Here is a 72089-nt window from a genome sequence, read left to right as displayed (position 1 = left end):
CACTGCGAGAGGGCTGTACAAGCAATGATCACACACACGGCACAGCGGACACACCAGGAACCGCGGTGTTGGCCATCGAATGGCGCTAGCTGCGCAGCATTTGTGCACCGCCGCCGTCAGTGTCAGCCAGTTTGCCGTGGCATACGGAGCTCCATCACAGTCTTTAACACTGGTAGCATGCCGCGACAGCGTGGACGTGAACCGTATGTGCAGTTGAGGGACTTTGAGCGAGGGCGTATAGTGGGCATGCGGGAGGCCGGGTGGACGTACCTCCGAATTGCTCAACACGTGGGGCGTGAGGTCTCCACAGTACATCGATGTTGTCGCCAGTGGTCGGCGGAAGGTGCACGTGCCCGTCGACTTGGGACCGGACCGCAGCGACGCACAGATGCACGCCAAGACCGTAGGATCCTACGCAGTGCCGTAAGGGACGCACCGCCACTTCCCAGCAAATTAGGGACACTGTTGCTCCTGGGGTATCGGCGAGGACCATGAAGCTGGGCTACGGTCCCGCACACCGTTAGGCCGTCTTCCGCTCACGCCCCAACATCGTTTAGCCCGCCTCCAGTGGTGTCGCAACAGGCGTGAATGGAGGGACGAAAGGAGATGGGTCGTCTTCAGCGATGAGAGTCGCTTCTGCCTTGGTGCCAATGATGGTCGTATGCGTGTTTGGCGCCGTGCAGGTGAGCGCCACAATCAGGATTGCATACGACCGAGGCAGACAGGGCCAACACCCGGCATCATGGTGTGGGGAGCGATCTCCTACACTGGCCGTACACCTTTGGTGATCGTCGAGGGGACACTGAATAGTGCACGGTACATCCAAACCGTCATCGAACCCATCGTTCTACCATTCCTAGACCGCCAAGGGAACTTGCTGTTCCAACAGGACACTGCACGTCCGCATGTATCCCATGCCACTCAATGTGCCTTAGAAGGTGTAAGTCAACTACCCTGGCCAGCAAGATCTCCGGATCTGTCCCCCATTGAGCATGTTTGGGACTGGATGAAGCGTCGTCTCACGCGGTCTGCACGTCCAGCACGAACGCTGGTCCAACTGAGGCGCCAGGAGGAAATGGCATGGCAAGCCGTTCCACAGGACTACATCCAGCATCTCTACGATCGTCTCCATGGGAGAATAGCAGCCTGCACTGCTGCGAAAGGTGGATATACACTGTACTAGTGCCGACATTGTGCATGCTCTGCTGCCTGTGTCTATGTGCCTGTGGTTCTGTCAGTGTGATCATGTGATGTATCTGACCCCAGGAATGTGTCAATAAAGTTTCCCCTTCCTGGGACAATGAATTCACAGTGTTCTTAGTTCAATTTCCAGGAGTGTATAAATTTTGGTGTGCCACAAGGCTCTATCTTGGGCCCCTTCTTGTTTATTTGCTACTTGAATGATTTCCCAAAAGTATTAGACACCAGTCATCGTATTACTATGTATGCTGATGACACCTCTGGGGTTTGCTGGGCGCGTAGTAATGATGACTTAAATTCAGTGGTACAGAATTTTGTTGAAAAAGCCCAAACACATTTTGAAAAAGAAAGCCTGAGGGTCAATATTAACAAAACTAATTTAATTTATTTTAAGACAAGTGGCTCAAATAAAAATACTGTTGTAAATGAGGACATTAAGGAAAATACCTGTTCAGAATGTAAATTTCTGGGGATATATATAGATGACTGACTTTCGTGGAATAAGCAAATAGATCATGTCTGTGGTAAAATAACATCTAGTCTGTATTTACTAAGGAGATTAGTTCAATATTTAGATACCGAAGCAATAAAAATAGCGTATTTTGGGTTGGTGTATCCCCATCTATCATGGAATTGTATTGTGGTGTGGGTGTAGCTAATACAATTTAACAAGGGTATTTATATTGCAGAAAAGAGTAATAAGAACTATGCCAAAAGTAAGACCCAGAATTTCATGCAAAAACCTGTTTATTAAGTTTAATATTACAACTATCTATGCAGTATATATGTTTCAATCAATATTATTAGTGAAAAAAAGACAAAAAAAAAGTGACAAACAGGAATATGGAAATCCATGATTACAATACAAGACACAAATACAAGTATTCTGCTGCAGAGTATACCAGTGCAAGGGATACTCCTCGGAGGACTGATGTGGTTGCTCCCCATGTACTGCTTTCCAGCGTTCTCACAAGGTTCACTTGTGTTTGTATCTTCTCGGCCAAGTTGGAAAGGTGTTTTTTGTATGTTAAAGTTCTGTCCAGAGTGACTCCCAGATATTTTGGACTTTCGTTGTATCTGACTGTGGCAAGAGGGCTGATCTGTGGACTGATCTTTGCTGATGAAAGGCGATTAGAGAGGTGGAACAGGCTTCCCTCGGTTTTAGAAACATTTGTTCTCAGTTGCTGTGTCTCGGAATACTCATAAAGTTTAGTAAGACTGTTCATTACGTGTTCTTCACATTCAGAAAGGTCTTCACTCTGATATGAAATTGCGAGGTCAAATTCAGCAGGTCAGCTGTGTAGAGGTTGAATAACACTGGAGCAAGAACAGTGCCCTGAAGTAATCCATCATCGAGTACATGCCATCTGCTTTTCTCTTCTCCTTGATGTACTTTAAACCGCCTTTTGCTTAACATGTTACTTAAGAGATTGCCTAGATTTTTGCAAGGTATACTCTAAAAAATTTGGATAATAGGCCCTCACGCCACACCATGTCATAAGCTGCTTACAGGTCAATGAACACTACTCCAGTTTTAAGTTTCTTTTGGTATCCAGATTCTATGTGAGTAGCCAAGGAGAGCACTTGTTCACAGCAGCTTCTATAAGATCTGAATCCAGCTTGTTCAGGTGGTAGCATAGCATTAATTTGATCTTGGATTCGGTTTAGAATCATTCTTTCCAATAGCTTGTAAGCACAGCTATGTAGAGATATTGGGTGGAAGTATTCTGCAGCTGTTCCCTCTTTCCCTGGCTTTTTGATTGTGATAAGTTTTGCTCTTTTAAATTTTTGGGGGTAATGTTGCTGTACGAAGTCCTAATTCTCCAAACACCATTATCACGTACTGCCCAACATATCTTTTGCAGTCCTTTGCTATCCCATACATCCGCAGCATTACTGACTTGTTATGTTATTGTCCACATTTCAGGCCCATCCATAACAACAGGATTTATGATCACTTTATAAACTGTCATCTTGAACTGCCTTGAAATGCTGGAGGATCACGGCAGGTTAAGGGAGCAGTAATATCAACTGTTACATGCAGCTATTCTTACCTTTATCTGTGTTGGTTTCTTGTTATCTTCTGTAACAATTCCTCCCAAATACTTAAACTAATTTAATCTTTCAAATCCGTCAAACTGCTCAACTCCCCTCCATCTTGTTTTGTTTCCGGTGCTGAACAAATGTGTATTCCATTTTTTCCAACTTATGATCAGGCCAAGTGCAGCCATTTCACATTCCATAACTAAATTGTTTCCTACCACACATTCTCCATCCCTCCCTAGCATGGCTACATCATCCACAAATGCCATATTATTAGTCGTGCTGGTGAAAAATAGTACCACGTGTTTTCCTTGGAAATTTTCACATGGCAGTCTCTACAGCCAGCTTACTTAAGTCCTAGAAATATCAGAAAATTATTGGTATACTTGCCATTAGCTTCTATTTTACAGTTGTTGTTGCTTAGAGTCTTTTTCACATGTGTTAATAGCTTTGGTAGCATCCTCAGCTTCCGTAACATTTTATTTATTTATTTATTTTTTTTTTTTTTTTTTAAAGGACTGTTCCTATTGACTCTGTCATGGCTGCATTAAAGCCAACATACAGTAGATGAACCATTGTATTGAACTCGTAACTTTTTCCTATTCTTCCTGTTCTTCTATACCCTGTTCATTTCTACATTCCTCAATGTCATTCAATCTATTTTTCTCAAATTTCATTCTGCAAATTGTTTTTGATTTATGCCTCATTCTTCATTATTTTGTCTGCCTGTCCCTTGCTGGAGCATCTTCTTCCATGCATTGTTCTGTTTGTTTATAGCTACCTCACAGATATCATCATACCACTCACTTTGTTTAACTCTGTTTTCCAGTTCCAACGTGGATTTCATTGTCTGTCATGTTGTTCTTTCCATAAGTTGCTAATGCAATCTGGGGCTAACTTCCTCCTCAACGACAATCTCTCTCATCCCTTCATCCATTTCTCTTTGGAATTCTGCTCTTTTCTTCTCATTGGTGATGACTGGTCCACATTATACTTCCTATCCCTTTCTACACATTTAAAGTTTGCTCTTGTTATCCTCTGCCTATACCCAAGTGTCACCATTAGCAGTTCCATTCAACATCTGGCTCCTTCATCACCTGTATATCCTTAATACCTGAACCATGCCTTCTTTGAATAAGCACTTGGTCCATTTGATTGTGTCCCCTTGTTGAGATTTCCCCATCCTTTCATGGAAGTTTGTGTGCTTGCTTGGTGAAATTTTTCGCATCTTTGCATATTTTCAAATTAGAAAGGGGTAGCATCAATTTTTATTAATGGTAGAGTGTAACATTGCATAGGTGGTTGTCATTTGTACTAAGACAGGGGTAGGATCGCATTGTAATATATGTATAGTGGCGTAGTCATTGTCATTTGATTACTTAGTTCGTAAGTAATTGTTCATATACCGCAGCTCAATCTGGCGCTGGTGACACAACTGTGCAGTCGCATATTGCTGTTTTATTTGTCGCAACTCTATACGTCCAGATATTAGCAGTAGGATGGATAGGGTGTGTGCGTGCTGTGTGCGGGCGCAGGAGGAACTGGCTGCGGTTCGCGAGCAGCTGAGCGTGCTGTTGGCCACAGTCAGCTGCCTTCAGGCTGCTGCCTCTAGGTGCAGCGACGGTGGAGGGTCTGGCGCATCGCTTGAGACACCCCAGGTGTCACTTGCTGCGTCCGCTGACTGAGCTGCCGAGGCACCTTCTAGTGTACCCGGCGCGTTGGGGCCGCCCTCACCTCAGGGTGAGTGGCGGACTGCAACGCGTTCACATCGCTCGAGGCGAGGGCCATTGTGGAGGCTGGCCTCGCCCGTTCATCCTGTCAGTGGGCAGGTGGCTGTACCTTCAGCAGGACCTGAGCAGACACACAGGAACAAAGGCTTGCTGGTTATTGGGAGCTCCAACGTTAGGCGGGTGATGGAGCCCCTTAGGGAAATAGCGTACAGGGCTGGAAAGAATTCCAACGTGCACTTGGTTTGTCTGCCAGGGGGGGTCTCATCCAAGATGTGGAGGCGGCCTTGCCTGTGGCTATCGAGTGTACGGGGTGCAGTCGTCTGCAAGTAGTTGCTCACATCGGCACCAATGATACCTGTCACTTGGGTTCTGAGGCAATCCTCAGTTCATACAGGCAGCTGGCGGATTTGGTGAAGACCGCTGGCCTCACACACGGGGTGCAAGCAGAGCTCTCTATTTGCAGCATGGTTCCCAGAGTGGATCGGGGTCCTTTGGTTTGGAGCCAAGTGGAGGGTCTCAACCAGAGGCTTCGTCGACACTGTGACGGTCTTGGCTGCAGATTTCTAGACTTGCGCTATTGGCTGGGGAATTGTAGGACGCCACAAGATAGGTCAGGGGTGCACTACACAAAGGAAGCAGATTCTCGGGTAGCAGAGTACTTGTGGCGTGCACATGGGGGTTTTTTAGGCTAGGCAGTAGTGCCAGGTGTCCTGATAAACACTCACCAGTCGACGTGCAGGCAAGGAAATTAGGACGCGTTCAGTGTAAAGACACTTCAGCTATCAAGATATTAGCAGTAAATTTTCAGAGTGTTCAGAACAAAGTTCCTGAATTTACTGCCCTCCAGGAAGCGTGTGGCGCGCAAATTATTCTCGGGACTGAGACCTGGCTGAACCCTGAGATAGGAAGTTCTGAAATATTTAGTGAGGGTTGGAACTTGTATCGTAAAGACAGATTAGACACCGTAGGAAGTGGTGTCTTCCTTGCAGTTGACAAAAATAGTGTGTCTACTGAGGTCGAAGTAGAGTGTGACTGTGAAGTTATCTGGACGTGTTTAACCGGGATAGGAGAAATAAAATTAATTGTTGGGTATTATTACCGGCCACCAGGTTCCATCATGACAATTACAGAATCATTCAAAGGGAGTCTACACTCTGTATTGCAGAAGTACCCGGATCATGCTATCTTAGTCTGAGGCCATCATGTGAATTATTTTTGAACACATCCGAAAACTGTCTTGAGCAGCTAAATCGACAGCCAACACATAATGGAAGTATTTTAGATCTGGTAGCCACAAACAGACCAGACCTCATCAATGGTGTCAGTGTTGAGACAGGGATTAGTGATCATGATGTTGTCATTATGACTATGGTTACGAAAGTTAAAAAGTCGGTCAAGAAGGCTAGGACAGTATTCTTACTAGAAATAGCAGATAAGCAGTTGTTAGCATCCCACTTAGTAAATGAATCAACTTCATTTACTTCCGGTACGATGGACATGGAAGAATTATGGGCAAATTTTAAACACATTGTAAATCATGCATTGGACAAGTATGTGCAGAAATAGTGGGTTATGGACGGAAAAGACCCACCATGGTTTAACAGCGCAATTCGGAGAATGCTCAGGAAGCAAAGACAGTTGCACTTGCGGTACAAGAAAGATCGGGAGAATGAGGACAGGCAAAAGTTAGTAGAGATTCGTGCTGCTGTAAAAAGAGCGATGCGCAAAGCTACAACCACTACCACTGTCATACCTTAGCAAAAGATCTTGCTGAAAACCCAAGGAAATTATGGTCTTACGTGGGTCAAAGGCTTCCATCCAGTCACTCACTGATCGGTCTGGCCTGACAACGGAAGACAGCAAAACAAAAGCTGAAATTTTAAATTTAGAATTTGAGAAATCTTTCATGCAGGAGGATCATACAAACATACCGCCATTTGAGTCTCGTACAGATTCCCGTTTGGAGGACATAGTAATAGACATCCCTGGGGTTGTGAAGCACCTGAATGGGTTGAAAATAAATAAATCAACAGGTTCTGATGGAATTCCAATTCGGTTTTACAGAGAGTACTCTACTGCATTGGCTCCTTACTTAGCTTGCATTTATCGCAAATCTCTTGACCAACTTAAAGTTCCAAAGGACTGGAAAAATGTGCAGGTGACACCTGTATATGAGAAGGGTAGAAGGACGGATCCTCAAAATTACAGACCAATATCCTTAACATCGGTTTGTTGCAGGATTCTCGAACATATTCTCAGTTCGAATATAATGAATTTCCTTGAGACAGAGAAGTTGTTGTCCATGCATCAGCATAGCTTTAGAAAGCATTGCTCCTGCAAAACGCAACTCGCCCTTTTTTCATATGACATCTTGCGAACCATGGATGAAGGGTATCAAACAGATGCCATATGCCTTGAGTTCTGGAAAGCATTTGACTCAGTGCCCCACTGCAGACTCCTAACTAAGGTAGGAGCATATGTGAGTGGCTCAAAGACTTCTTAAGTAATAGAACCCAGTACATTGTCCTCGATGGTGAGTGTTCACCGGAGGTGAGGGTATCGTCTGGAGGGACGTGGAGGGAATTGTGGTAGGACCGCTGTTCTTTTCTATCAACATAAATGACCTTTTGGATAGGGTGGATAGCAATGTGCAGCTGTTTGCTGATGATGCTTTGCTGTATGCGAAGGTATCGTCATTGAGTGACTGTAGGAGGATACAAGATGACTTGGACAGGATTTGTGATTGGTGTAAAGAATGGCAGCTAACTCTAAATATAGATAAATGTAAATTAATGCAGATGAACAGGAAAAAGAATCCCATAATGCTTGAATACTCCGTTAGTAGTGTAGTGCTTGACACAGTCACTTCGATTAAATATTTGGGCGTAACACTGCAGAGTGATATGAAGTGGGAGAAGCACGTAATGGCAGTTGTGGGGAAGGCAGATAGTCGTCTTTGGTTCATTGGTAGAATTTTGGGAAGATGTGGTTCATCTGTAAAGGAGACCGCTTATAAAACACTAATACGACCTATTCTTGAGTACTGCTCAAGCGTTTGGGATCCCTATCAGGTCAGATTGAGGGAGGACATAGAAGCAATTCAGAGGCAGGCTGCTAGATTTGTTATTGGTAGGTTTGATCATCACACAAGTGTTACGGAAATGCTTCAGGAACTCGGGTGGGAGTCTCTAGAGGAAAGGAGGCATTCTTTTCATGAATCACTACTGAGGAAATTTAGAGAACAAGCATTTGAGGCTGACTGCAGTACAATTTTACTGCCGCCAACTTATATTTCGCGGAAAGACCACAAAAACACTCTACTACCAGTGGGGCTTCCTTTCCTATCAGAGGTGGTCTCTTAGGTTCTCTCATCTTCCTGTAAGACAGGAGGTTCCTACTGTTAGCCTCAATGGGCAAGTGTCACATCCGCCAGCTCCACTGTACCAGTGACCTTCATCTCTGCCTTTTCTGCTTCTGGAGACTTCACCGTTACCCTGGCTAGGACTCCTTATAGGACACTATTGTCCAGGGTGGATGATGCAAAGTTTTTTTTAAAAGAGGTATTACTTTAAAATCTAAAGGATTACTTAGTGGAAGAAGAATTTCATTGTGCAGGGGAATGTCTGTTTAAAAAGTGAGGAATGTTGTTATTACTTGCATGTATGTACTGTAATCAATTGAAAATATCATAGTATGGTGTATGTAAATAACAAGCAGTACACTGTTCCATATTATAATATGTAGGCTAAATATTTTAAGGTATTAGGTTTAGTTGACCTGTCCTATATTACAAGTACACACTCTGTACATAATGTAAGCAAATGAGACCAAATAAAAACCAATCAGTCTATTTATCCACCCTTCCTCCTTTCTCACAAAGTTTTGGGACTGGCAATGGTGGAGCTATACCTAATTACATAGCTTTGTGTAAAAGTATTTGGTGCCTGACACAGTCAAATGTTTTGGCAGGTGGCAAAATATTCCAACCATCTTCAGTTTCCTTTTTTTCTCCCTACAAAACCTTGGCAGCAAATATAAATATTGCATTTTCAGTTGATAACCCTTTATTAAATCCAAACTGACTTTTAGTGACGGAATGACCACTAACATGCTTCACAATCCTGGCATGCATTAGTTTCTCTGAAATCTTAGAAACACTTGTGAGTAACAAGACTGGCCAATAGTCAGCAATATCTGCCTTATCTGCATTCTTATACAGTAATTTTACAACTGCATACTTAAATCTGTCAGGAACTGTTCCTTGCTTACATGGTGCATCAGAAATAAAAGCAAAGGATTTTACTTACATGGCTGCACCAGTTTTTTTATAAGTTACTGGGTATGCTACCAACTCCAATAGTTTTTACTTTTCAGAGACTTAATAAATCTTTGAATTTCTTTTATAGAGACTATTCTTATTTGGATCTGTTGTACTGTTGTTGCAGAAAACTTGTACCTCAGTTTATGAAGCAGCATGATCAACTGTTTCTGGATCACAAATAATATGATTTTCATTCTTATTTGGATATTTTCTCTAGAAACTGCACTTTTCCTGTTCCCTTCTTTACAATATTCTAGATAATTTTTATTTTATTGTTTGAGTTACTGCTTTTTGCCTTCAAGAACATTTTCTTCAATGCAGTCTTGTTAAGAATTCTATTGTACAGTTTGTAGTGCCTGATATTACTGGAATGATTGATCTCTTGGCTACTTCAAAAGCTCCCTTTTCATTCTACAAGAAATTTAAATGCCTTTGGTAATCCAGGGCTTACTACCTGATTTAAACAAGTTTTATCTCCCTAAATTTTTGAGAAAAATTTCTGAAGGAAGACTTGTAACCTCATTAGTAAATATCTTAAATTTTGAGCTAAAACCCACAGCAACATATACAAGAGACCAACCCACAAGCTGCAGTTGATATTAAAGTTTTCCATGGTTGGTTTGTTTGTAACAGTCAAGTTTTTCCAAATAAAATTAACTTTATTCTGCACATTTACTTGTTTGTGGTGAGGAACTGTCCCTCACAGTCAGAAAGGCCATTTATAATATTTTTGACTAATTATTACATGTATCCTTATCTGCAATATGATCCATCAAACACAAAACTATCTATCTACCTATTAAAGTGCTTGAACTGGCTGTTACTCTAACACAAAACGTAAATCGAATGAAAGTAGCCAATTCCTAACAGGTCTAATGTGCTGATCGCATATACCACAAAGAAAATTCCAAATTAAGTTTTCATTTTACTATTTTATTATGGTGAGATACTTATATACGGATTTTTATGTAAAGTTTAAAATCAAATATTATAATGGTGTGTGAAAGTCATAATAACTAGTAACAATAGATTATATTATTGCCCCTGGTCTTACTTGTGTGCAATATTTTGTACATAAACATTTTGATACCAATTTTAGTGATCTTTTTGTCCCCCTCCTCTTCAACTTCAGTGACTTTATTAATGCATGTAATAATTTTTGCACATTTGTTTGCAGATTAGCTACCAGTTGTTCACGTTGACTGTTACTGAAGTGAACAAAAACGCCATGAGTTTGTGTTAACAGGACTGATACATTTTGCTATGTGTGTACGGAGAAGTGACATTTGCTTCACAAAAACAGCAAATAACTCCACTGATTAAAAAAGCTTATAGTTATTATTTTGGGTGAAAAATAGGTGATCAGGATAATCCCTGGGCTCCACATGTGATCAGCAACACTTGTGCCAGCAACCTCAGGAACTGGATGCATGGGAAAGGATATTCAATGCCCTTTGCAATGCTCATGATGGTGTGAGCCAACTGACCATGTCAGTGACTGCTACTTTTGTATGGTTTCCCCTATCAAGAAGGAAATAACTAAGAAGAAGAAGCTGACAGTGATCCATCCTAACATACCATCTGCCATACATCCAGTTCTACATGGAGAAGGATTGCTAATACCTGAACCACCAACAGAATACGATATTACTTCTGATGGGGATTCTGAATGTCCTGAACCATGTACAGCACAAGATCCAGAGTTTCTTCCAAATATGTCATCAACTGATGATCCACAAAAATTGTCTCAAAATGAGTTAAGTGATCTCGTTAGAGATTTGGAGCTCTCTAAAGCTATGGCTGAGAGTTTAGCATCAAGACTGCAGCAGCCCAATTTTCTGGAAAGCAATGTAAATGTTTCATTCTGCCACAGAAGAGAGCAACAATTCACTCCTTTTTTTTTAATATTCAAGATATTCTTGTGGCATGTGTACACACAAATGGTCTAATGAAGGCTCTCAGAATTAATTACAACTCTGATGAATAGAGACTCTTTATTGATTCATCGTGGTTGAGCTTAAAAGCAGTGTTTTTACAAATTGGCAATGAGCTTCCTTCTATTCCAATTGAGCATAGTGTGCATATGAAAGAGTCATACCAAAACATGAAAATGCTACTAGAAGCCATCAAGTATAATGACTCTCAATGGCAGATCTGTGGTGACGCAAAAGTGGTTGCACTGCTATTAGGTATGCAGCTAGGGTATACTAAATATAGCTGCTTTCTCTGAGAACGGGATAGCCAAGCTCATGCATCTCATTACAGTAAACATGAATGGCCCACCAGAAAATCTATTCAACCAGGTATAGAGAACATTAAGAGTTAACCTCTATTAGACCCTATAAAGATTCTGCTCCTACCCTTGCACATCAAGTTGGGTCTCATGAAAAACTTTAAGGGAATTAACAAAGATGGTGATGCGTTTAACTACTTAAGCCAAAAATTCCCTTACTTAAGTACTGCCAAAGGAGGGCATCTTTGTAGGCCCACAGATTTGAGACCTTTTTGGAGACCATACTTTTGGTGGAATCATACAAGGTGATAAGCATGCATGGGAATGTTTTAAGACAGTCTGTTTACAGTTCTTGGGGAACAAACAAGTAATAAATTACAAGGAGATTGTAATAACATGTTGTCATATTATGAAAAGCCTGGTTGCAACATGTCATTGAAAATGCATTTCTTATATAGTCATCTTGACTTCTTCCCCAAAGATTGTAGAGCAGTAAGTGATGAACATGGGGAGCGACTTCATCAAGATATTGCCACATTTGAGAAGAGGTATGCCAGGAAGTGGAGCCCTACTAATTTAGCAGATTACTGCTGAGCTGTCATAAGGGATGTTCCCGAGTATGTGTATAAACGTTAAGCCAAGTGAAAACGTTCGTCATCTGAATTTATCTCTGAACAAAATATGTAATTGAATATACTGTACATGTGGACATTTAACATTTGTAATCCTTTATATACATTTGTGACCAAAAATTTATATATTTTCTTTTGTGCTTTACGTAGTTCTGGTGCAAAGTAGACTTACAAAGTATTTTCATTCATGTAATATTATCTTCATTTTTTCTTAATATTTTACTTTGTACTTCCAGAATGACACTGAAATTTATCAATGCATAACACACAACATAATTCAAGTAATTATTCACTTAAAATATGTTATGCTGAACCTTGGAACATGAATGCCTATTTAGTTGGTGAGTTATTTATACAAAAATGTAGATTACTTAAAAAAAAAACTAGAGCTAAATATTTATGATGATGATGGTTTTGTATCATTTTACACTGAAACACACATAACTAACTCAAAATCAAGCAATTTACACACTTTCACTTCAAATTTGTTGTTCAGTGTAATTGGATGGTCTACCACTGACACTATGTTGTAAGAGCACATCAGGTATTCGAGGTCTACTCTGTTACTATTATCTGTCAAGAATTTCACATATGTTGCCAGCTACAATTAATGACTTAAATAATTATGTAGTAGGAGTGATTCAATGCGTCTCAGAAAAACATTCACATTTCCAGCAGGTGTTCTGGAAATGAGCACTGCAATAACAGCTGCACTATCTGTTACCTCAATGCCACACTCATTAAAATGCTGTTAAGAACTGTACTTGCTTAAATATGGAGCTTTATATACTACATTATTTCTAACAAAAATTGGATCTCCACCTCTTCCCATGCTAGAGTAATGAGCAGCTAAACCAAAGTTTTCAATCTGTAACATGTGAATTCTTTTTGTAATATGATGCCAAAGAAACCCAGTATATCAGATTCACATACATAGTCTTCATCATTTAGATTTATTACCAGTTAGTCCATTTTATTCTTCAAACATCTTATGTTTTGATGGAATACAAACAAAGTTTGATTGTTGTTCATATTTGCATTAATGTAAGGCGTTCACTTTGAGTACATGAGAGAGATGTTCCACATCACTTGGGATGATTTTCTCTCATGTTTTCACAGTAAAAACAAGCCAAGACTCTTTTCTCGCGGAGTATGTTATACTCTGGGTATCCACAGGTGTTGAAGGGGATGACGTTACGAAGAATTACATCCAAAAACGGGAAAATTATTGTTTTATTGAAACAAAAAAGATTTTGTAGCCTAAAGCCACATCATCAGGTGCAAAAACGTTGAAAGATCATAGTTGTACCCATCGTTCCTAGACAAGATAGGCCTATATTATTCAGTGAATATTATTTGCATTACATTGGTGAAAAAAGAGCAACAAATATGTGATCCATTAATGTAGAATATCATGTAGACAATATACCTGAGTAATATGTCTTGATAGAAGCAATGGGTACACCTGTGACCTTTTAACATTGTTACATATGATGATGCAGCTGTATCAATAAAATAAAAATTTCACCAGATATCAGTTGAATTCTTCTTAACACCATGAAGAGTCTTTTCTGTTTTGTAAATGAAAAGCTACTGCTGCTTCTTCTGCATATGGTGATGTGTCAGTTCTGCTGCATATGGTGATGTGTTAGTTCTGCTGGTTCTGGCACTGAAGGTACTTTTGTTTTTGATTAGACTGGTGATGCTGCTGTTTCTGCTGCTGATGATATCGCTCCTACTTTTGGAATAGCACTGTTCACTTTTCTCCTGTTTGCAATGATTTCATTTACCTTTTTTACTTACAAAGTACTTTCGTTAACAATTAAGATGCATTAAATTCCTTATATGCTGGCATCCGCCCAATTTTCCTATATCTAGGATGCTGGATTCCAAATAAAGGACACATTTGTTTTATTTTAATGTTAATTTCCCATATTTCTTGTTTCACACATAAATAGTAAATTAAGTTATACTGTAATCATTGGTGTAGACTTTATTCATCCAACAATTAATTGGGAAAATTACAATGTTGTTAGTAGTGGGCATGATAAGAGAGCATGTGAAACTTTACTAAATGCCTTTTCTTAAAACTAACTAGAACAAATAGTAGGAACCCCACTCTTGGTGGAAATATATTGGATCTAATGGCAATAAATAGACCTGTCATCTTTGAGAAAACTGGTATCAGTGACCATGATGCGGTTGTGGCAACAATGATTATCAAAGTACAAAGAACAACTAAAACAAGTAGAAAAATATATATGTTCAGTAAAGTAGGCAAAAAATCAGTACTGTCATACTTCAATGAGGAACCTGCAACTTTCAGCATAGGTCAGGGGCATAGTTAGTTAGTTACTTGGTCCATTGATCAGTCTCACAGTAACCGTTATGACATGGAATGTGTCAAGTGCATAAGAAATGCACACATGAATCAAGGTATTATGTTTTTAAGCTTTTTTTTTATCTACCCCATTCCCTTAAATGGCACAAAATCATATATTAAACCTACAGAGTTATTTATTCCTATTCAAGAATTCATGTATAGAAGGAGTTGTCAAGGAGATACGATTTCAGTTGATTTTTTGAAGCTACTACTGCTGTCTCTCAGACATTTTATTTCATATGGTAATTTAACAAAAAGTTTTACAGCAGCACATTTTACCCCTTTCTCTGCCAAAGATAGGTTAAGTAGAGGAGAGTGTAAGTCTGTCTTTCTTCTGGTATTATAATCATCAATGTCACTGTTGTTTTTAAACTGGTCCACGTAGTTGAGAACAAATTTCATTACTGAGTAGATGTACTGAGAGGCTGTTGTAAGAATTCCTAACCTTTTAAACAGATGCCTACATGATGTGCGACTATGAGCCTCAAACATTATTCTACCTACTTTCTTTTGAGCAGTGAATGCTTTTTGCCTAAATTGTGAGTTACCTCAAAATATTATCCCATATGACATCAGAGAGTGAAATTATGTTAGCTTACTAATTTCTGTATCATCAAAACTGGCAATTATTTTGATTGCAAAAGTTGCTGAACCTAGTCGATTTATGAGATCAAAAATATGAATCTTCCAATTAAGACTCTCTTCTACATGTACACCCAAAAGCTTAGTACGCTCTACCCTGGCTACTGACTTCTGTTGATGTGGTATATTTACTGAAGGAACTGTACTCCTTGCAGTAAAAAATTAGATGTACTGTGTTTCTTCAAAGTTCAGAGCAAGCCCATTTGCAGAAAACAAATCAATAACTTTTCCAAAGACATTATTTGTATCATTTTCTATTGGAGTTTCTTTTACTGGATTAAAGATGCTTGTATCATCAGCAAACAGTGTCAGTTTAGTTTCTTGTTTCAGATAATAAGGGAGATCATTCACATATATCAAGAACAGAAGGGCCATGATTGAACCCTGTGTAACACCTAATGTAATTTCACCCCAGTTAGATGAAGTGGGAAACTTCCTTAAATCACTTAAACCATATAAGGAATTTTTTGCTTCCTGTTCTGTAGATATGGCTAAAACCACTCATGTGCTGTTCCTTTTATGCCACAGATTCCATTTATACCATAGAATTGTAATTTCTGTAACATAATATCATGGTTCACACAATCAAATGCATTGGATAAGTCACAGAAAATTCCTGTTGGTGTCATTTTACTATTTAAAGGCTCTATTATGTGGGCAGTGAACTTTTATATTGCTGTCTCAGTGGAACAGCATGTTTGAAATCCAATTTTGTAACCAAGAATACTGCCGGTAATTATCGTCATCTGTGGTGTCTTTGTAGAGAGGCTTGACAATGGCATATGTTAACATGTCTGGAAAAATACCTTGAGTTAGCGATACATTACATATGTGACTCAGAATATCAGCTATAACTGCTCCACATTGTTTTAATATCTTGCTGGAGATATCATCTACTCTAACAGAACATTTATTTTTCAAAGACTTAATGATTTTCCTTATTTCACAAGAGGTTGTTAGATGAAAATTAATCTGACTAGGATTTCTCAAACCTGACTCTTCAATGTACTGCTTAGCTTTCTTTTGAACTATTCTCGCCAATTTTTTCACCTACACTTCAGAAATGGTTGTTAAATACATTAGCTACATGTGTACTGTTGGTTAAGATGGTCTGATTCTCTTTAATAGTAATACTACTTACTCTAGTGGTTACTTTTCCTGACTCCCTTCTACCAACATTCCACACTGATTTGTTTTTATTGCCATAATTGTAATTTAATCTTTAATATACTTATTCCTTGATTTTCTGACAACTTTTCTCAGTTTGTTGCAATAATTTTTACAGTGTAATATTACTTCTGGGCCTTTACTAATTCTTGCTGTCTCCTACACTTTTCTTGTACTTTCTGAAGTCACTTTAATATCTGTAGTAATCCAAGGTTTCTTTGAAAACTGTTTGGTGTTACATTTAGTAATTTTTTTGGGCAACAATGTTCAAAGAGGGATATAAATTTATCAAGAAATACGTTGCATTTATCATTATATACATCTCCCCGATTAACACATCTTAAAATTTCTCTGAAGTGCTCTATAGATACCGGATTGAGCAACCTTACACTTTCATTTAAAAGTTTCTGAACTGTATACCCTGCTTGGTTTTGTAAGTTTATCAATTGTGCATAATGGTCTGATAATCCATCTATCAGAGGGAAAGCATGTGTTACTTTTACACACTCTTGCTGCACAAATAAATTATCAATTAGACTGCTACTGTCTGCAGCTATACATGTAGGGAAATTGATCACTGATTCTAAGTTATATGTCATTAATAACACTTCTAGTTCACTATTCCTTTCAGAATTGCCTAGAAAGGTTACACTGAAATCACCAGAGATTAATAACTTCTTCTTTCTGTCTGACAGACAGCATAAAAGGAAGTCTAACTTTTTTTATGGATAGCTCCCAATCTTCTAATGGAGACCTGTACACTGTTGCTAATATCACCACCACATTATCTAGCTGTAGTTCACATGCACAAACTTCTAAGTGCTGATTGACATAAAATTTGCTTACTTCTATAGTTTTGTATTTATATCCTTGTTTTGTGTAGTGGCAACTCCTCCTTTATCCATGCTACATCTGCAAGTGTAAAATGCTAAATTATAAGCACTTATACTGAGACTTTCCATCCCCACAATTATATGGTGTTCAGACAGACAAAGTATACCAATGTCATTCTTATTTTTGAGATCATCTAAACAAACTAACATCTTGAAACTTCCTGGCAGATTAAAACTGTGTGCCCGACCGAGACTTGAACTCAGGACCTTTGCCTTTCGCGGGCAAGTGCTCTACCAACTGAGCTACCGAAGCACGACTCACGTCCGGTACTCACCGCTTTACTTCTGCCAGTATCCGTCTCCTACCTTCCAAACTTTACAGAAGCTCTTCTGCGAAACTTGCAGAACTAGCACTCCTGAAAGAAAGGATACTGCGGAGACATGGCTTAGCCACAGCCTGGGGGATGTTTCCAGAATGAGATACAGTTTTAATCTGCCAGGAAGTTTCATATCAGCGCACACTCCGCTGCAGAGTGAAAAATCTCATTTTGGAAACTAACATCTTGTTTACTTTATTTTTTATTCCCCTGATATTCTGATGAAGCAAATTTATACTAGGTACCCTTAGCTTTATCCCAATTTACTGTACATTACACTTCTTTTGTTCTATTTTTATTGATTTGTTGTCTGTCTGGACTTCGACTTTAACCTAAAACAACTTGTCTGTCTGGCCCCATTAACCACAGGGATCATTCCTTGTGTGACTATGGCTCCCCTTACAGAATCTGCTAACAGAGATTGGTTGGTATAGAGGCAGGAGAAGGGACCAAACTACAAGGTCATCAGTCCCTTGGTCCTAATAAAACAATGCTCCAAGTGTGAGAATAAAATGGATGAAACATATACCACATAACGGAAAGAAAGGAAAAGCCACAAGAACGAAGGGAAGGCAACAAACACTAAAAGGAACAAAAGAGGACAACAAAAACAGAGAGATGCTAGAAACAGAAGAGAATAAAACATGAAAGCAGATTACAGTGGCTGGCCAACCATGAGAATAAAAAGGGAAAGCCAGCTACTCTGCAATACATTAAAACCTCCACCCTAAAAGCACTAGGGTGAAGGACACAGAGGAACAAAGGACATGTGCTAAAACCTAGATAGAAGTACAAACCCACTCTCATGGATAAAATGTATAACTAAAGCTGCTGTGGAGGCATTGTCACCCAACACCAAAGCAGGGTGCTGGGAAAGTTAAAAGTCTGCCGCAGAGCGGCTAAAAGTGAGCAGTCCAGCAAGAGGTGGATGACTGTCATTTGAGAGCCACAGCGACACTGAGGTTGGTCCTCGCGATGGAGTAGGTAATCATGCATTAGCCATGCATGGCCAATGCAGAGCCAGCAGAGGACAACTGATTCCCTGTAAGAGGCCTGCATGGAAGACTTCCACACATTCATAGTCTCCTTAATGACACACAGTTTGTTGTGCTTGCTGTTATGCCATTCCGCCTCCCAAAGCCAGAAAACCCTGCAGTGTAAGAAGGAACACAGGTCAGCTTTGGAGATGCCCACCTCCATAAGTGGTTTCCGCGTCGCCTGTTTGGCCAGCCTGTCAGAAAGTTCATTACCGAGGATTCTGACATATCCTGGGGTCCACACAAACACCACGGAATGGCAGGACTGTTCCAGGGCATAGATTGACTCCTGAATTGACGCTACCAGAGGGTGGCGAGGGTAGCACTGGTCAATAGCTTGTAGGCTGCTCAATAGTCAGTACACAGGAGAAATGACTCGCCAGGGCGTAAGTGGATGTACTCAAGAGCACGAAGTATGGCTGCCAGCTCTGCAGAAAACACTGTAGCCAACTGGCAAGGAGTGCTGCTCAATATGTCCTCCATGAACATATGCAAAACCTAGTGACCATCAGCCATTGAGCCATCAGTGTAAACCACTTCAGAGCCCCGGAACATGTCAAGAATCGAAAGGAAGTGACATCGGAGGGCAGCGGGGTTAACGAAGCCCTTAGGGCCATGCAAAAGGTCCAGACGAATTTGCGGCCGAGACGTACGTGAACAGACTGCAAATAGAGGTGGTAAAGGGAAGGACTCCAGTTCAGAAAGAAGGGACCGCACACAAACCACAGTCGTTAGCTCTGATCTGGGCCACCGATTCGGGAGATAGACCGCCGTTGGTGGGAAAAGGAGACGTAATTCGGATGCTCAGGAGAACTATGAATGTGTGCTGCATAACTGGTGAGCACTTGCGCACGTCTGTTCTGCAGTGGAGGGACACCAGCCTCCACCAGTACACTGCTCACCAGACTTGTCCTAAAAGCTCCTGTCGCTAATTGAACCTCATAGTGATGCCCAGCATCAAGCAAACGTAATGCTGAAGGCACTACCGAGCCACAAACCACACTCCAATAGTCAATTCGGGATTGGACAAGGGCTCTATAGAACTGCAGCAGTGTACAGCGATCTGCACCCCAATTGGTGTTGCTCAGGCAATGGAGGGCATTAGGTGCTGCCAGCACTTCTACTTAAGCTGACGAAGATGAGGGAGCCAAGTCAATTGAGCATCGAAAACCAGTCCTAGGAATTCATATGTCTCCACTACAGTGAGTGGATCGTCATTAAGGTAAAGTGCGAGTTCCGAATGAACAGTACGACAGCGACAGAAATGCATGACACACAACTTTGCAGCTGAAAACTGGAAGCCGTGGGCTAGAGCCCATGACTGCGCCTTTTGGATGGCTCCCTGGAGGTGCCACTCAGCAACAACAGTACTGGAGCAGCAGTACGAAATTCAGAAGTCGGGTGCATACAGAGAAGGTGAGACGAAGGGCCCAACAGCTGCTGCTACACCGTTAATGGCCACTAAAAATAGAGACACTCAATACAGAGCTCTGCGGGACTCCATTCTCCTGCATATGGATGGAACTATGGGAGTCACCAATTTGGACATGGAAAGTACGGAGCGAAAGGAAGTTCTGGATAAAAATCGGGAGTGGTCCCCAGAGACTCCCCTCTTACAACGTGGCAAGGATATGGTCACCAAGTCGTGTCGTATGCTTTACCTGAAGTCAAAAAAGACAGCAATCAGGTGTTGCCAGCTGGCAAAGGCTGTTCGGATGGCAGATTTGATGGACACAAAATTACCAGTGGTAGAGCGACCCTGGTGGAAGCCGCCCTGATTTGGAGCCAAGTGACTCCAGGACCCAAACCAACCGCCGACATACCATATGTTCCAGCAGCTTACAAAGAATGTTGGTGATGCTGATTGGCCAACAGCTATCCAAATCGACCGGGTTTGAGCACCAGAATGATGGTGCTCTTCCGCCATTGCGATGACAAGATGCCATCACACCAGGTCCAGTTGAAGGTGACGAAAACATGTCGCTTGTAGTCAGATGAGAGATGTTTAATCACCTGTCTGTGGAATGTGATTAGGCCAGGAATCTGTGTCAGGGCAATGTGCAAGGGCACTGAGAAGCTCCCATTCTGTAAATGGGGCATTATAGGATTCACTGTAATGTGTAGTGAATGAGAGGACGTTTCCTTCCAGCCGCTGTTTGAGTGTGCGAAAATCTGGGGGATAATTCTCCAACGCAGAGGCTCAAGGATAGTGTTAAGAAAAGTGCTTGGCAATTGCATTTGCGTCGGTACATAACCCGCCATTTATAGTAACACCAAGGACAACTGTTGGGGCCTGGTACCCGAAAAGATGTTTGATCTTTGCCCAGACTTGGGAAGGTGCCGTGCGGCACCCAATTGTAGAGATGTATCTCTCCCAACACTCCTCCTTCCATTGTTTGATAAGGTAGCAAACACGGGCACGAAGCCATTTAAAGGCTATGAGGTGCTCTAGGGAAGGGTGCCGCTTATGCTGCTGTAGAGCTCGTCGACACTCCTTAATTGCTTCAGTGACTTCCAGTGACCACCAAGGAACTGCCTTACGCCTCAGGCACTCTAAAGAGCGAGGGATCAAGTTTTCTGCCACAGAAACAATTGTGCAAGTCACCTGCTCAACCATCACATCAATGTTACCGTGTGGGGGAGATTCAGAGGTGACAGCAGAGGTGAAAGTTCCCCAGTCCGCCTTGTTCAAAGCCCATCTGAGCAGGCGTCCATGTGCCTGATGCTGGGGCAGTGACAGAAAGATGGGAAAGTGGTCACTACCACACAGGTCATCATGTGCTCTCCAGTGAAAAGATGGGAAAAGTCCTGGCTGCAAATTGATAAATCAATGGCCAAGTAACTACTATGAGCCACACAGAATGTGTGGCAGCCCCAATATTTAAGAGGCAGATGGCGAATTGCCACAGTAAAGTTTTGACATCTCTGCCTCAGCCAGTAAGCATGGTACCACCCCACAAGGAGTTATGGCCATTCAAATCTCCCAGAAGTAGGGAAGGTTTAGGTAGTTGATCAATCAGTGCAGCTAATACATTCAGGGTACTGCACCATCTGAAGGAAGATATACATTGCAGACAGTTATTTCCTGCATCGTCCTTATTCTGACAGCCACAGATTCAAGAAGGGTTTGGTGGGGCACATGTTCACTACTGACCGAGTTTAGGACATGAACACAAACTCCATCTGGCACTCGATTATAGCCGCTTCAGTTCCTGTAATATCCCTCATAGCCGCAGAGGGCAAGGGTCCGCATTGCTGAGAACAAGGTTTCCTGGAGGGCAATGCAGATAGCAGGTGTAAAGATAACAGTTTCCATAGTTCAGCCAGGCGGTGGAAAAAAACGCCACAATTCCACTGGGGATGACATCATGAGACTGGGAAGGCATGGCACATTCAATGAGGCATTTTATGCCTCAGAGTCACCTGCTGCCACCAATTTATTGCCTAAGCAGTCTATATCCATTATGTCTGAGGGTCTGGCTAGATCTAGGTCTTCAGAAGATGCCAAAATCTCCACCCCATCCTCAGCCGCAGAGCTTGTAGGTAGCGGTGGTGTTGGTGCAACCGCACTTTCCTTGGTCTTAGGGGTTTTCTTTTTGGATTTTTCTCGCTGCTCCTTGGGTTTCCCTGCCTGAGAGGACTTCACTGGCTCAGTCTCCTGGACTGAGGATGAGCGTAAAGCCCTACGACCAGCTGCTTTTGTTTTGGGCTCTTTAGCCACTGGCTGGTGGAGCTGTTGTAGCAGCAGCCTAATATGATGCCATATGCACAGGATGCAGGCGTTCAAATTTTCTCTTAGCCTCAGTGTACATCAGTCTGTCCAGGGTCTCATACTCTATGATTTTCCTTTCTTTCTGGAGAATCATGCAGTCAAGCAAGGAAAGTGAATGGTGCTCTCTGCAGTTGACACAGATGGGAGGTGAGGCACATGGAGTACTAGGGTGTGATGGGCATCCGCAATCTCAGCATGTGACACTGGAGGTACAGCAGGAAGACATATGGCCAAACTTCCAGCACTTAAAGCACTGCATTGTGTGAGGGATATAGGGCTTCACATCACACCGGTAGACCATCACCTTGACCTTCTCAGGCAATGTATCACGCTCAAAGGCCAGGATGAAGGCACTGGTGGCAACCTGATTATCCTTCGGACCATGGTGGACACACCAGACGAAATGTACACCTCACCGCTCTGCACTGGCGCGCAGCTCACTGTCGGACTGCAAAAGAAAGTCTCTGTGAAATATAATGTCCTGGACCATATTTAAGCTCTTATGGGGCGTGATGGTTTCAGAAACATCCCTCAGCTTGTCTCCCGTGACCGGGCAGAGGATACTGTTTTGATCAAGACTGATTCAGATCTCATTTTGGACAAGCCCTCCACCTCCCCGAACTTGTCCTCTAAATGTCAACAAAAAACTGAGGCTTCATCGTCATGAAAGATTCCCCATCAGCTCTCGAACACACAAGGTACCGGGGTGAACAAGATCCGCTGCCATCCTTAGCCTGATGTTCCTCTCATGGTGTGGCCAGGGAGGGGAACGATTTGTGGTTGTACTTCTGTAGTTGAATTGAGTTTGTGATCGTTTAGAGAATGCTAGTGTTTCACCACCAGCAAGAGATGATGGACTACACTTCATCATGCGTCATCACGCATCATCCGCCCTGATGCCACCCACTTCGACTAAGGGCCCTCCCCATGGAAGGATGGCCATTGCCGAGAGCTCTGATGCCCCAGGAGGATGGGCCTCTACCCCTTGGCATACTTGGGGAGTTAACGGCACAGGCATCAGCAGAGCGATCCCTGTGTGGTCAGGGGGCTACAACCAACATTGTACATGGCAGCCCCACCACAATAGACTGGCTACAGTGCTGGATATCAGGTGCCAATGCAGAAATTGACTCTCTTTAGTGCATGGTGGAAAACGCACCCAGGAAGGTGTCCTCGCCCAAGAGGTGGAGAATGAGCGGGACTGCAATGCGACAACGAGAAAGTGGGCTAAAGATCTCATGGACGATGGACAAGATGTACCTTGTAAGGCGCCCTTTCCCAATTGGCTTGCTCTTTCGGAAAATTTTGAAGAATGGAGGTCAAACCCTACAGGTGACCATCACATAAAGGCTGAAATGTGTGAAACTCCTTTTAGTTGCCTCATACGACAGGCAGAATTACCTCCGCCCTATTCTAACCCCTGGACCCATAGGGGAGGGGAGGGGGGGGGGAGTTCTAACAGAGAAGCTAACTTATCTTGTACAGGAATTCTGGCTGCAGGTTAAGGAAATAGTTGACCACACACTGGATATGTACCCAGTAGAACAGTTCGTAATGGAAGGGAACCTCCATGGTATGCAGTCACTGTAAGGAAACGTCTAAAGAAACAGAGATTATAGCATAATGGGTGTGAAACAAAGTGTAGGGCTATAGATAGAGAAATGCTGAATGAAACACATTTTGGTGTCAGGAGAGCATTGCATGATACCTTCAATGGGTACCATAGCAAGATACTGTCAAATGACATTTCACAAAATACAAAGAAATTCTGGTTGTATGTAAAGGCTGTTGGTGACACAAAAGTTAGTGTCCAGTCTCTAGCGAACGAGACAGGAACTGAAATAGAGGGCAGCAAAGCAAAAGCTGACATGCTTAAGTCCGTTTCCAAATGTTCCTTTACAAAGGAAAAGCCAGGTTGCCCCAATTTAACCCTCGTACTACTGAAACATTGAATGAAATACATATTACTGTCAGTGATGTTGAGAAACAACTGAAATCGTTCAAATTGAACAAAACTCCAGGCCCCGACAGGATACCTGTCAGATTCTATACTGAATTTGCAGCTGAGTTACCTGCTCTTCTCACTATAATCTATAAAAGGTACCTTGTAAAAAAAAACTGTGCCCAGTTCTTGGGAAAAGGCAAAGTGCACACCCAGCTACAATAAGGGTAGCAGAAGTGATCCACACAACTACCATCCAATACCCTTGACATCAATTCGTCATACAATCTTAGAACATATTCTGAGCTGAAACATGATGAGGTATCTTGAACAGAATGACATCCTCAATGCCAACCAGTATGGTTTTCAAAAACATGTGAAACACAACTCGCAATTTTCTCATGTCACAGAAATTGCTTTGAATCAATGTAACCAGGTAAATGCAGTATTTATTGATTTCCGAAACACATTTGACTCAGTACCGCACCTACGCTTATTGTCAAAAGTACAAATATGGGGTATCAAGTGAAATTTGTGACTGGATTGAGGACGTTTTGCTAGGGAGGTCACGGCATGTTAACTTGGATGGAGAGTCATCGTCAGATGTATAAGTAAGTTCGGGTGTGCCCTGGGGAAGTGTGTCCATGTTTTAATGTTTTGCAGATGATGCAGTTATCTATAATAAAGTACTATCTGAGAGAAGCTGCATAAATATAGGCCAGATCTTGAGAAGATTTCAACATGATTCAGAGATTGGCAACTTACTCTAAATGTTCAGAAATGTAAAATTGTGCATTTCACAAAATGAGAAAATATAGTAACCTGTAACTGTAATATCAATGAGTCACTGTTGGAATCGGCCAACTCATACAAATATCTGGGTGTAACACTTTGTAGGGATATGAAATGGAACAATTACACAGGTTCATTCATGGGTAAGGCAGGCAGGTGTTAGACTACGGTTTATTGGTAGGACATTATGGAAGTTCCATTATTCAACAAAAGAGACTGTTTACAAATCACTCCTAAGACCCATCCTAGAGTATTGCTCAAGTATGTGGAACCCATACCAAACAGGACTAACAGGCAATATTGAACGTATACAGAGAAGGGCAGCACAAATGGTTACAGGTTTGTTTAATCCATGGGAGAGTATCCCAGAGATACTTATGGGACTGAGGTGGCAGATTCTCGAAGACAGATGTAAACTATCCCAAGAAAGCCTATTAACAATGTTTCAAGAACCAGTTTTAAATGATTACTCAAGGGATACACTACAACCACCTACGTACCGCTCACACAGAGATCATGAGGATAAGATTAGGATAATTACTGCATATACAGAAGCATTCAAACAATCATTCTCCCTGTGCTCCACACATGAATGGAACAGGAAGAAACCCTTAACTGGTACAATGGGACATACCATCTGCTGTGCAGTTTATGGTTGTTTGCAGAGTATGATTTATATGTATATCCGTGTGGTAATGTTGTGACCATTTTATGACATTAATTATTGTGCTCAACATTTCAGGAACTTCTGTAGTTCTGCTAGGCAATCATTTGCCTCTTTTTAGCAGCATTGTTAGCACCTTCTATACACAGCACACACTCATTTCCTGATGTCATTTTGTTATGTAGATCGATTTTTGTTTTTTCGCCTGGCTTTACAATATCTTTCGTGTAGCATTTTGTGTGTAGGTACTGCAATATAGTATTTATCTGCCGATACCAGGCAGTGACTTCCAGTTGAAATTCCCCCCCCCCCCCCCCCTCCCACCCCCATGCCAGTATGAAAGTAACAAAATGTGCACGAGTGCAGTTTGTGATGCATGAATGACGATATATGGAAGTTTGGATCTGGCCGTGAGTTGTGCGCTGACAGTCATAATGGTTAACTCGACCACTCGCATAAAGTGATAAATCTGTGTTTGAGTCTCGGTCTGGCACAACTTTTCATTGTCATAATTCCATTATACAGATGATGGTTGAAGGTTTCTTGAAATTACTGCAACCAGTTACCTTTTATCTCATTCATAAATTTTTATTATCCCATTATCTGTTTCAAAACACTTACCGATTCATCTTCAGATGGTACATAGTTATTGGTTGTCTGCAGCACTGTGGGAGTCGTGATGAGTTATTCATATCCGTTGATTGGTTCTTGGTGCACACAGTATTCTGGAAAAAATTATTGAATGTTTTCCAGTGACATTAATTTTAATGCATTTTATACACTTTGCAACAGATAATACGCCCCACTTGCTCTACAAAACACTGCTGCAGACAACGAATAAATATGTACCATTTAAAGATTGCTAGGTGGTTTCAAACTGGTCAACTGGTAACACAAATTCAAGAACAAAACAGAAAGTGACTGGTTGCAGCAATTTCAAGAGATCTTTGTTCATCACAGTCGCGGTGATCCTCGTTCGTAAAGAATAAAACACAGCCACATTCATAAAGGTAAAAGGCAACGGCTATCTGCATCTGGGCTAAGTTACAAAATTAAATTAAATGTACAAATCTGGTAACCTCTTCCTTCAGGAAGAAACAATGTAACCAGGGGTGGGTGGAAAAGGGAATAAGAAATATATTTCAGCACATTGGCAGTGAATGGACAGATGTCTTTGTACTGGCAGCTTGCCTGAAAACAGGAAAGACAGAAATACAGTGCCTTCACTTGACTGCGAGTCGAGCTTTTCTTTTTCTTCTAATTTCATCTATAATTTTAGTTGGTTTTGACAAATGGTGGATGTTATATAGGTGGCTGGGAAAGCGAGGGCTGGAGGAGGCAGTGATTGGAGTGAGTGCGATACACGTTATTGTGTTTGTTACTCAGTAAAATTGTTACTTTTACGATATATCAAATAGTGCATAGAATGCTGAGGATATTGTTTCAAGCCCGCATGTCGTACAGAAACCATTCTACACCCAGAAAAATTTTGCAAAAGCAGCAAATACACTATTAGCAAATACACTATACGACAGGCATAATTCAAGTTGCATAAGAAATAAATGTTACTTCTCTTATGATGGACGTAGGCCTGAAATAAGTTAAGGATAAATAAATCTTTAAACCAGCAATAGGGCAACTGACTTAAGACTTTTCTTCTCGAGTTATTGAAACAGAAAAATGTGCACATAAAGATTGAAAGGGTGGCTCGCACGTGATACGAAGTGCTTTGAGGGTAATGAAAATTATAGCTTAAGTACCGGCACCTCATAAATAGCGAACAATTTCTGTGACTGCATACATAATTTGTGTGATTAGGATTTCTTCGAGTAAAACTACAACATTTTTGATTTTTCATACAGAGTATACCACAGAAATACAATCTATAATTTTTAAATTAAATAAATCAAATTAAAGCATATAAACAAGAAAGATTTAAACGTGCATAATGCTCCCTTATTTAACATTTAAACAGCAAATCCACGTTTTCATTTTTCGGCAATAAGATCAAGCGTTGCTCCCCGTAGTTCCATGTTCCTCAACGTCAATTCTCACGCTCATTACCGTACTAATAAGCATATTTAATTGTATACTAATGGCATCGTACTGCCAACATTACAGTTGCTGTTAAGGGGGTTATTTTATGGATGTATCGCTTGTTGTGGTAAAATGTAAAATAAATGACTGCAGTTTCCCGTTTCTTTCGTTCAAGACGTCAGTTTGGGATTTTCCGATAATTGTAAACACAGGTTGTTGACACAAATGCAATGATCCATGTACAACTTTCCAAGTTTCTTTTTTATTGTTTGTTCCACATACTATTCAGTTAAATTGTTCAGAAGGTCAACGACTTGTAAGTACTTAGCCTGGTTTTGGTTGTAAGCAGACAACGCCTCTGCTGCTACCGATAGTCTTTGCTTCGTAACAAGAGTGTTGAATCTTGTAGTTGTAGCGCTTTAAGAACATTTGAGTAGAAGTGCGGGCGTGTATTGATTGCATTGTGAGAAGTTTTAGAAGTATTTTCGTAGGATAAGTTTGTTGCGTTGAAACTGAATTAGCTTACTGCCGGTAAGCGCAAGGGGAGGAAAATATAAAAACAATAGTGCAAGCAACTAGTGCTGAAGTAAATTGGCTGATTGTTAAACTTTTTCAGGAACGTCTTTTGGGCTAAAAAGTAAACAATGTCCAAGAAACCGAGTCAGCAACCAGCTCTCCATAAAGTTATTATGGTAGGGAGTGGAGGTGTCGGCAAATCAGCCTTGACACTACAGTTTATGTATGACGAGGTAAGCCAGAGACTTACGTATGAGAAACGAACATTATTTAATGTTAAATACAGACTGTGTGGTTTATTTTTTGCGTCTTTTCAGTTCGTTGAGGATTATGAGCCGACAAAGGCAGATTCATATCGAAAGAAAGTTGTTTTAGACGGTGAAGAAGTCCAGATTGATATCTTAGATACTGCTGGCCAAGAAGACTATGCTGCGATAAGGTTCTTATCATTTCAGTGACAGTGTATGCGTTCCTGTAATTGTTGTATGTCTGGGCTAATACTCCAACATCTGCTTTCAGAGATAACTATTTCCGTAGTGGAGAAGGATTTCTTTGTGTGTTCTCCATCACAGAAGACGATAGTTTCCAGGCTACACAAGAATTTAGGTGAGTTGCTGCCATATTCAAGGTTCAGTGTTTTTACGATATAGGTATCAGTTATTATAGCTGAATCTTGAGAAGTGATTGCTCACTGGTACTGTTGCATGCTCACAGACGTCTATTGCAGAATTATGTGCAGTTAAACACCCCATAGCTTTGGCCTCCTTACTTTCATAGTTCATTTTCTTTAAAGAATATTCAGGCAATGTCGCACACATTCTGATTTTAGAACTTTTCATTGGTAGTTTACATATCTCAAACTAAGAGAAATAGAGTAACAAAACTGTAATGTAATCAATGAGCAAAGCAGGACAAGGTATGCTGCTTTATAGGATACTACCTACCTCCAAGCAATAACAACTGATGAAAAGCCAGCATTTACTCCTCAGTTCTTACCATCTGGTGTCAGGCTAATCTTAAATAGTTGTTTAGAGTATCACCCATTCCTGATATAATCCCCTCTTTTTTTTTCTATTCACAGGTGAAGTAAGCTAGCTAAGAATTTCTTCTTTCTCAGTATCCCAGTTGTAATTTTGAGTGCCTTAGAAATTTTGTGCTAAACATGAGATTTTCTGCTCGACCTTTTGTCTGTGCTACTTAGTTGTTACACAAACAGTTACCCGTGACTTTTCTTTTATTAGCAATGATTCATTTTCTCCTGACCACTCTGCCACTCACATTGTTCCTATTCATTGACAGAAATTTTACACACACACACACACACACACACACACACACACACACACACACACACACACACACAGAGGGAGAGGGAGAGGAGAGAGAGAGAGAGAGAGAGAGAGAGAGAGAGAGAGAGAGAGAGTTGCTGATGGGAAGGGACCTGGATTCCATCTGTGGGGAAATGTGGAAGTTGTCAACCTCATGTGTCTATAGTAAACTGGGTCGGGCAAGTCTCATACCATCAGAACTGTGTGTCCATATGTGATGGAGAAAGTGAGACAGGATTAGGGGCTTGCAAAAATGTAATGTTAACTGTGTAATCAGTTACGCATTTGCTGCTACTGAGAAACTGAAGGGTGTTAAGTGGCATGCAGTTGGTTCAGAAAGTGGTGTTATTTGGTAAAGTTTTTTTTTGCTAGATTTTCACCAAGGAAGAACTGTCCTGATCTTATAGAAGTGTATGGCTTGTTTCTGGATCAGTCTTGTGCCCTTTGGATTATTCTCTGGAGGTGACATATGGTGGTGCACATAGATGTCAAGTGCATGGCAATGCATAGGCTACTTGGTATTCTACCACACATTAGAGCTATTTTTTTTTCTGCATTCACTCATGGGATCCAGGAATAATAACTGCTTAGAGGCCTGTGTTTGTGTTGTAATTAATATATTTTGGGGTTTTTGGCGTGTCTTTGCGTCTCTCCTTAGACAACTGTGTGTCCATTCATGATGCCTTCTTTGTGTATGTTAAATGTTGCATTTTAGTCCTATTTGTGAGATTACTGGAAGTTGTGATTCCACCAGTCTGCTTTGACCCATAACGCCATAAGAATGGTTAGCACCCTTATTTCAATCATGACACCTTACTAAACCCGTGGAGAAACATAAATAACATGCGAAATATTGCAACTGCAGCAAGGAAGTGAAATTAAGGGGACAACTGCGGGATGTAGGTATCTTGGGTGACGACAACAATTACTAGTATTAACTAAAAAATAAAGTATACAAAATTTTCAACACAATCAATAAATGCAAAAACTAAAACCATTGGTATTGTAAATCTTTCATATCCTTGTAGCTCAAATAGAGCTCTTCATACAAGGAACCTACACAAAATTCAAAAGTCCGGTGTTGCAAATTAAGCTTGGTCTACGTAGCTCAAACAAAGCCCTTGATACTATGAACCCATACACAATTCTAAAACTGCCCTGTTTGTGAAACACGAAAATTCCCAGACATAAAGAACATACAGCATTAATTATACAAAACACAAGAATGAATCCATTACCCACACTAGGTAAAACTAAAGTAACTTGTTTGCAAACTGGCATCATCTCTGCCAATGATAACCTCGCACACGTGACTGACAGTGTCAAATGACTCACTAAGATGCCTAATGAACAACTTCGTAACCTAAACATCCAACATGAGTCCTCCACCAAATACTAAAACATGCCATTTACACAACCTGACTCAAAAAGAAAAAGGACGGCACATGAAGTAACACAACAGTTACATCAGACGGGTGGAATCAACTTTCGGTTGACCAATATTTAATGTGTCCCCCATGCACCCAAGCAGCATCGTGTGATAAATTGAATAAGTGTTTTGTAAGCAGTATCCTTTGTAGACTGACTGCACTTTTTACAATTGTGAGTCTGCCTGCTACTTGTTTTAACTATGATTGAATCTGTGATCATTATTTTTTTGTATCTTCACAAACTGGTTTGAATTGACATAATGCAGTTATCACCCATTGATATTATTGCCAAAGAATACCATGATTTTTTAATTATGTGAGTGTCCAGTAGTGGAAAAACTGCAGTTGTTGCTAGTTTCTTATGTAGATTGGCAGCTGGCCTCAGAGATCCTATCCATGGAGTGTGGAAAGGATGTCAGTGTCATATGCTTTATATTGACCAGCAATTTAGTGGTGGTGGTGGAAGCCTGCTTTGTGATGTCAGAGTGCACCACCACCACATGTTCAGTGACGGACTGAAATTTGTTGAAGTTGCATTGGTATGGGGGTAGGAGTCTGTAACTTGAAGCTTAAAATAAAGAAGGAAAAAAAAAATCAATCAACTAAGTAATGGAAGATTAGGAGCAGACTGAAAGAAGAAATCATACTGGTAAACATAACATTCTATATTGCATGTAAAGACAGGAACACCATAGTAAAGTCATTGTATGCATAAGTCAATGTTTTAGCAGTTCTGTAGTTGCCCAGTGACATTTTTCAACTCAAAACGTGTTGGGGGTAATAAAAATCTTATACCTACAAATTGATGGGGATAGCATTTATTAAATTTGACAGGCAGTTAGCTGGAAAAACAACTGATATAGCCATACAGTGCTATTTATATACTGTATACCAGATTGAAATCTTCTCTCTACAGACTATTAGCCCAGTTAAAGGTGTTAGTTTCAGAATGGAACCCTAATCTGAGTGAAACTTCACGAGAGACTGTTTACTCTCGGACAGTGAAGTGTCAAGGACAGTTGCTCATTTGAAATTATGATAGTAGGCAGCTGATTTGTGTAGCTAGTGATATAACCATTACTTTTTGGAGGAGTGGGTTGAGACATTAAATACATAATGTATTAGCTTAGGTGCTGGAATGCAGTCTCATTGCAACTAACTTTCCCATTTAATGGCTTCACCAACTCACAGCTGTATTGTTACTTTCCAGTCTAATCTAGACTGGCTTCGACAGTTCACACACACACACACACACAGTCTGTCTGAAATTATTTTAATCACTGACAGATGTGTAGGGAAGCTACAGCTTAAACTTTTGAATCAGTCTGTAAGGTCATTCAAATGGCTCAGCTAATAAACAGTACCATTAAATGCTTACAGCTGAATGAGTGCAACACAATTTTAACATGTCGTGTAGGTCCAATATCTTGTAAACAATAGGGACTGCTTTGCTATTACTTTTTTTATAACTATGTATTTATTGCCTCACTACTGCTTGGGATTATAAGAAAGGTAATTTAGGGGTTATTTGATACATCTTAGATTGGATAATGATTAAGCCTTGGCTTCATGAGGAAGTGACCTGGTACTCACTTGAACTGGTTAGAGAAACCCTGGGAAACCTTTATTAGGATTGCTCAGTGAATCTTTGAACCTCAGCACCTCTGGTTTACAGAGACCAATTAATACATGTTGGGCTCATATGTAAGATATTTCATAGGTTGGGCGAGTTGGACTTTGTTTATTGTAATGACACTTGGTCAAGTGTCCTGTTACTTCTACAGAAATTGAATTGAATTGCATTTGTATAAGTTAGTGTACGCGTCTGTTCTCGGTGAACCTCACAATATGTTTGTCTTATCAAAGTATTTTTTATACTTATTTTGTACTGTAGTAAAAACTCCCTAGATGTTTTCGTTATTGTTGACTTTTTTGAACAATGTTTGTTGCATTCTTCGTCTATCATTAACCCAACTACTCAGTCACATGCTCAGCTTCTTGATATGTCATATCTTTATATTATCCAAGTAATTTTGTGTACCAAATTGTGGCCCTCTTCCATCCACATAAAATGCCATGCAAAAGTCACAGAAGAGCAATAATGACATGGTTGCCTTCACAAATGGCCTTGCCTACTTACGAGATACAACTCTGATGAGAACAGTTATGACATGTCGGGCTCATTCAGAAGATATTTTTATAGATTGGGTGGGTGGTAGATACAACTTTGAGATATGTACAGTGGATTTTGAGTGTTACGTTTAGCCCATTGATCTCATTCATAACAGAAATGGAAAAATTATAATATCCTTGTTTCTCCAAAGTTCATATTAAACTCACTGAGCAAAGAAATTAATCTCTCCTCCTGACTTGGGAACATTCACTTTTGTTACTATGCATCCATTCCTGTCTTGTAAAAAAGTAGCATTTACTTAAGTGATTTTTCTTCCTTAATTATTTACTTGTGGCAAGTAAGTCTGCTGTGGTGATCCTGTACTGAGACATTCTTGTCGCATGTAGTCGTTTGTACATGTTGGTACCAAACTTCTGGCTGTTCAGAGTTCTGTCTGTTGTGCAAGCTGATGCACATATTAGTTTATAATGTGTGGTAAAAGTAAAGTTATTCATAACTGTTCCACTTACAGAATAAAAATATAGTTACAGCATTGAGGATTCAGCAGTGATAGTAATAACCAAAGTAAAATTCATAATAGATTTTATTGATGAGGGTCATACAGTAAATACTTAACACTGTTGAGAAAGGAGAACTGAGAAAAAAAGGGAAAAGTAGTATCCAAACATTTCAAACATAAATATTTATTTGGCTGAGAAATAAATACATACAAATTATCAGAAGGTGTCTTTTGACTTCATCTTTTTGTATTTTGTTTTATTTCTAAGATCTAAAACTATTTGTTTCCCTCAGTAGTCAATCTTTGTTCTGAGGAAACAATTTAGATTAATGTATTATATACTTGATGTAAATAAAATAGAAAGAAACTTCCACATGGGAAAAATATATTGAAAACAAAGATTCCAAGACTTACCAAGGGGGAAAGCGCCGGTAGACAGGCACAATAAAATAACACACACACACACACACACACACACACACACACACACACACACACACACACACACACACAACAAACAAACAAAATTTCAAGCTTTCGCAACCGGCGGCTGCTTCGTCAGGAAAAAGGGAGGGAAAAGGAAAGATGAAAGGATGTGGGTTTTAAGGGAGAGGGTAAGGAGTCATTCCAATCCCGAGAGCGGAAAGACTTACCTTAGGGGGGGAAAAATGATAGGTAAAGACACACACACACACACACACACACACACACACACACACACACACACACACACACACACAAGCAGACATATTTAAAGGCAAAGAGTTTGGGCAGAGATGTCAGTCGAGGTGCAAGTGTGGAGGCAAAGGTGATGTTGAATGACAGGTGATATGAGTGGCGGCAACTTGAAATTAGCGGAGATTGAGGCCTGGTGGATAACGAGAAGAGAGGATATATTGAAGGGCAATTCGGATGGGTTGGTGTTGGTGGGAAGTATCCAGATAACCCGGATGGTGTAACACTGAGCCAAGATGTGCTGGCCGTGCACCAATTCATGTTTAGCCACAGGGTGATCCTCATTACCAACAAACACTGTCTGCCTGTGTCCATTCATGCGAATGGACAGTTTGTTGCTGGTCATTCCCACATAGAAAGCGTCACAGTGTAGGCAGGTCAGTTGGTAAATCACGTGGGTACTTTCACATGTGGCTCTGCCTTTGATTGTGTACACCTTCCGGGATACAGGACTGGAGTAGGTGGTGGTGGGAGGGTCCATAGAACAGGTTTTACACCGGGGGCAGTTACAAGGGTAGGAGCCAGGTGGTAGGGAAGGTGGTTTGGGGATTTCATGGGGATGAACCAAGAGGTTACAAAGGTTAGGTGGACGGCGGAAAGACACTCTTGGTGGAGTGGGGAGGATTTCGTGAAGGATGGATCTCATTTTGGGGCAGGATTTTAGGAAGTCGTATCCCTGCTGGAGAGCCACATTCAGAGTCTGATCCAGTCCCGGGAAGTATCCTGTCACAAGTGGGGTACTTTTGGGGTTCTTCTGTGAGAGGTTCTGGGTTTGAGGGGATGAGAAAAACCACCTTCCCTACCCCCTGGCTCCTACCCTTGTAACCGTCCCCGGTGTAAAACCTGACCTATGCACCCTCCCACCACCACCTACTCCAGTCCTGTAACTCGGAAGGTGTACACAATCATAGGCAGAGCCACGTGTGAAAGCACCCACGTGATTTACCAACTGACCTGCCTACACTGTGACGCTTTCTATGTGGGAATGACCAGCAACAAACTGTCCATTCGCATGAATGGACACAGACAGACAGTGTTTGTTGGTAATGAGGATCACCCTGTGGCTAAACATGCCTTGGTGCACGGCCAGCACATCTTGGCACAGTGTTCCACCCTCCGCGTTATCTGGATACTTCCCACCAACACCAACCCATCCGAATTCCGGAGATGGGAACTTGCCCTTCATCCTCTCTTCTCGTTATCCACCAGGCCTCAATCTCCGCTAATTTAAAGTTGCCGCCACTCACACCTCACCTGTCATTCATCATCATCTTTGCCTCCACACTTGCGCCTCGACTGACATCTCTGCCCAAACTCTTTGCCTTTAAATATGTCTGCTTGTGTCTGCTTGTGTGTGTGTGTGTGTGTGTGTGTGTGTGTGTGTGTGTGTGTGTGTGTGTGTGTGTGTGTGTGTGTGTCTACCTATCATTTTTTCCCCCCTAAGGTAAGTCTTTCCGCTCTCGGGATTGGAATGACTCCTTACCCTCTCCCTTAAAACCCACATCCTTTCCTTTTCCTTCCCTCTTTCCTGACGAAGCAGCCGCCGGTTGCGAAAGCTCCAAATTTTGTGTGTGTGTTTGTGTGTTATTTTATTGTGCCTGTCTACCGGCGCTTTCCCGCTTGGTAAGTCTTGGAATCGTTGTTTTTAATGTATTTTATCCTTATTTTCTTATGATACTTTCTTAAGTATTGTAAAGCCTAAACAGTTTCTTTTCAGACATGTGGACTCCCTCTTCTGGGAGAACAATTGTTTTGGACTTTGTCTTACTTCCTGTATATTTCAGGGAACAAATACTTCGTGTGAAAAACGATGAAAATATCCCTTTTCTTCTTGTTGGCAATAAAAGTGATTTAGATGAGAAGAGGAAAGTCTCATTAGCAGATGCAACGGCTAGAGCACAGCAGTGGGGTGTCCCATATGTGGAGACTTCAGCAAAAACACGTGAAAATGTCGACAAAGTAAGTTCATTGTGTAAGGAAAATGTTTGTGTTTACTTTGGAATACCACGTTGTTTTGATACAATTATGGAATTAATGTTATTTGGATAACTTGTGTTGTAACAGACGATTTTTTAGATCAAGTGTGTAAAATGAAGGCTCAGGTATTTCTTATATATTGCAATGTGTATTGCAGTCATTTATGTTTAAGTTGTATAGCTAAACCATCGATGTCCACACCAGCTTTTTAATTAAATATGCTGTGCACCAATGAATTCTATTACAGAGCATCTGTAGCACATACTGCTAAGGCACAGCAAAGAAGCTCCTGTTTTGTCCACAATACATAGTTGTAAGCCACTGAGCATGTATACACAACTTTGCTGTCTCTGTTTGTAACATTTTGCTTTGTTTGTTTGCAAGGTCTCTCTACATTTCTGCTAGTGTTTCTTTTCGAGCCCCTCTGGGGATCCTCCTCCTCGTTTATGCAGTGGTCTGTCATTCACACCATCACCAGGATTATCCACATCTTTCTTTTTCTTTCCTTGACATTTGTATTTGTTTTCCTTTACAGCAGTTGCCTTTTCTGCCTTTTGCATGCAGTCAGGATCAGTTTTTGGAGCAATTCGCCTTCCGCTAGGTGCAGGCAGTGTGTTGGGCTTCTAACTGTTTACCACAAGCTTTGTGCTTCAGACAGCTTCTTTGCCCTTGACAGTCTTACCAACTACATCTACTGCTTCCTCTTCTCTCTCTTTTGATTCTACTTTATCCTCTGAGAGAACATCCAGGTCCTCCCTCCACAGGTCAGATGGTGACTTGCCCTGCAGAATTTTGTATTCTTGAAGCTTCTCATTATGCTTTGCCAACAGTTCATCCTTTCTCTCCTTAGTAAGATTCCACATTGTCATCCCTTAGAGATAGTCAAACAGCTTATCAATATACTGTCACCTCATCCTGAGGAATCTCCATTGTTTGCCTCCTCCAGTAATGCTTCTTTGTTTTGCTTGAGTTTGCACTGCCTTACTGGATTAGGATCATATCATCTTTATTTTAGTTCATCAGTAATTACATTCTTCTGCTTGTTTTCCACAACAAGGACACGATCACAATTTTTGAAAATAAATCTCACTTGGTTGCTTAGCCTCGAGGATTCTGCTTGCAGCATTGCTTTTAAATATACCTTGAGTTTTCTATATTAAGTCAGCCTCAAGTTGAAATATTCTTTCAGGATTTGAGTAACTGAGTCAAATGTTCTGAGAGGCACTACATTTCATCAAATGCACACATGGAGGTAAGAATCATTGTAGTTCCCAGTTTGAAAAATTGTGTTGAAAGAAATTGGCCAGCAAATCTTTGATATGTGATCCATCCTGGTCCTGATCTGTTGTTATCTTTCCATATCTCAAGGTCTTTAGATCGATCATAGATTCATATTTCTTCTTGTACCAAAGCCCAACAATGCAAATGATGTTTATTTCCGCATTTTCAATAATCTGCTTGTAAGAAGCTTCGCAGACATTCAGCAGCTTGCCTCCAAGTGGGAAGAAGCCATATTTCTCTCTGCCGATCACACCGAGGCAAGACACTTCCAATGACTTGACTGAATCTCCCTCAGTAAGAATAAGAGTGCAATCCAGAGAACTTTGCATTTCCATGTGGTTTGTGTTTTCCAGTTTTGGTATGCTTGTGAGTCTTGTTTCTTTTTGCTGCAATTTTTTGTCAAGAGAGAATCAGTTTTGGCTTTTGCCCACATGAGAATAGATACAGCAATGCCAGATTTCAGCATACTGTTGATAAATTTATCTGAAAGTGGGCATTTAGATCCAAAACTTTTTGCCTGTGTAGTCACATTTTTCTTCGTCTGTTAGTCAAGTGTCGGATTCACAATAAAAAGTTTACGAAGAGTCTTATGTGATTTTTCACTTTGAAGAGAGTGATCTGGGTACCATTTGTATTCTTCTTCTTTTTCAGTGTCTCAATTAATTGCTTTACATTGAGATCAGAAACATGATCGATGTGTCTACCACCCTATGTTGTAGCAATGCTGTTAACAAGTGATACTTGTTGAAATCCTCTGTCTTGAATAGTTATTGCCACCACCCACCTCTCATTCACCTGTTCATACACTATTTTCAGAGGATTACCCATCTCGTCTTCTTTACTTTTTAGATAAAGTTCCACATAATCTTTGAAGTCCTTTACAGGCAAAAGTTTTCCATTCAGCATTTGTATGCTCTCCTCAACATTAGAGCCACTATATCATTATCAATAGCTTCCATTTTGAATTTTGTAACATCAGGGGAAAATGTTAATTTTGTATAATCTTCTCCAGTACAATCTGTATCTTTGGATCAGATGTCTTATCCATATTATTTGCCCAAATTTGTTTAAAAGCCGTTTTATATTCTTTTGATGCTATTTTCAAAATGAATTTTGTGCTAAATATATTGCACAACTTTGATCCATAACCATTTCTACCACCAGTGACCTTTTCTTCTTCATTTTTACAATTTGATTATATAAACACGTGCCAAAACATCTTCTCTTCTTTGTGTGTTCCACAACAGGTATACCTTTACCATTATTCCACACTGATATCGTGTTGGTTTCCTGGTCAATATCAATTTTTATGCAATCCTTAATTTAATTCCTCTGATTATTATCTGCAGCATTTACCAGAATTTCATCAATGCATTCGCAGCACTACCACATTAATCCTCCATCTGAAGCTGTTTTCTGATTTTTCTGTAGAAAATAGTGTTTTAATTTTATTTGGTAATTAGAATAATTATGATATGTAATGGACATATCTGTTGTTGCCAGACAATATTTGTCAGTCATCTTGAAGCAAGACAAAATCATAAAAATGGTTGGAAAATTGCTCATGTTGTAGATTAAACTGGAAAATAGCAAATTCTGATGTTCCAGTGTGACATCTGACTCACAAGAAAATAGCCCAGAAATTATATCTGATGTCATAACAGCATGCCCTGTTCAGTTGTACAGATAGGGCTGAACACACATTTGCATGATGTCTGCAGCAGGATAGTTAAGATAATTTCTTATTTTTATCATTTTGAAATGTTAACAAAGTAGTCAGTTCATAAAAAGTAATCTTGTACTACATGATGGTTGATGCATATGACGTTCAAGCCACTCTAATTTCAGGTATGGTTTCTGGAAATGAATGAGTCAGATTCTTGTAGTAATGTAAGAAAAATGTTGAAGATTGTAATTGATGAATAGTGTGACAGGACTAAGAGGAAGGTAGGAAACTATTTATGGGGAACTTGTGAGAGCAGGCAGTAAATTTTTGCTGATAGTGTCTGGTCCTTGTTTTGTATTTAATAGAAATTATTCTGCAAGGTAAAAAGTGTATGTGATCTGATCTATGAAATAAAAAGATAACGAGAATTGTTAATGGAAACTAACATCTGCTTCAGAAGAGTGGAAGAAGATTGGCAAAAAATGAACACACTATCAAAGAGCTTTAGCTGGTTGATATGTGAAATTTTCATCCCAGCAGAAATTTGCTTTACTCTGCAGATCATAGTGTTGCACAAATTTGCTACTTCTTTTACGTTGTCAATAACAAATTTGTTTATCTTACATAACATGATACAAAACCCATAACTCAATCATTGTTAAAGTCAGAGAAAACTGTTTTTTTGAATGGTTGTTATGAACAGTTGATAAAAATGTTGTTGATGATTGCTGAATCTTGCACAACAAATTTGGTATCATAATTTGCAAGCAAAATTGTATGCTTAGTATAGCTTGTTTGATAAAACAAGGAAAATGTTAATAAAATTACAAACATTTCTGAGTGGCCAGCTCTTATTGTTAATAAGGGTTTACATATTATTGGTGTGTAATGTCTGTTATGTTTTATTTAAAGGCTATTTTTTTTACAGAAATTTAACACCAGATTAAACTATTTTTCAGTTTTTATGGGTTTGTCACATATCACTAGTAAAATTTGAAAAGTTGTCAAGTTTTGAATTTTTTCACTTACCAGTATTTCGGCTTTGCATTTCTTGTTTCAGTCTCTAAATGGACACCATAATATAAAGCTTCCAGCATGCCTACAAATTGTATGTACAGTTTTTGAGATGCACACATCACTGCTAACTAGTTTGGAAAATAGGCTGTTTTGATGTTAAACTATAGGCCATCATCTACAGAAGATGGGCGGAGAAACTTTTTCAAATACATTGTTCAGAACACATATTTCATTGCTCAAACCTTCAGGGCAAAAATTGCTGCATTGATGTGTTGCAGAAACTGCCACTTGTTTAATATTGTCAAACCTCTTACAGTGAACTAAGAGATAGCCAATAAGTTTGAGTTTCAGCCACATTTAGTATTTGAAGCTTATATTCTAATTTGTTTTCTGCTGTGAGGCTATTTTTTTACAGCATTATTTTTGGAACCCGTTTTCTGATTACATGCCTGCAACATTGCAGGTATTTTTCGACCTGATGCGAGAAATCCGATCTCGGAAGATGGAGGATAATAAGACAAACAATGGGCGAGGGAAAGACAAAAACAAGAGGAAGAAGCTCAAATGTGTAATTCTTTAGGTTGGAAAAAGTTTATTACAGATAGGATATGTTATTAGAAGTTTTTAGCTTCATTAAGAAGTCAGAGGCATGTGTAAGAATGTGAAATTTAGGGTGAACTAACCTGTTGATTGCATAGACCTTTCCTCTTTGGGTAAATTAATTCATAACTGGGTATTGCATACTCCCTAAGGACACTGAAAATGACATATTTAATATAGTGATGGATTTTTAAAAGTAGCCTTACCATTCATAATTTTTCTGTGAGAGTGAGGAAAAAAATAAATTAATTCAACATGGCCAGTATTTCAAGGGAGACTAGAAGAAATATAAAGTCACCATTGATCTACACGTCACAGAACTTGTTTCTGTTAAATATTTGCAGTTAATAACCATGTGGTGGACTGCATGCTTTGCTTCGTTATTGCATTTTGACATGCTTCATGTTGCCTCTAATAGCTTTCATAATGCATGCTTAGTTTGCATGACTATTATTTGCTCACATCTATCATCTGCATATGTCAGTTGGTTAGTACTTGGCTTACTCAGATTTTTGGATCTCTCTCTCTCTCTCTCTCTCTCTCTCTCTCTCTCTCTCTCTCTCTCTCTGTCTGTGCGCGTGTGTGCGCGTGTGTGTGCGTGTGCGTGCCTCAATTATTCATATTTGAAGCTTCCTTTAGGACCCGGCTTGATTTCCTAGCCATATCCAGTTTGGGCATTGGTCACAGGAGTACAAATAGTCAAATGCTTTCAAATGAACACTCAGCAAGGGCAGAGAAGAATGAGGGGATGTTGAAGGTTGTTAATGAATGTATAGTAGTGCTAAAGTGCATTTGTTGTCATCCATTATAGGAATACATACCTCGTTAGGCATTGAGAGTATAGAAAATTTTACTCCTCGTATAATTAGAGAGAGATTTATAGAGCACACAGTGTGCCTGAATATGATGAAAGTTTAGAAAGTGAAAGGATAATTCAGTAATCATCATGCTGAGGATAAACCCACTTGTGGTAGTAAATGGAGGTAAGTGTATTGTAACTCACAAAAGCTAATGGATTGTTACTGTAACTGCTTGGAGCTCTGTAACAAGAGGGATAGGTACAGACCACAGAGATCAACTTGAAAGTGTTAAGAGTCACTGACTATTCAGATTGTCTCTTGCAAACATGTGACCAGTGTTTAACTGTATTCTAGGCATTTATTCCTTAATTATATTCCTCAACTCAAACATTCCTCCTGCTCTGCTAAGTTGAAGAGCTGGTGGTGGTTATAAATTTTTGACATTTTGGTTGCCTCAGGGGAGTACTTCGTCCGAAGATAGTCATCAGATTCATAAATTCAAATCTGACAACTTTCAAGTTTTTCACTTTCTGTTGCTTTCCACTTGTTTGCTTTTTAATGGAAAGAGTAGAGTAGCAGTCCTACTTCTCACAGAATTTTGTCTTTCATAGTCAGTAGGGAGGAACCACTGGTGCACACAATGTTAATGTCAGTTAACACAGGTGATTGATTGGAGTTAACTAATGAGTTTTTTTGCTATTTTTCCTTAGCAAGAGCAGGTGTTCCTCTCTGCATCGTTCAGTGTTTTCAAGGCATTATCCCGAAGTGCGAGCTTTTGATCAAAATTACAATGAAGATAGAGAATGAAGGTAGCTGCAATGATATAAATTTTCCAGTTGATTTTACCATTCTTCAGTCTAAACTGAACATTCAAGGCTCTAACTGGATCATGCCTGGAATATTAAAAACAAAAATAAACAACACATAGAGTTCGAACTTCAGGTACAGATGATTGCTGAACTCTGTGTTTCCAGAATCAAAATGCCACACCCAAAGCATTGGTATTCATAGCAGTGCAATAGATTAAGAATGAATGCCTGTTATGTGATCTATAAAAATCATACCTATATGTACTCTGACAGTACCAGCCTGACTGCTTCTATCTCCACCACGACCATTAAAGCAGCTCAAGCTGTCACAGTGGAAACAAGAGTACATATGTATTGAAGCACAATGGTTAAAGCTGGACAACTTGGGTTTCCGAGGCCTGGAAAACTTCATGGGACCTGTTCAGCCTGCTGAACCTGACAGCAGGTTGTGCTGTCAGTCCAACATGACTAGTCAGCTATATGTTCATGTACGTAGTTTCATTGCTGCTCATTTATTATAACTGGGAGCAGCAAAATGAACAAACCCAAACTTAATGGAGATTAAGACAAAATTTAGGAATTGGGGAATGTATACCAGTCACGGAACAGAGCCTAAACCCACCTGGGGAAAAGCTTTCATATGTTTATGAGGCAGCTTCAACCAAATCTGTGTCTCGCAAAGCAAATTGTGTTAAGAGTTACTAAACATACATTAGAGAACCTAGAGTGCATTGATATGTTTGTAAATTTGACCGGCAATTTCCTCACTCCATAAATATTTGGAAAGAGGACAAAGACTTAGTGGCTGACAAGTGTGTGGAAATGTATGCAAAGGACTTGAGGTTTCTTAAATTTAGGCAAACATTGATTGAGGTATAATAATAATGTCGTGTGACTAGGGCCTCCTGTCGGGTAGACCATTCGCCTGGTGCAAGTCTTTCGATTTGACGCCACTTCAGCTACTTGCGTGTCAATGGGGATGAAATGATGATGATTAGGACAACACAACACCCAGTCCCTGAGCAGAGAAAATCTCCGACCCAGGCAGGAATCGAACCCGGGCCCTTAGGATTGACATTCTGTCGCGCTGACCACTCAGCTACTGGGGACGGACATCGATTGAGGCAGGAAAAATGTATGGCTCAGTGGATATTAAAAACTACCTTCTAGTGTATGCAATGTACTGTGAAGAAAGTGTAATATGAAAGAAAAGCTTTTGATTTTTAGATTAACATTATATGAAAAACAAACTTTGCATTGGTAAAATGCACTTGGGGGATTTAGAATATTCTATTCTGGCCACTTAGAATGAATACAACAAACCTACCATACAATCCTGGAAAAAGTAATTAAAATTGGCGTAACAGTGGTCATATTTGGCTGAAACACACTAAGGTTACAGAAACAAGACTTCCAAAATGTTTCTTTCATTGACATTGCAGTATAATAGCTCCCGTACAGGTTCTTAGGTGCAGAGAATCTCGACTTTCAGAGAGGGTTCCACTTTCTACAAGAAACATTTATTAGATGTGACCTGAAAGAGAGTGAAGTTGCAGAGAAAACTGTTCATATTGAAATAAACAAATAAGTCCTAAATATGTCTAAAAGGGAAAAAAGGACAAATGAAATCCACCATTTTGTGGCCTACAATAACCCAAAATGAATATATATTTGATTGAACCCAGTCTTGTGATACTTGCTCAATAAGACATAAACTTCCTAACCTTTCTCATAGCAATACAGTAAAATCGTATGGAATAAACTGCTACATAGCATAGCACAGTGGGAAACAGGACTGGCAAAAAAGACTCCTGTAGCCTCCTTACGCTGGGCATAGCTTGGCTTGAATGGAATTGAAGCTGCTTGTTTGTTCTGCTGGTAACATGTCAGCTTGCCTGCCTGGATAAAGGGAAAGCATGCACAGTACTGCCACTGGCCCTGACAGGGTGCCTGTACAATTCTACATAGGCTATGCAAAAGAACTTTACTTTCTTCCAGCAGCAGTGTACCATGTGTCTCTGGAGGAGTGATGTGTTCTTAATGATTGGCAAAAAAAGCACAGGTCATTCCTGTTTCCAAGAAGTGTTGTCAGACTGATGCACAAAACAGTAGGCCTGTATCTCCAATGTCAGTCTGTTGTAGAATTTTGGAACATATGCTTCGCATATTATGATGATTCTGGGGACTGAAAATCTCCTGTAGGAATCAACATGAGCTGAGAGAAATTTAAAGTGGAATAACCACACAAAATAAATCATAGGAAAGGAGGATGCTAGACTGAGATTCATTGAACAAATGCCCAGGAAATACAGTACGTCAACAAACCTTCAATCTATATTTGACTACTGCTCATAGAAAAGATCGAAAGAAGGGCAGTACATTTCATTACAGGTTCATTTAGCAAGCATGGAAGTGTTGCGGAGAGTATCAATCCACTCTAGTGGCAGATGCTGCAAGAGAGGCATCTGCATCACAGTGTGCTTTGCTGTTAAATTTCCAAGAAGTCTACAAATATATTGCTTCCTATTACATATAACTCATGCAAACAGTGTGAGTAAAAAGTTAGAGATAATTGGCGTGTACATGGAGGATTTCCAACAATCATTCTTTCCATGAACCATTTACGATTTGAGCAGAAAATGGGGGGGGGAGGAGAGAGGGGGGGATGACAGTGAGCGTGCACAAGACGAAGGAGAAACACACAGTGACAGTTGGCAACACTACACACTGTAAACACACAAATGCCGTACACAGTGAAAAGTGGAAGGATGTGGTGGCTTTTATGCATGTTGCATTAGAATGTTCGCAGACTACGAAACACAGTAAAGCTGACACTGAAGTCTAGTAGTAAGACGGTATCTTTTAGGCATCTAGTAACACAGACACAGGCTGCCGCAGGGCAGAAGGTAGTGGGGAAAAAAGTTTCCCCTCTCCCTGCCGCACCCCTTGCAGTCTTTCCTGAGCTGCCTACTGTACATTCAATGTCATGACCATTCTATTGATTGAGATAAGTTTCATTCAGGGTTTATACGCTCTGGGAAAAGCCCGGGAATTTTTTTTTTTTTAGAATTTTGCGAATTTTTCTGTGTTCTAGGTTTCAGCTAACTTTTTGTAATTTCGGCTAGTAAGAACTGATACTCTAACGTCTGTCAACAGCAAAATGTGTCAAAGGCTTTAGGACAGAGACTGTGCATTACTTCATAACAACAAAGTGCTTACGATGAGTGTGACATCACAATTGTTTGCATTATGTTTGTTTGAACACTTTTCAGCGGGCTCACATGGATGCGTAGTTGAGTAGCATAAGAGCAGTACCTTCTCCCACTTCAAGTAGCCAGAAGTTTGATTTTGCTAGAAGGCTAAAATTGTTGTTAGTTTTCTGATTTTATTTTATTTTTATGATTTTGGCTGTCAAGCATTAAGTGCCTTGCAGAACATGAAATTATTTTTGTTTGTTTGCTAAAGCAATTTGGCTTTTATTAATCTTTTCCACAGAGGCAGTCAATTTATTTGAAATGAAGTGTTACAGTCCAAACTGTTCACCAGTTTCAACTGTTCACTGATTTCAAATGCATGTTTTCATCTTCTGGCACGCTTGGTGTTACGCCATAATAAAGAACATAACAAGAGATAATACAGTAGTGATACTCCAAGAAAATTTACGTTGCGAAAACCACACAGAAAAACTTGATATCAGGTTTAAGTCACAGAGCGCTCAACTCTCATTTAAAACTTAATGCTTTGAGGACCAGCTGCTTAAAAGAATTTAGAGTGCACAACACATGACATATTTAGTGATTATTTAAAATTTTACTGGCACATGTGTGTGATGTATACTAAAGTGTAACACACGCGAAAAATTGCCAAAATTTTATGCATAGTATGTGTACACTATGTATATTAATTTAAACCATGAACTTCTATTTGTATTCACTCTACTTAACAGTGATATTGAAGGGCACCACAAACCCAAGAACCTTTCACAAAATGGGAAAGAAATAGACAAAAACTTATATTAACTTAAACAGATATGCACCTCAACATGAACAGCCATCTGAAGATGAACCCATGAGCTCAAAATCAGTTACGGCACTATTATTGTAAATAAATAGTATTATCGATAGTGGCTGGTTGCTGTCTTCTTTTTTGAAATAATTGACCTATATTGGGTACAAAATCAAGGTTTTGAAATGCCATTTTTTTTACAAAATAGCGTACTTCCTTTAGTGTGTGACATTATGTCAAATTCATTGGCAAATGTGTGTCACAATTATCTTAAATTTTAATTTTTTCCATATTCTGATATGTTTTAAAATAATTGTAAAATGCGCTACTTGTGATCAAATTTGAACTTTGTTATACCTTTGCGTGGTACATATTTACCACAGCTCGAAAAAATATTGATATCCCTTGAGATCAGTGTAGTGATAAAAGGACTTCAGCACATTCCTGAGTTGTTATAAATTTGTTCAGCCATTCTATCGAGACCACATGTATTTCCTCCTTTTATATATTTGGAAGCTTGGGCTGCTGCAAATAGCTGTTCCAGTTGCACTAATTAATTGCCTTTATATCTTTTCATTAATCGCAGTCTTGTTACCTTAGGTAACTTAATGTCAGTCTTTGGCTTCACCTTCTTATGGCTGTTCATATGTTAACGAGTTTTCAAGACTATTTTAATTACTTTGATATGTTTTGCATCTAATTCATTCAGATGTGGAAATCACTCCTTCAGTTGTTTTATTTTGAAATTCATGACTGGTTTCAGGCTAACAAATGCTGATCATCAGGTGCTAATAACTGAAAACAAAAAAGTGAAGTGCACTAAAAAAATTGTCTTTACGTGTGCTTGTATATGTAAAATAATGACAGCTGATGAGGACTATCATTTGTAAAATTGTAAAGGCAGTTAGGCTAGATACAGTGAAAAATGAGAGGGGATATATTGCAGTATTGTGGAGGCTAATTATAATAAACAGAGGAACCACCCAGGTTAAGAGGCATGGTGTAAGATAAGAACCAGAACACCCAAGTCGTGTGCTGTGATCCCGAGTGCAGCGGGACCATGTAGAATGAAAGCGACCACCACTCATGAGCGCAGAGCATGGAGTGACGCACGCAAAGGATAGAGCTAAGATGGTTAACTTAGGTGTGATGATACTATGGCTGTCTGTTAGCACTACTGAAGTGAAAGACATGAGACAGACTAGTCTTGCCATTCACATGTAAATTGACAACTTGAAATGCAGAATATTACATGTAGAACATTAGGGTACAATAAGACACATTTTAACTGAACTGTTAACACATCAAAATGAGAAAACAAAACTAATAGATCATAACACTAAATAAAAAGCTAGCAGCTTGGAGACCTGCATAGAATAAAATGTAATGAAGAAAAAGTTTTTGCCCTGAGTGACAGGCACAAGCTATTTAGTGGCTCTACATGTAGCAGCATGCCAGTGGTACACCATAAATTAATAAAATCATTAAGTATGCAGAATTCTGTTGAAAGTAGAATTGCAGAACAAAAACTGAAATACAAGGTTTTTTCCATTAAGTAATAAGCATATGCTATTTAGTAGCTGTATGTTTAACAAAGTTCCAGTAATGTGCAATATTAGTGATTAATAATGCCATTAAAAGTACCGGTACATATCCAGCACACAATTATCAGAAACTAGAAAGAAGGAATGAAGATGGATGCTATTGAATACATTATGGGAGTGGCAGTGATTAATGCGTTATAAATATTTACTATTAAAAACAGTCTTGATTGAGATTTATTTATCAAGGCGACCAATTTCGACCACTGCTGTGGTCATCTTCAGACTTAAAAGTTGTATACAAAGCTATAATTAGAGGGCTGCATACATTAAAGAAAATACATAAAGTTATAAAGAAATAAAATGATGAATTACCATTGAGTAGGAACCTCTTTCTGTTGGAGAATCACTACTGGAGAAACCAGTGCATGTCTTACTATATATAATGAAGGCTCCGCCCACTTATGACGCCATGATGTCATTACTAACAATTTAAAATTTCTTACTTAAAAGAACATTGTCAAGAACTAAGAATAAATACACACTAAACTTAGCTTATTAAACAGCTATAGTCAATTAAGAAGCGTTGAAAATATTTAAATATGTAGGATAAATGAACTTCAGTTTGGCAGTGCAAGGGGTTGCCCCCTGAAGGACTGTTAGTGAACCATTTGGAACCACTGGTTGCCATGGTGAAGTTGGACACTGTTCCAAAGATGAGGTAGCAGGCTTCTTTCCACTGAAGTTGTTGTAAAATCGATAGGCGAACTAGAGGTTGCCATGGTGAGGACAAACGCCTGTGCAGTGATGTGGCAGCAGGCTTGTTTCTATCGAAGTTGTTGCAAAAGTGGAATGGTGAAGACTGTCGCGTCAGACGATGTATTAACGAGCAGCAACTTGTCTTTATTGAAACGATTGTCAATGAGTAGTTTGCAATAATCTTTAGCTGACATGTATACTACATGCTGCGCAAATACCATACGAAGTATATGTCCATATTTTTGAAATATGGTCTATGAAGTTTGTATGTAAATTACATGTGACAATTTTTAAAAGGCATTGATATTCCTTAAGTTGTATGGCAGTCTTACAAACAAATAAAAATAATGAAAATGGAAGGAATTTAAAATTATAATACTATGAGCCATAGTGCCAAAAATAAAAGGCTGTGAATTAGCAATATGCAGTCTAAAAGCATATAAGCAAAAATTCTAAAACAGATAGTCAGTCATAAAATAACGTTTGGTGAAATAAAATTAGAGTGTAAAGATAAAATATTTCCTAAAAGTATATAGAAACTTCCACATGGGAAAAATACATTAAAAACAAAGATTCCAAGACTTACCAAGCGGGAAAGTGCCGGTAGACAGGCACAATAAAATAACACACAAACACGCACACAAAATTTCGAGCTTTCGCAACCGGCGGTTGCTTCGTCAGGTAAGAGGGAAGGAGAAGGAAAGATGAAAGGATGTGGGTTTTAAGGGAGAGAGTAAGGAGTCATTCCAGTCCTGGGAGTGGAAAGACTTACCTATCCTTTTTTCCCCATAAGGTAAGTCTTTCCACTCCCAGGATTGGAATGACTCCTTACTCTCTCCCTTAAAACCCACATCCTTTCATCTTTCCTTCTCCTTCCCTCTTACCTGACGAAGCAACCGCCGGTTGCGAAAGCTCGAAATTTTGTGTGTGTGTTTGTGTGTTTTTTATTGTGCCTATCTACCGGCGCTTTCCCGCTAGGTAAGTCTTGGAATCTTTGTTTTTAATATATTTTTCCCATGTGGAATGTTTCTTTCTATTATATACACACACAGAAGAGTGAACATTCTAAAGCAAATCATCCTTTTGGCACAGTATGTAATGTTTTCAAATTGTTGGGAATGCAATCCTCAGAATGATTTTATCCATCAAGATGTTGACCAAATATTGATTTGGTACATGCAATACTGGTAGTATGTTCTTGAAAACGTGTTAGATAGTTACGGCCTGTTTGACCAGTATACTGTTTTTGACAGTCATTACATATTATTTTGCAAACACCTGACTTTTGGTATATATTTGAGTCCCGAATTGTGTGTTTGTTTCATCTGTAGGGAGTTATTGGTTTTAAATGCTATTGTCATGCTTGTATTCTTAAACAATTTATTTATTTTATCTGAAATAGTCCCATGTATGTCATTTTTCTAAATCTCTTCTTGGAGTTTATAACAGCACCATTTGTTTCTTGTAATTTTTGATATAACATATCAACCTGATGGGAATTATAATTGTTAGCGACTGCTATCTGTTTTAATGTATCAATTTCCTTCTGGATTGCATCAGGTTGAAGAGGTAATTTCAGTATCCTATGTATAATAGTTTTAAAAAATGCCATTTTGTATCTTGATGGATGGCATGATGTAGCATTTATTATCACATCGGTTGATGTGGGTTTTCTATAAATAGAAATATTATGTTTTCCATCCTTGTTTGCAATTGTGAGGTCCAGGAAATTAATACTATTGTTACTTTCATGTTCTACTGTAAATACAAGTTTTAGATGTAAACTATTTAAGTTGTTAGCAAAAGCATCAATTTCTTCTGTAGAACCATTATATAATAGCAATGTGTCATCAGCATATTTTTAGTTGTATATAATTTTATTTGTTATTTCTGGATTATTTTTGAAAAATTGAATTTCAGCATAATTGACGAAGGTATCGGCTATAGTGCTAGCCAGGGAATTCCCCATTGCAAGTCCATCTTCCTGTATGTATATTTTATTATTAAATGAAAAACAATTAAAATGTAGAGTAATTCTTAAAAGTTCAATGAATTCTACTGTTTCTTCGGGGCTCATGATTTTGTGATATGTTAAGTTATCCTTAATAATAGAGATAGTCTCTTGAATAGGTACATTCGTGTAAAGATTTGTGATGTCCAATGATGTGAACGTTGTGTTTTTTGGAATATTCACATCATAAATTAATTTAGTTAATTCAAAACTGTTTTTAATACTATAATTTTCTTCATAAATGTAAAAGGATTTTAAGATTTGATTAAGCTTTTTGTTCAGGTTACAAGAGGGACTGTTTGTATTATCAACAATTGGACGAATTGATAAATTTGGTTTGTGATCTCAACTTAGGTAAAGTGGGGTTCATAACTTTTAAATGCTATTTTATCTTTAGGTGAAAGTAAAGAGTCACTATCATCAATCAGCTTTTTAATTTTTGTTTGAAATCTTGAAGTCGGATCTTCATTAACCTCAGTTATTCCATTAGCGGTAAAAATTGTAAAGTCTTAGAAACATAATTGTCTTCACTAAGAATGACAAGAGTATTCCCTTTATCTGCCTTGATTGCAATAGCTTTATTAGTTATTAACTTCTGGTTGATTTGTTTTACAACTTTTAATTCATTATTATGTTTATTTTTATGTTTTTCATTAGTAATGACATTTTTAGTTTTACGTGCAATGCCACATTTTTCAGACCCACTAAATTGTGCATGTTTTGCAGCAATCTTTACGTCAGCAATCACACGTTTAATATTTGGATTGCTCAATTCTGGAGGTAAATTATGTTTTAGGTCTTTGTTGCAGCATGTAGTATACATGTCAGCTAAAGATTATTGCAGCCTACTCGTTGAAAATCATTTCAGTAAAGACAATTTGCTGCTCATTAATACATCGTCTGATGTGACCATCTTCGCCATTCCAATTTCGCAACAACTTCGTTAAAAAGACGCCTGCTGCCACATCTTTGCACTGGCTTTTGTCCTCACCATGGCAGCCACTAGTACGCCTATCGACTTTACAACAACTTCAGTGGAAAGAAGCCTGCTGCCTCATCTTTGGAACAGCATCCAACTTCACCATGGCAACCAGTGGTTCCAAATGGGTCACTAACAGGCCTTGAGAGGGCAACCCATGTACATTTATCCTACATATTTAAATATTTTTAACGCTTCTTAATTGACAATAGCTGTTTAATAAGCTAAGTTTAGTGTGTATTTATTTTTAATTCTTGACAATGTTCTTTTAACTAGGAAATTTTACATTGTTATTTGACTTATAACTCATTGGTTAGTAATGACATCATGCAGTCATAAGTGGGCGGACCCTTCATTATATATAGTAAGACGGGCACTGGTTTCTCCAGTAGTGATTCTCCAACAGAAAGAGGTTCCTACTTAATGGTAGTTTATCGTTTTATTGCTTTATAACTTTATGGATTTCCTTTCATGTTTGTAGCCCTCTAATTATATCTTTGTATACAACTTGTAAGTCTGAAGATGACCACAGCATTGGTCGAAACCGGTCACCTTGATAAATAAATCGTGATCAAGACTGTTTTTAATAGTAAATAACGTGGACACTGCTTCAAGAAAGAAAAATTATTCATTAGGGCTCTGTGCTTAAGAAAGCATTTGTTCATTCAAAGTGTACAATGGATCATGGTTAATGCTGAGGATAATTTAAATTTCCTGTAAAATATTTAAAATATGGACATTAGGTGAAGATGTAAAATACTGCAATCTATTTTATATCTAAAATAGGAGGACTGTTGTTTTTCAAGTGATTAATGGGGCTGATCTTGAATTGCTGAGATCTTGCTGTTCTCTGTACATTGTGTGCAGTTTGGCTATATAGATTGATGGGCAATGACTGCATTGAATCTGAGAGATACTGAGCACAGTGATTGTATTCTGTAGTTGGTGGTGTTCCCGTTAGGTAAAAAACTTTATTGGATGCTTAGGTCACAGGTAGGCTCCACTTTCCTAGGCTATTTACTAACCCTAGCAGATAGACCACCTATTTAAAGGATCCTACAAAAAAAATTTCAAAGTTGTCTTTTTTGGCAGGTAATAGGCTAATCTGGAATGGTTGTTTGGTGAGGCTTATGGCAAAACCTTCCTTGTTCATTTAGGTTTTATTCTGAACATGTCTCCTAAGTTACTAGGTTTTTATTCAGTGTTTTTATCACCCACTCATTTTGTGTCCTAATTTTAATGTGTTCATTACTCTTTTAAAATTTGTCTTATTATACTTCACTACACACCTTTTGTTTCATTTACATTAATTTATAATATTTTCTCTGTTCTGCATTTAAAATTGTCAGTTGAAATGTGCATGGCTGGGCTAGTCAGTCAGTCTCGTGCTATTCACTTAATCATCAGCCGGCTAGAGTGGCCGTGCGGTTCTGGGCGCTACAGTCTGGAACCGAGCGACCGCTACAGTCGCAGGTTCGAATCCTGCCAGTTCTAGGTGACTGATGACCTCAGAAGTTACGTCGCATAGTGCTCAGAGCCAGCCAACTTGGTCATCTTAGAAGATGGCCATAGTATAGTCACACCAAGGTTAACTAGTTAGCTCCCTCAGTGCATGCCATTATGTGCTCTTAACTCATTTGCGGTGGTGGCCTCTGCTCTAACCAGTCACACAGCACTCACGGTCCAAGCACGACTTGAGTGTTCTGCTTCTTAGATCGTGCCTCTCTCCTAGGTGGTTTCTCTGTTTTATTAGTTGTTGCCACATTATTGCAAAGTATTCACTCATTTTCACTGTATTTAGCGAAACTGCTGTTTGAATTATAAAATTCTACAAAATTTTATAAAAAAGTTTGTCCTCAATAGTTTTCATTAGTTTATGCATACTGAGCATATGTAAAGATTACATTTTAGTGCACTTCTGTTGTTTTGTTTTCGGTAATATCATCTGATGGGCAATTGTTAGCCTGAAACCTCTTGTGAATTTACAAATATGAGCCTTACAGCTGAAGCAGTGATTTCCAGGCCGGTGCTCAGTTGCTGATGTCACAACCCTCAACAGCATCATTTGTTGGTCTGATGCATTCAGTCACTTGCAGGACGTTTACAACCATTGAATAAGAAATCTAATTTAGTTTGTCCCAACATTATGTACCATTTGTCATTATTAAATTTGCACGTTATGACATGACTGGGCTGATTTACCTATAGTTCCAGCAGTATTATGCGATTCTAACATTTTCCTTTGCATGATCCCCACATTCAAAGACAGGGTTTCGTATTCTTGCTCAACAGTTGTCATGGAAGAGTGCCCAGAATTTATGATTATACCCCCGCCGGCGAAACATTGCACTTGACAGTTCGCTTTTTGTCTAGTTAGGTTGGCTATACTGCAATAGCGATGTTGCAACAGCAGCCTCTATACACACAGCAGACGATACAGTTTTCCGTCCCGTCTCGTAAATGCAAGCGATTGAGCAATTACAATGTATATAAAAACTCGTTTTTAGTTGTACTACAATGACAGGAAGTAAACAACCGTATAATAATGCATGTAAAAGCATAACAATGCGCACCCTTTCGATAACGGAGCAGAGAAATACAAAAAACAAGCATCTGACGACTGGTACTTTAAAATCAATAATGTACGTAGTTTACAAAATAAATAATAACCGAGATTGCAATAAATAACCAATATTAGAATTTTTTCACTCACCAATTTACAGCGATAATGGCGCAATTCCATCCAGCTCGCCATCGTCACTGTTGTCCGATTCATCGCTAAAACCGTCTTCATCGGCAAGACAAATCATTAATTGTTCATGGCCACTGATAATGCCTTCTATTGTCTGTGCTGCTCGTATAAGCTTCTCGACGTGCTCTACTTTTTTTCTCCATGAGGCTGCATCCACAGTCACAAGAGCTTCACGCAACAGCTTTTCCGCCTCTGTTATTGTAAAGGACTTGTTGTTGTTCCTTACATACATTTTTACGTCACTCCATACTAACTCAATAGGGTTGAAATGGCAGTGATATGGTGGCAGCCTTATTACAGTATGACCCTGCTCCTTGGCAATTTCGTCTACTACGTATGTAGGTGTCGTAGGCTTATTTTCTTTAACAAGAGAATGTAACAGAACCTTTGTCATACCCATATCCGCTGCAATATTTCGATCCTGTAACCACTGCACCATAACTTCTTTCCGATCATTTGTAGTTGGGGCTTTGTTCTGTATCACCGAATGATATGGAGCATTGTCCATTACAATTGTTGTAGGGACAGGAAATTGTTTTAAAAGGTTCCTGAACCACTCAACAAATCGTGCGTGATCCATATCTTCATGGTAATCACCAGTCTTTTTTGATCTAAAAACTAAAAGTGCGTCAGGGACAAAACCACTGGAGGAGCCTGCATGGACCACAATTAATCTAGCTCCTCCTCCCGTCGGCTGATGGCCGCTACTGCTGGGTGTGTTATCCGTCCAACATTTACTGACAGCTTCCCCGGCATTAACCCACGTTTCGTCTAGCCAAATTATGGAATGAATGTCTCTGCCCACAATTTTGTGCAAGAAAATGCTACGAGCGGTAACAATATGTGCCCTCTCTAACAGTACTTTGCGTCCGTCTAGCGTTTTGTAACGGAAACCCATATTTTTTAGCAGAATTTTTAGTGATGTTTTACCACCCCTGAAGAGTTCACTTTCTTTTAAAGAGATTAATAACTTAGCTACAGTCGGATACTCTTTACTACTGTAGTAAGCATAAACATGCCTACGAACTGCATCAGTCTGGAAAAAATCTAAATCTGTGACAGGACTTGGCCGCTTTTTCTTCTTTCCCGGGGTTGATAAAAATGTATTATTTGATCCAGACAGCTCGGAATCATTACGGCTCACTTCAGTATCTTCCAAGTTTTGTAGTAATACTCCCTTACTTACTACCGTTCTTGCACTAATACCAAGAGTTTTCGACGTACGTTCCACCACTTTGTCGGCAGGAATTGATGGCTGTCCATGAATGCTTACGTAGTTTTTCTCCTGCTCGTAAAACTAACGAGTTCTGCGTAGCAACTCCAGTGCCTGGCTGTTTAGTGGCACCCCTCGACGCAAAGGATTGTCACTAGGTGAACGAAGTCTTTTCGGTGGCATTTTCCAAGTACGTAAACTCACAACGTAACAAAAGTCACAACGATATAGCACACAGTACAACGAAAACACGCGGTAAACAACACACAACTCACGTTGTATACACATGCACTAAACAAAGCCGGCAACGCGGGAACTTTGACGTCACAGCACGTGAGTAACAGCAGTGCTCACTGCACTGTGATTGGCTGGCGCCCCACGCTGAACGCCTAGCGCCTATCGTTCTTCACTTGTTACTCTGTTACGCTGCCAACTTCATACGCAAACGTCAAGTGCAATGTTTCAGCGGCCTGGGTATAGTGGAGAACTGAAAACATCACCTAGCCTCCAGCTTTGGAATGCCAGGTACACCAAGCCTATAACCACCTAAAGCTAAGTGCTCTCAATTTTGAATGATCCAAGGACTCTGTGTGGTCTTCTGGAAATACCATTGGGTACTTGTTTTCCATGTGTTACTCTGTAAGAAATTTGTGGAGTGGTAGCTTCCTCTCGTGTAAATTGCATTAGCTGCCTCAGTAGGCCTTATCCTGTCACTAATGAATGCCAAGGGCTTCAGCAATTAATTCATAGTTTACAGTGAAACTTTACCCCGTAACATTTTTGTTGTTGGAAGTTAAATTGCACTTGTTGGAACATAATAAAATGAAGCATCTCCACTTGCATTAATATCACTTGTAGTGTAAATAAAGATTATTTTTTTCTTTTGCAGTTTTCATTTAGACAATTACCTTGTTAATATCACAAATACTTCTAGAGATATGTTTTCCAAATGACTTCCATTTACTCTTCAGTTTCTCCTGGCATACTTCTTGCTCAAACAGTCCACGGGTGTACTGCCGGTCCATAGTGCCCAATGGGCACAATATTTAAACGATCAGACGTGTCACCATCGTCATGTGCACTGATGAACTGAGCTCCTGAGGGTGGGCGGCCGGCCGGCTATCTTAAATCCCCTCCCCTCGTGGGGCGTTCTCTCCGCGCCCGCGCGTCAGTGGTCGGTGAGACACTCGCGTTGGCATCTGTGGTGGCGTTGGTGTAATTGCCTCATCCGTCCCTAGTCACCTGTTCGTTTCCTTTGCTGAGCGTCTTTTTAATTGAAAAAACACACAACAAAAGAAACTAATGGGTGACTAGGGTGGACGAGGCAAATACACCGATGCCACCACAGACGTTGACGCCAACGTCTAACCAACCGCTGATGTGCAGGCACATACCACAGAGAGAACACCTCATGAGGGGAGGGTATTTGAGACGGCCGCCCACCATCAGGAGCTCAGTTCGTCAGTGCACCTGACGATGGCGACATGTCTGATCTTCGAAATATTGTGCCCGTTGGACACTATGGACCGGCAGTACACCCGTGGACAGTTCAAACTTTCATTCAGGTAATTTATATTGTTGTTTCGTAAGTTGTAGTTAGTTTTGCTAATGAATTTTTACTTTACAGAAGAATCAGAAATATTGTTCATCATCTTCTCCTGACATAATTCACATTGAAATAGTTCACTGGAGAACAGCTGGATGTCAGTGTCCGGTGGCCACAATATTTTCCCATGTGACCGTGTTGCCATCATGTGCATTGATGATGGCAACATAATAGCTTGGTAAAATATTGTCGCTGTTGGATATTGACATCTGGCCATTCACTTGTGTAGTATTACAACTACTTCATTTCTTCTCTAAAGATTTTGATCTGGTCAGTAAAGTACGGAATTTCCTCATTACAATTTTTGAGTCCTCAGTCTTCTGGCTGGTTTGATCCTGTGCACCACAAATTCCTCTCATGTGCCAACCGCTTCATCTAAGACTAGCAATTGCAACCTACATCCTCAGTTATTTGCTGGGTGTATTCCAATCACTGTCTTCCTCTATGGCCCCTTCTAGTACCATGGAAGTTATTCCTTGAGGTCTTAAGAGATGCCCTATCATCCTGTCCGTTCTCCTTGTCAGTGTTCTTCACATATTCCTTTCCTCTAAGATTCTGTTTAGAATCTCAACATTCCTGGCTTTATCAGTTCACCTAATTTTAAACATTCGTCTGTAGCACCACATCTCAGATGTCTAAAATGCTCAGTCTCTTCTGTTCTGGTTTTCCCACGGCCCGTGTTTCACTATCATACAAAACTGTGCTCCAAACTCAGATTCTCAGAAATTTCTTCCTCAAATGAAGGCCTATGTTTGGTACTAGTAGACTTTTCATTTACCTAATGTTGAATAATTTTAAAGTATTTAACTAAGTTTTAATTTTTGTCTATAAAAAATGTAATGATGACTACTTTTCTACCTCCAGTCTATGAAAGTACATTATGATTGATTAATGTTTAAAAGACTTATAAATTATTAAGAGTACAGGGAAATGTGTGTGTTAATTACTAACATCCCATTAGCACAAACTGTTGGAAATAAGCGTATTTAAACAATTTTTCAAGAATTAGCGTCGATACGCTCCTCATATCGCTTCGTAAAACAAGGCACTGTGGAAGTTGGTATGTAGTGCTGTTCGTAATCATAAGTAATGCTTGGTACTCAACTGGGGTATAGTGTTTTTTCTGTGAATAGCACTTGCTACACAGTGATTTTTAGGGCTTGATGAGTGTTTGTGATCTCTCTTCCAGAATTCTGCATGCACTGATGTGCCCCCACCCCACCTCTTACTGAGTAAATACAGTAATAGCCAAAAGTTACTGGATGTTGACTTCATGAAAACCTTTGCAACTAGAAAACATTAGAACATGAAGACAGAACATTAGAATGTCCATGCCTTGTATATGTTGTTTTCCCTTTCCTCCGATCACTTTCCTGTCCTTCACCGTTGAACTGAAACCAGGGAGCAATTACAGAGACTTGCCGCTTCTGTAGAGCAATTACAGAGACTTGACCCTTCAGTATTTTTCTTTTTTTAGTTGTAGCTACAGTACAGTTTTTCCTGTATTTCATTTAGCTCAGTTTGGCTTGGTGGAAAAGAAAATAGACGTATTTGTGTGAACTGTTTTCTGACTTGTGTAATAAGATGATCGCAGAATATTGGACTACTCAAATTTTTCTCTTTCAGGTATTCTATGACTTGATGAGAGAGATTGCAAAGCAGAAAGCAGCTGACAGTAATACTGAAAGGAAGGAAGAAAATGGTGCAAAGTCATGTTGTGTGATTTTGTAAATGTAAGACATATTGCTGTAAATATAGGCTTTGGAGTGCTGTTACGTGGAGGATACTCATACAGTGGTTAATGTGAACTTGCTTTTCCATTCAGTATTCTCTTTATGAAAGACAAAATCATAATGTCTTAATTATCTACTTTAACACAGCTGCTAATTTGGTGTGTGTGTGTGTGTGTGTGTGTGTGTGTGTGTGTGTGTGTGTGTGTTTACATAAAATTGCCACCTTGCTGCTTTTACAAAGCAGTAAATCGAATGCACATGGCAAGAGAATTTGACAAGTGTCAGTAACTAGTATTTTTAAAATTGAATCAAATTGTTATAGAAGTAAGAATATATTAGAATACACACACATATATATATATATAAAGAAGTAAAACTAGGAAATATGTAATATTTCCCTTTTATATAATATATTTATGTATAAATACTTTATAGAGCAGTTTGTGTTTAAAATCCAGTAGTCACATCAGTGACAAATGTCAAAGAAGTGCATTTGAAATCAGAGACTGCATTTCACATTAGAGTTCTTTTTGTACATAACATTTGCATACATATAGTTATGTATATTTTGTGTGAATTACAGTTAAATGATATTAAAATGTGGTCATATATTGTTAGGTTCATTTTGTGGGATGACTGTTTTGCATGAAAATTATTGCTGTGATATTCTCACAAGTAACAATTTTGAAAGTGGTATCACTGGTTTGCCAGTGTTACTAAGTCTTTCAGGTTGGCATGTTACTTTCTTTTCCCCCCTCTCCACAGATGCTTGTAAATGTGGATATGGTCCAATAGTTTCTGTGATTTCTGTTGAAGTGCTGTCACATATTCAATGAAGATACTTCCTCTTTAGTGATATTTCAAAGTCATCGAAGAAAGTTGTCAGGTTTTGTATGTTGTCAGCGACTAAAATTAATGCTGGAAGCTGTTGTTCCTTGAATTTGAAATATTATGGCCTGTGACTCAGATTATCGTGTGATGGTGTGTTCCATGTATTTTTGCTATCTCATCATGAAAAGTTATGGTGTGTGCTGAGCAAAGTGTAGCTGATAGAAATGTCACTTTTATCTAAAAGTTGTTTTGTTTTATTGTACAGATTATCTGAATGCAGTTTTTTGTCCATTGAATTTGATATGATGTGAAACCAAGAAGTTTTTTCAAATGGCAGATAGTAGTTGAGGTGTAATAAACTTGGAAAATGTCTTTGTTTGTACTATAGATCTAGGTTTTGTACACTGATTTTTGAAACATGAAGGCCATCTGATGATACTTCAAAAGCCAATAAAGTCTTCAACAGACAAACCAAAATGAAATGCTCAAACTAGTTTAAAAATCATAAATCTCTGTATCTATTGGAATCCAACCGCTGCAGTCTTTGCCAACACCATGCTTTTTTCTAGACTGTGAAGTTTGGTCTTTATCTTTTTAACCAGGTAAAAATACTTCATTAGCATAATTCACATACTGTAAGTGTGAAACTTAAGTTTTGCAAAAGAAAACATTAAAATACTTGTATAAGAATGGGGAAATTGAAGTAAATAACACCATTTGGCTCTGATTCAGAGAAAATTTCATTGCAGTTACTGCAATTTCAGGGAGTTCTTATAGGAAGTCCCTCACTGACTGACTTAATTTTTTAAGTGAATTTTGCAAACGTCACAAAAAAATGTTATTGGCTAAGATGCTATGGTACCTTGAAATTGTTTTAGTCCCTATTTTTCGTTTGTGAAAACAGTTACCTTTGCATATTCTTTAATCACATCAGAAACAAAAGAAACTTGGTTTAAAATTTCAGCACCTATCATTCACACATACTGAAATATTTAGGTCAGTACATCATTACTGTTTTTGTACAAGAAAAACATATATTTCTTTTTTATTTGTGGAGTTGTGCAGTGTTCAGTTAAATGTATTTTCCATTGTTTTAATGGATTCATATTTAGTAATTTCAAATTAAAGCTGTGTATCAAATTTGTGTCAATCTCCATGGTATTCTTAAGCCATTATTATTGTTTGTTATTGTTATGTTTATTATTATTATTATCATTATCATTTTATTACTATCCCAGTCTTCCATAGTGTTCACTTTACTGTGTTTGAAACTTTATAAGAATAAATGAATAAGTGCCTATTTTGAGTAATTGATGTGCAAAGGTCATGGGACAAATTTGTTTTAAGGTTCCAGACTGGTTTGTGATAATTGGGCTGTCACAATGAACGATTTAACGTAAGTGTATGTTGTAGTCAAAATTCTGCAACAGTTTTCAGAACTGTTTGTCATCTGCACAATGTTCACTTCAAATTGAGGAAAGTAACCACTCAGTGAAATGAAGACTGTAAAATTATCTTGTTTAAGTTTTTATGAAACCAACATTGATTTTAATTTGGCACATTTCATGTTAGACGCTTACATTTTGATCAGACTTTGGAAAATTGTCCTTTTTGAATCATATTTGTGTAAATATGGGCCAGAACACGAACAAATAAATTCAGCATTCCACTTTCGGTGTAAATCTGTTTTGAACTATAAATAAATAAATAGCATAATTTTTTCTGGTAGCTTTGTTTTGGGTGCACATGCCCAATGTGAAGACAAAATGAGATGAGAGAGCATTGGAATATTTATAAACGATGGTAGTGGTTTGATGAGGGATTGTGAGAAGTGCAATTCAACATTTAGAATTTTTTAATCAAAATTAGTATACAAAGTGCACATAAAGTCTGGGAACATTTTTCATTTATTTAGTGTACTAGAACCAAACATTGTACAGACATCATACATATTTCATTTTGAAGAGAAACCCTGAAAGTTGCCCCCTCCTCTCTCCCCCCCCCCCCCCTTCCAAGTATACCACCACAGCATAGTTTGGTAACTTGCCGATAGTCAGTGCTAGTCCAGACATGGAGAGTTCAGGTGCGGAGCGAGCTTTCTGTGTGTTAGAGTTCGACAAAAACAAGTGCGCTACAGCTGTTCAACACAGCTGGCACAACAAATTCGTTAAGATGGCTTGCTTGTACCCAGCAAAGAGAAGATGACATCCCAGTGTGAGTCAAGTGAATGTGGAGCACTCTCACTGCATATTCCTCTTTGGACACATTTCAGCAATGGCTGATGCCTCAGATGCAATCAGACTCTCCGTTCATCTTTCAGGAGGATGAGCTCCACCCCATTTTCATTGTGAAGTTCGTGGGTACCTGAACACGAAGCTGCTGCATCGATGGATTGGCTGTGCTACAGAAGGGGACAGCTGTTTCATGAAATGGCCTCCCTGAACACCAAATCTCACTCTGTGTGTTTTCTGTGTGTACACATTAAAGATCTGGTGTATTTATCACCTCTATCACATGATGTAGCAGAGCTCCGGGAGATAATACAGGAAGCGACTGCCACAGTCGATGATGCCATGCTGGGAGGGGTATAGCAAGAATTCGATCACCGTATTGACATCTGCGGGTCACTCATGGTTCGCATATCGAATGTTTGTAAAAAAAATAAATAAATAAATAAAATGAAGAGTTTCTCCTCAAAATGCAATATGTATGACATCTGTACAATGTTTAGTTCTTGTGCAATAAATAATTGAAGGTGTTCCCGGACTTTATGTACATATCCTGTATTATTGTAGTAATATTGGAAGACAAGTTACAAATACTCTTATCAGTCACCAAGAAAGGTATAAAGCTGGTAATGGTGAAGAGCTTCTACATTGGATTGACAGGGTACAAATCCACATTCTGTCATTGTGAACTCAATTTCCTGAATTTTGTAAATATTTTAAGTTAATAAAACAGTAAAGAGCAATGCATGGAGGAATGAAATACAGTAAAGAGGAAGAATGGGGAGTTGTCGAATGATACTAGTAAGGGATGAAGCTGTAAGGAAAGTAATACCATTCTGTGCATGGTTTCAGGAGAGAATCAGAGAAATTGAGGACTGAATACACTGGGAAAAAGGTGGCTAAGAGGGTGGTCGCAGGAGAGAAGAGAGAATGAATGGAAAGGTGGACAAAAATTGTGGAATAAGACAGTGAGGGGAGTAAGAAAGCTCTGTTATGGTCAAGACTAAGAAGAGATGAAAAATGTCAGGGTGATCAGTAAAGAAGGAAAGAAAATTGAGACTGTACAGGAAATGGAGAATTACTGAACACTAATGGAAGTAGGGAAAAAGAAACAGGTAATGAAGAGAATGCTGAAATGGATCAAGATAAAAGTGGTGGGAGTGATGAAGGTAATGACAGTGGAGAAGTACCTGGGCTATGTGGAGATGGTGTTCAGTGGGTCTGTTGAGTCGTGAGAACAGTAGACTGGAAAAAAGGAATCAAAGTATCAGTTTGTAAGAGGAGTACAGAAAACTACGAAATTTAGGGAAGTTTTTCAGGCTAGAGGGTATATAAGATGGTAGTAGCAGGACGGAGAGAGAGGAACAGTATGGGTTTAGATGAGGAAAGTCAACAGTGGATCTAAATTTTAGTGTAAGTCACCTCCAAGAGACACTGCAATTATGGCAGAATTTAGTAATGATATTCCTGTATGTTGAGACAGTATGTGATAATGTGAAAAGAAATAAGGTTTGAGAAACTGTTCAAAAAAGTGGAATTGGAAGGCTATGAGAAGAATAAAGTGTGACATTTGAGTTGTGTAAAAGTGAGATGAGAAAAGACATTAGTTTGATGCTTGGAGGTGCATTAGCTTTTCCACTTTCATCATTATGGATGAAATGATGACAGGAGTGGCAGTGTGGGTAGGAAATGGAAACATGATAGAAACGTCTGCTGGGAGTTTAATGGAAATGAGAGGTAAAAGAAAGATGTGGGAAGAAGTGATGGGGACAGTATTGATTGAAATTTAATGGAAAGAAGTGTGAAGTGATGGACAATGAGGAATAAAAGGACAGTAGCAACATATGTAAGTATAAGAGGGCAAGTACTAAAAAAATGGAAAGTTTCAGGTACTTGGTGAACACAACAGAAGACAAGGCAATTAGTGAAAGGGGAAGGTAAGCCCACGAATTCCTGCAGAGTAAAAAGCCTAGTATGGAACAAGGACAGACACCCAAAATCAAGCAATTTATGCCGAAAATATGCTAAAGTACTTGTATATACAGAGTGGTCCATTGATAATGACCGAGCTAAATATCTCATGAAATAAGCGTCAAATGAAAAAACTACAAAGAACGAAACTTGGCAAGCTTGAAGGGGGAAACCAGATGGCGCTATGGTTGGCCCGCTAGATGGTGCTGCCATAGGTCAAACGGATATCAACTGCATTTTTTTAAAGTAGGAACCCTCTTTTTTTATTTCATATTCGTGCAGTACGTAAAGAAACATGAATGTTTTAGTTGGACCACTTTTTTCGCTTTGTGATAGATGGCACTGTAATAGTCACAAACATGAGATTTAGGTGAACAGTTTGTAACAGGTAGGTTCTTTAAATTAAATATCGATTGCACCCGTGCCATATTTCTATGCACCAGGAATTACATTGCGACGACTTTGAACATTGTTCCAATGTGATACATGTACTTTTGTGAACTTATCATTTCTGAGAACGCTTGCTGTTACAGTGTAATTACCCGTAACTACCACATTAATGCAATAAATGCTCAAAATGATGTCCGTCAACCTCAATGCATTTGGCAATACGTGTAACGACATTGCTCTCAACAGTGAGTAGTTCACGTTCCGTAATGTTAGCACTTTGCGCTGACGCATGTTGTCAGGCGTTGTCAGTGGATCATGATAGCAAATATACTTCCACTTTCCCCACAGAAAGAAATCACGGGATGTCAGATCTGGTGAATGTGCGGGCCATGATATGGTGCCTCGACGACCAATCCACTTGCCATGAAATACGCTGTTCAGTACCACTTCAACCGTGTGCGAGATATGTGTCGGACATCGATTATGTTGGAAGTACATCGCCATTCTGTCATGCAGTGAAACATCTTTTAGTAACATCGGTAGAACATTACGTAGGAAATCAGCGTACATTGCACCATTTAGATTGCCATCAATAAAATAGGGGCCAATTATCCTTCCTCCCATAATGCCACACCATACATTAAGCCGCCAAGGTCACTGATGTACCACTTGTCGCAGCCATCGTGCATTTTCCGTTGCCCAATAGTGCATATTATGCCGGTTTACATTACCGCTGTTGGTGAATGATGTTTCGTCGCTAAATAGAACGCTTGCAAAAAACTGTCATTGTCCCGTAATTTTTCTTTTGCCCAGTGACAGAACTTTACACAACATTCAAATTCGTCGTCATGCAATTCCTGGTGCATAGAAATATGGTACAGGTGCAGTTGATGTTGATGTAGCATTCTCAACACCGACATTTTTGAGATTCCCGATTCTCACGCAATTTGTCTGCTACGGATGTGCGGATTAGCTGCGACAGCAGCTAAAACATCTACTTGGGCATCATCATTTGTTGCAGGTTGTGGTTGATGTTTCACATGTGGTTCAACGCTTCCTGTTTCCTTAAATAACATAACTATCCGGCGAACGGTCCGGACACTTGGACGATGTCGTCCAGGATACCGAGCAGCATACATAGCACAAGCCCGTTGGGCATTTTGATCATAATAACCACACATCAACATGATATCTACCTTTTGCACAATTGGTGAACGGTCCATTTTAACACTGGTAATGTATCATGAAGCAAATACTGTTCGCACTGGTGGAATGTTACGTGATACCACGTAATTATATGTTTGTTATTATTACAGCGCCATCTATCACAAATCGAAAAAAGTGGTCCAACTAAAACATTCATATTTCTCTACATACTACACGAATATGTAATTAAAAATGGGGGTTCCTATTTAAAAAAGCGCAGTTGATATCTGTTTGACCTATGGCAGCTCCATCCAGCGTGCCAACCATAGCGCCATCAGGTTTCCCTCTTCAAGCTAGATGAGTTTTGTTCTTTGTAGTTTTTTCGTTTGATGCTTATTTCGTGAGATATTTGGCCCGGTCACTGTCAATGGACCACCCTGTATATCAGAAATGTGGGAAATGAAGAAACGGCAGGTGAGCAGGATACAGATTTGGGAGATGAAATTTCAAAGAAGCATGATATTACTTACTAGAAAGGGTAGAGAAAGGAATGAGAAAAGAAGAGAAATCGTTAAAAAGAAGATGAATGAGAGAGGTCATAGAGGTTTGAGGATTAAAGTGGTATAATGGAAGTGGACAGGATACAGAGATCTATGAAATGATGATAGGATTTAAGAGACCTAGAGGAAGACAGACACTGATGAATCATGGGAATGAAGTGTATGATAAAGAGAGAAAACGACTAGAGTGGAGAGAGAAACATGGTGGGAAAACAGGAAAAGATGGAGAGGCTTATGTTTTAAAAGCTCAGCCTGGGAGTGGAAACTGCAGATGTTGGCTGCAAACCAAATGTAAGCATGTTCTACTCTTCTCCTGGATATGTCTTATATGTGGGGCCTTTCATCAGTATATTTGTCAACAGCAAATATTACAGCTTTTGGTGAGTCCTCCATTGTTCTTGGTAAATCATTTACGTAAATTAAGTACAGGAGCTGATCAAGTACGAAACCTTGGAGCACACCATATTTAATGTTTTCACTCTCAGAATTTAATGTTATTGCTGAAATTAATTTCAGTTTAATTGGGATGCATCGCTGCATACATAATAGTGCTAAAACGGATTTGTTATTCAAGAAAACAAAATGTGTAATATTTTAGCTCCAAATTCATAATATGAACACTTTTAACAATCTTGAGTTACCAGATTGTAGTTGAGCATATAATTATTTACTTATTTTGCAAACATTTATGGCATAACTTATCATTAGATATATTCAGGTGGAGTGTTTGTTTTTGTTTGGAAGTATGTGGAAACTGAAAACATGATAGTGTTTATATAGTAAACAAATGGAACATTTAGGTAAGTGATTAATAAGTGCTGTTCATATTCAGGAGTGACATAATGATCAGCAGTTACCATAAATGAGTCGAAAGTATTTATAACTGTAACAAGAGTTGCTCAAGTGGTACACTTATTGTGGTATCGAATACTACAATACGTCCTTTTCGGTTTGTTACATTTAATGGCTCACATCTGTTTCATTAAAGACAGGTTTATTGATAAATCAACTATCAGTTGCTGTTGCACTGTGCCCTGTTCTGAACTCAGTCTTTATTGCTGTCGTGTCATTTGCTAATGCAACCCGTTTTTATTGTTGTGACTCTCCATCATTGCAAAGGGAAGGCTTTACTTCCATAGCATTTAAGTTTCCATAGAAGATTTGTATGATCAATGAAGTCAAAGACCTTGGGAAGATCACAGAAAATGCCAAGGGGGTGATTTGTGTTTAGTTGTACTCGAATTGACTTTGTTAGATCATATGTTGTGCTCTGGGTAGAGGAGTCTTTACAGAAGCCAAACTAAGCTCTTGTTAAAAGCTTGTTCTCAGAAAAATTGTTCATTACTTGTAAGATGTTTTCTCAGAAAGCTGGACGTATGTAATACTAGATGCCCTCAGCAGAATCATCCAAAATGAAATCTCTACTGATTTTTTCACATCGTTATTTCTTCTAAGTTGCATTTGCTTAATGGTGTATGTAACCAGGGCCCCCCTTTCCTCACATTATACCTACAGTAGTGTGGTACTAACTTGTATCCACCTAAGTGCATCTGTTCAATTTCTGAGACTGCCACTTACGATCTGTTATGCATACCATGGCTGTAGAAATGCAGTGGGATGCAATGTCTTATGATATGATGGAAAAATCTAATTCTGTGCATGTCGATCTTTATACTGTGCAAGCTGTCATATTTTTGCTTCTTCATTTATTGTTGCAACTTTGTCTATCGTTATTGGGTAGCAATGTCTGTTGGAAACTTTTATCCAAATTCAGTGACAATGTTCTGATTACTGAGAATGCTCATGGAAATCCGTTTTGCTAGTAACTTACTGGAAATATTGGCATAGACTATAGGGATTTCATCATTCATTCTGACCATCAGGTTCTTATGCCCAGTCATATAGTATGCCCCCTTCTACATTTTCATGGAAGATATTTATGTGTATGTATTACAGCAAAATTAGTGTGTAAGAGGCATGTTTGGAAAATAAGGGTACTAGATTTTTTTGTATGTCTTAGGAAAAAGTGTATTTGAAAAAGATTACAGGATATTGTTGAGACATGAGTCCAAGGGCGCCTTGGTAGCTAAGGCTGTGTGAAGATGGACACTCTCATTCAACAAGCACACTCCTCTCGTCAGCATTCCACTCCTTTTGTTTTGAATGCTCCTTTTGAGGCTTTTAGCGTCTTACAGTATTTTTGTGCATTGATGGTCTCCCTCTGAAGCAGAAATTTGACCAAAATAATGCCTTTTCAGTCCCAAAACATTAAGGCCAAGATTTTTTTGCCCAAAATTGTTGTTTTGAATTTTGAGGCAGGTGGGGAATTGGTGCAACACCTCTGTGATTACTGTTCCTGTGCCTCAGGCATGTAATGAGCCACCCTTGTTTTTACATTTCCAGACACATGAGAGCTAAGAAAATCCTCTCTTTCCTATTAAAGTCACTCAAGAAACCTGTCTTTGCTATTGACCCAATTTTTCTCATGCTGCTCTATCATTTCTTCTTCTTCTTTTCCAGCTTGTGCACAGTATCTGGTAAGCTAACGTTTCTGTGAGTCTTTCATGTAAGAGAGTTGAAGCATTGTAGAAATTTAATCCACGTCAGTCGACAGTCTTCATGAACATATACCGCCATTTTTTGCACCAACTCAGGGCTGAGCGTAGATGCCTCTGAATGAAGTCAGGATAGCGGTTAAGAAACTGTGAAGCTTCAGCAATGCTAGAGTTCAAGCATTTATTCTCTCTCTCTCTCTCTCTCTCTCTCTCTCTCTCTCTTTCTTTTTTTTTTTTTTTTTTTTTTTTTACAAGTCATTGTTCTTCCACACCAGCCTTGGCTGTTGCTCACTCAACTGTGTTGGATTCTAGCTGACATTCGGCGAGTCAGGTCAGTGACTGCACACCCGGATGATGATGTCAACAACCCTGGTGCTACAGCAGGTTGCCGGCGAGCAGGCACAGCCTGCATTCAGTGCAGAGTGATTCCAAGCTGGCTGTTGGAGTGTCCTCAATCCCACTCTGAATTCTACAATGACCCTTGATGACCCATCTGCAATGTATCCTGGTATAAGTAATCTTGTGAATGGTCAATCTCCTCTCCCACTTCCGGTAATTGTCGCCATCCAGAGGCACCCAAGTTTTGTACAGGGACAGGGACCCCATGAGGCCATATTGCTGGCTTCCATGTTGAAGTTAAGTGCTGGCAGTACCCTGCAAAGTGGTGCTGTCAGAATACAGTCAGTTCCTTCATAAGTAGATTGTGGGCAGCAAGCAGCATGAATTCATCATGTGAATGCCATCTCTTGATTACATCTGTGGCTAATTCATAGACTGAGCTGGAACATTTAGGATGTAGATTCATTATATTATAGTAAGCATGGAATCAAGTGCTGTTACTATGAATGACACCAATCCCAGTGAGTAATTCTTGGTATTTTGGGATATTTAAAAGGAGCTAGTGTGAGACTGTGACACAAGGCTCGGTTTCTAATGACTGCATGTGTCCTTGTTATTCTGTTATGTTCACTTAACAGGCTGTTAACTGCTGTGTCAGTTCCTCAATATGTGCTCTTGTGAAAGAGAGTGTTTTTTGCAACATGTCTCTGGAGCTAAGAAATATGCTTGCTTCAGTTTCTTTGGTTTTCTGTGGCAGTCTCGCCTCAGTTCCTTTGGTTTTCTGTGGCAGGCTCCTTTGTGCTGAATGTGTACTTTTACTCAACAAACGGTACTGTAACATGTTGATAGCCTGACCCACTTGAGCAATATACTGTTTCGCTTCCTACTTTTGCCTCTGTTTCTGATATGAATTGATTTTTCCTGTGGCAATGTGACTTTCTTTCAATTTTTTTTTTCTGATTTCCACTGCTCATTATTATGTGCTGTAATACATTCCTCCTCTTTAAAAATATTTGTCCTGAATTTTCCCTTTCTTTCAGTTATTACTAATTAGTCTGTACCTGCCTTTTATTTTTGTAAAAAAGTTACTCTACAAATGTTTTCTGGGTTGTTTCTCAAGGTACATTTTGAATGTTAGCTTTGTCAATCTACCCTGGTGGCACACACTATTTACACTTTTCTTTACATTTCTTATTACTAGTCTGTATCCATTACACAGATATCTTATTAATGGGTCACTCATTTGAATGAGATATTTTACGCTTTATACAAAAGTAAGTTGCACAAATAAACACTAGAACCAAGATTTTGCATGTCATTGATAGACTGAAAGTAACTGTACTTTGTCTGTTTGTCATGATATTATACCACATGCTACATTATTTTATTGTTTGAAATTTGTCCCTTTCTTGAAGTGGAATTGAAACAAGGGATTGTAGCAAAGTGGAATCTGAGTATCGTTCAAAGTGGAATCTAAGGTATCGTTAGTAAAGGCTTGGTTTTGGTTAGGTAATATGTGTTGTGGTTCCTCTGGTCAATACAACATTGGTCAGGACACATTAATTATTGTGCTCATGATGGTAGATGGAAGGTGAAATTGATTTTCAGCTATTTCACATCTAGTTCTGTTAATAAACAATCCATTGCCCTGCAATTCTGGTTTCCTTATCCTGGCTGGGTTACCATTTTTACGGCAAGCAATAATTACTGTTCCAGGTGTAAATATGGAGTAAATTCAGTGATCTCCAGTTTTCAAGAATTTTGGGTAAGGAGCTAATTTCTCGCACACTACTGCTTCCATTTTCCCTAAAAAACAACTGGATTTTACATGATTGTTTGTATCACCTTTGTTGGACAAATAATTCTCTCTAATAAAATCTTTCAAATCTGCTATAGACATAATGATGTGAGCATCTCATCATCTGCAAACCAGTAATACTTTGTGAGTTTGTATCTGTATCCATTTCTAATTGTATTCCATTTAATCGGATAAGGATGAACTGTGTAACACTGGTATGGCGCGTTTACTACTACTACTACTACTACTGAAAATTGCATTTAAATGTGCAATCTGGCCTAATTACAGGGTGTCTACGACCCGGGAGATCCGGGAATTTTTTTCATCCGGGAGAAAACCGGGATAAACCCGGGAGTTTTTTGGGATTCCGGGAATTTTTTGTTTGTTTTAGCTTTCAGTTAAATATTTGTAATTCTGACTGATAAGAAACAATATTCTAACAAAGGATATTATGTATCCCACTACTGCAGCAATAAAACATGAACGAGAGGAAAAAAACGAAAATAAAACTTAAGTTGCAAAGTAAATGCGCTATATACAAGTACTAAACACAGTTCTCATACAAGCCAATAGCAATATGTGTTAAGGGCCTTAAGAAGACTATTCAGTGCTTCATAACAACAAATTGCCTCCGTCTCCGATGAGTGTGACGTCACAACTGTTTACTTTAGGTTCGTTCGAACACAGCTGGCTCATGCGCATGCGCAGTTGAGTCGCACATGAGTAGTACCTTCTCACGCTTCTGGCTATAGACGTGTGACTGTTAGCACTATAAGCAGCAAAATGCTACCCCCAAAAAATTATACTGGCGCGTGCAAGTTGCCAGATTCACTGGGGGGGGGGGGGGGGGGGCAAACCGGGGCATCTAACCCGGATGGCAATTTCAGCGGAATGGGAGGGGGCTGCCAAAATCATATTCTTGAGGAAAAATACCTTGTTTCACCAAGCGCCTAGTATCCAGCGCACGTTTGTCTGTTGATTATTCATATGACTTTGAGACGCATCCCTGTTGGTTTTTGAACATTTTAGAACATATTCTAAGTTTATTTGTGAATGAATCATAAGCTGAATTGTG

The 72089-nt window shown here is 39.3% G+C and overlaps 1 protein-coding gene and 1 pseudogene across 5 annotated transcripts; one reads left to right on the top strand and one right to left on the bottom strand.

Moving 5' to 3' along the window:
• Window positions 1-27947: 27947 nt before the first annotated feature.
• LOC126353891 (ras-related protein Ral-a) lies at window positions 27948-61709 on the top strand. 5 transcript variants are annotated; one of them, XM_050003101.1, is made up of 7 exons: window positions 27953-28017; window positions 28422-28554; window positions 28639-28760; window positions 28841-28927; window positions 36232-36406; window positions 40852-40968; window positions 59090-59176. In XM_050003101.1, the coding sequence occupies exons 2-6, from the start codon at window positions 28450-28452 to the stop codon at window positions 40966-40968; spliced, it is 606 nt and encodes a 201-aa protein (XP_049859058.1). In that variant the 5' UTR covers window positions 27953-28017; window positions 28422-28449; the 3' UTR covers window positions 59090-59176. The 5 variants fall into 5 exon arrangements, with proteins under 5 accessions (XP_049859062.1, XP_049859058.1, XP_049859059.1 ...); XM_050003102.1 differs by lacking the exon at window positions 27953-28017 and adding an exon at window positions 28030-28121; XM_050003100.1 differs by lacking the exon at window positions 27953-28017 and adding an exon at window positions 28135-28336.
• On the bottom strand, window positions 36418-40276 carry LOC126353890 (DNA topoisomerase 2-like; annotated as a pseudogene).
• Window positions 61710-72089: the final 10380 nt, after the last annotated feature.

Source organism: Schistocerca gregaria, chromosome 3 (genome assembly GCF_023897955.1).
Source record: "Schistocerca gregaria isolate iqSchGreg1 chromosome 3, iqSchGreg1.2, whole genome shotgun sequence".
Taxonomy (NCBI): domain Eukaryota; kingdom Metazoa; phylum Arthropoda; class Insecta; order Orthoptera; family Acrididae; genus Schistocerca; species Schistocerca gregaria.
The sequence above is the reverse complement of the archived record's forward strand: the minus strand, read 5'-3'. Positions and strand labels throughout refer to the sequence as shown.

Excerpts from the sequence above, each read along its gene's own strand:
- LOC126353891 (XM_050003101.1), top strand. The coding sequence starts at position 28,450 with ATGTCCAAGAAACCGAGTCAGCAACCAGCTCTCCATAAAGTTATTATG. Across the intron at positions 28,555-28,638 it reads TACAGTTTATGTATGACGAG|TTCGTTGAGGATTATGAGCC; the intron begins GTAAGCCAGAGA and ends GCGTCTTTTCAG. Across the intron at positions 28,928-36,231 it reads CAGGCTACACAAGAATTTAG|GGAACAAATACTTCGTGTGA; the intron begins GTGAGTTGCTGC and ends TGTATATTTCAG.